This window comes from Epinephelus moara, chromosome 19 (genome assembly GCF_006386435.1).
Source record: "Epinephelus moara isolate mb chromosome 19, YSFRI_EMoa_1.0, whole genome shotgun sequence".
Lineage (NCBI taxonomy): Eukaryota > Metazoa > Chordata > Actinopteri > Perciformes > Serranidae > Epinephelus > Epinephelus moara.
In genome coordinates, this window is record NC_065524.1 from 22,691,380 (window position 1) to 22,762,850 (window position 71,471).

Consider the following 71,471-nt stretch of genomic DNA (forward strand, 5'->3'; position numbering starts at 1 on the left):
GGTCTTAATGGGTTTTTTTTTTTTACATTTTGCAATAATGAAACATATATGAGGACACGAGTATGCATACATTTTAAATCATAGGCTTATTTCAGATTAATGTGACCATGTATTTATGTGCCAGCAATTAATGAAATGTTTTACATAAAAGAGTTTAATGTAGATATTCATTTGTATCTAAAGGCCCTTTCCCACTTGATTTCCGGGACAAATGACTCTGCAGTAGATATGGGTATTTATCGGATCCAGCTCTGTTCAACAGTAATGGAAACATGACACCACAGTGTACATGCTAAATTTCATCAGTAGCGTCTGCAGCTTTGTCTTGTCCAAGCAAGCTCGACATCATTTCAAATAAGTCGGCATCAAGTTTAAAAGACAGGCTGAATACATAACAGATTTAAAAAAGAAAAGGCCTTCATGCTGCTGTCCATTGTTTACTAATACTGTTTTCCAGCATGTTTGTGACATCCAATGTGACACATAAGAAAAAGATAAAATACAGAAATGAAAAAAGTCATTGCCTACTTTTACCAGTTTCATTGGGTTTAAAAAACTTGCATACACACGTTAATTTTGGGTGGATAAAGGGTATGTGTGTTTTCCCTGACTTTATTCTTTTCAGGTGCTGTGTTTGAACTAAGTGCCAGACACAGAAAAAAATAGCTCAATCTACTCACACTTTTTCAAGAAAAGAAAACAGACTTTCCCACCAACTTGCCAATGCACAAACAAACACTTGAGCCAGTATTTCATCTACTCATTTGCGGCGATTATAAAAAGAAAAGGCCTCGAAAGCTACTTATGCAAGAGTTCTTAGGATTTTTGTTCTCCTTGCCTTGTTTAGCTTTAATTCCTAATCAGAGAGAAATTGTCTGCCCTGCAAACTTGTGCCAGACTCAGAGGAAGGTGAACTTTGCTGCTGGAAAACACAGAAAGAACACTGGAAGTTTCACAGCTTTGTGGCTACTGTACGTACAGTATAATCCCTGTCATGATCCCTGTGCAAATCGGATTAGCATATGTGACATATGTGTGTTTTTACAGCTACTTTTGACAGCCCGACAGGAACAGAGTGTGAGAGGTAGACTTCCAAGGAATGAAGCAAAGTACAACCTCATTAAGACAAAAGAGAAAACGGTGAGGTAAGCTCTGTTATGGCCCAAATACTGCCACTCTCACTGATTAAACCTCTCAGTCTCAACTGCATCATAATCCTGCCTGGAACTCATGAAGGCAGATTCTTTAGGAGGTGAAAAAAAGGGGATACCAAACGAGTGTCAGTCCCAATCTGAAGACCATCTTGGAATATTCCCATTGCTCATTCCTCTGAGGCAAAGAGCAGTTTGCCGGGATGAGACAGGATACAAATTCCATCTTCCCCAGTAATCACTCCCATACCAGATGTCCCTGACTGTTGCTGGAACCATATCTGTTTGCAATATCAGACCACAACAAATAAAAGGTGTGTAATGGAGGACATTAGAGGGGCCAGTGCATAGAGGCAGGATTTAATTTGCATGGCAGATTAGCCTTCTACTCCCAATGGTGGGGCCACGGCCTCTGGGGCAAAGTCACCCCTTTTTTCCTTTCCTCCATCTCTTTTATTCCTTTATTAATAGGATCTAGTCTCTTCAAATCCATTAAGTCAATTGAGCAGGCTCATATATAATCTGATTTCAAATCCAGCATGAAAATGCTTAACCAGTGGCCCGGGCTCCATGCTGTTTTTCCTCTTCAGGCTACTGAAGGGTCCTGTGAGGGAAGAAGGAGATGAGAAGGCAACACAGGGTGAGGATATACAAGTCTTTATCCACTGGGAAGATGCAAGAAAAAGGAGACTGTCCTCCAAAGAAGCAGAATCAGTCGTTTTAGCAAATGCCCAGAAACACCTCTTTATGTTCAGGTGACAAAGCCCTCTAGAGGCCATAGGAATTATGATTCTTGTTTGTAAGGAGCAAATGAGGGATTTGTGTAATGTAGTTATAGAGGCACAGTGGGAGGAGGTCGGGGCTGATAGATGGGTCAACAAAACTCCGGACTTTGAACTATTTGCTTCCAATATCAATGTTGCTTTCTTTTAACCAAGACCATTTTCTCATATGAACTCCGAAAATGTCCAGAGAATCAGGTCCGAACATTGTCTGGAGTTGCCTTTTCACACATGTAGCACACAACAGGAGATTGTCCCTGTCAGACGCATTCTCACTGACTGGAAATATTTCATTTTGCTAGGACGAAGGATGGTAGAGCCAGAAGGGTCAAAAGGGTCAGTTGGGGTGGTTCGGGCACCTGATCAGGCTGCTTCCTAGGCGCCTCCCATTAGAAGTGCTCCTGGTATGTCCCACTGGTAGGAGGACCCGAGGCAGAACCAGAACATGCTGGGGGGGATTACATATCTCATCTGTCCTGGGTTCTGGGGTCCCCCAGGAGAAGCTACAAAGTGTTGCTAAGGAGAGGGAAGTCTGAGGTGCTTTGCTTGGCCTGCTGCCCTCACAGCCTGGCCCCGGATAAGCGAATGAAAATGGATGGATGGATGGATGGATGGATGGATGGATGGATGGATGGATGGATGGAAGGGTTGCACCTGGATAGAGCTTACAAAAGGCAGGACGTACGCTGTGGAAGCAGCCGGTTCGTCATTTGGTCAAACAACAGAGTCTCCTGTGGTTCCTTGAATTTTTCTGACAATGTTGGTGTTTGCACTTACTGACAGAAGTTTCCAAAACTTCATCTCTCCAAATAGACATTTTCGTTGCCGTCTTTGTGTAAATGACCTTTCCTCTTCACCCTTGAATGTTTGTATTCTTCTGATTTTGTGCCAGTAGTATAATAGAAACGTCATCAACACGCTTACTCGTTCGCTGTGAATTGTCTGGATAATGACCTGCTCTATTCACTCATGGGCTCAATTAGACATTACACAGACTTTGCACTGGTGGCAGTGCAGAGTCTGTCTAATGTCCAGTTCAACTGTTTCAGACATTTGCGTTCTTACACAAAGCTCCGTGATTAATGTCAGGAGAAGTTCAGGGTTGCAATGCATGTTTGAAAGGGATTCATGACTACAACCGTATTATCAATCAGTCAAATTCATGTGTCACATGTCACATAAGGTACAGTTCCAGTGAAATGTAATATTGTCAGTTCCTTCAATTTGTGCATAAAAAGAGTTTAAAGTTATCTGGCAGCCATCTGGTTGGTTGCTTTCCTTAATGATTCTCCTTGCCTTATTCTTGCAGCACCTGGTGTAAACCTCCTTTAGGCAGGGTAGAGAACTCCCTAGTATACAGTATGTCAAGCTGATCTAACCACTCTATGAAGGGATGCCATGATGTTCTCCGTCAGGATGTTCTCAATGGAGCAGGAGTGGAAATTCCTCAGTATTTGAGGGGATACCCAAAATATCCTCAAGCGTCTGAGGTGAAACAGTCTCTGTCTTGTGTTTCTCACCACTGTGTCAGTATCCATCATCTAGGTCAGGCCCTCTGCAATAGCAAGCAAGATACCTGAGGCTGTCCACCCTCGCCACCCAAGGACCCATTGATATAAAGGGATGCATAGATCCGTCACTGCTTCTTCCCAAAGTCCATTATCATCTCCTGGGTCTCACTAATGTTCAGGGGTGGGTTGTTGTAATGACACCAATGGGTGCCAGTGTTAAGGATGAGGATGGCAGAACCCTCACCACCTGGGTTCTTCCATCAGGAAGTCAAGCATCCACATGCATATGAGGTGTTTAATCCCAGCTCCTTGAGGTTAGTGTGGAGGATTTGTGCTATGGCGTCTTCCGTTGATCAGTTGAGACAGTAGGCAAACTGTAGTGGGTCCAGTGTGCTGGGTAGTGAAGAGCAGATTTAATTCTTAACCAGCCGTTCAAAGCACTTCATCACTACAGAGGTGAGAGCCACTGGGCGGTAGTCATTCACAAAGGCTGATATTGTTTTCTTCAGACTGATGGTGGACTTCTTGAAGCACGTATAATCTGTCATGGTTCTTAGACTTTGCCATATGCTTCTGGGATTGCCCTCCTGAAATTGTAGTTGCACTTAATTCCTGTAGTCCCTTTTTGCCTCTTTTACTGCTCTTCGTAGATTTTAGGCTGCTGCTTTATGATAGTCCATGTTTCCAGACTGCTGTTCTAATTTGTAAACTGCAGTGTGTGTGTTTATGGCATCCCAGATGGTCTGGTAATCCATGGTTTCTGGTTGTGGAATGATTTAACTGTAGTTTTTGGTGCAGTTGCTTCTGTTGGTTTACTAGTTAAATCCACCAGACTCAGTGAATACAATGAAGTCATCAGTAACATTGACGATGGTGTCCTGGAATGTGCTCCAGACTGCGTCATGTAGTGCAGACAGTGGGGAGGTCTCTGATTGTCCTGAACATTTCCTGACCTCCTGCATCACTGGGGGCATTTGTCATTGTTTGTTTACATATTTTGACCCAGCAAGATGGCTCCATGGTTGAGCCTCCTGTTGAGGTACTGATTCTGCTCTGTAGCCATTTCTGATTGCATGTAGTAGTGATCCAGAGTCTTTATTCTCTCTGTGGCATAGTCAGTATGGTTATGGTGGTCAGACATAAACTTCTTAAGGTTAGGATTCATGCAGCTGAAGTCTTTACAAAGATCCAACAGGGTAGCATCAGTAGTCGCCTGCAAGGTGTAGACTGCTGAGATAATAACCGATGTGAATTCCCTTGGTAGAAAGTGCGGTCTGCATTTGATTGAAAATAACTCAAGATCAGGTGAGCAGGAACAGGGTAGCATTTCAATTCTCCCACTGTTCCACCAGTCCTTATTCACCATAAAGCACATACTTCCTCCTTTTATCTTGCCAGTCCCTTTGTGCTGTCAGGTCGGTATATAAAAAAAGAGTCATATTTAGGGATTTAGCCATGTTTTAGTAACACAGAAGACACTACAGTTCCTGGTATACCATTAGAAACTGATGTTGTCTTCCAGTTTATTATCCAATGCCAGATCCGTGCAGCTGGAATCACAGCCGGTGTTTAATCCCTCCACATTTACCTGTGTGTTTCCTCCAATGTTGAGATGGATGCATTAACAAAACTGTAATTGAAAACCAAACAATGTTCATCTCCAACGCTAGCCAAGTCATTTTTGTACTTAAACTTAACCAAACCACAGCTGTATTGTACCAAAAACTGTTTTTGCTTTTCACAGCAGTGATATGTAAACTGTTGGGGAGGTAAAGACAAATGACATCATCCTGATGATATATATGTAAGATCAGAAAAGGCGTCATTCTTGGGGCATTTTGCCATTTAATTTGAAGGACTTGAAATTGGCAAATCTTAACAAATCCTCCACAAAATTGATGGGCTTTTTTCTGCTAGCCACTGCAGGGTCAGTAAAATGTACTGCATGTGCATTTACAAAAAGGCAAAAAAAATCCCTGAGTGTTGTATACAAAATAAATACATGTTACATCTTCCGGGCTACCTATTTCCAAATCCCAGTGGAGGAGGGAGAGATTGAAAGAGAAAGAGAGAGAGAGAAAGCACGGCTGGAGGCTTTTTGGTCTCTGCCCTCTGCGCACTGGCCTGACTGGGGCCAAGTTTCGCCTCAGTGCCTCGGCGAGCCTCAGCTTTACACAGGCAGACAAATACACACACACACTCACAGCTGGGGTTACCAGTTATTAGACAGCAAGAGGAGAGAGCCAAGTACACACTTTCACAAAATCATGCATTCATAAATACATTTACACATCCTGAACTCTTCTCTTTCTACAACACATAACTGAGTGACATGGAGGCGAGCAGCTTTGACAGCTTGAAACGCTGCATAAAAGGAACAGCGATTACAAATACAGGGGGCTTGTAATGAGCTGCAAGGGCTTTCTGTGTCAAAATATTATTGAATAAATGTATTTTATGAACTGAATTTGATTTCCAAAATACCTTGTCTTCCTTTGATAATAATACTTGAAATATCTAATCTAAAATCATTTTGTCATCATTTATCCGAGCTGCCTTATGTGAAATCATCATCTGTGATTGACTGCAGGAGTGTCTCCTGTATTGACTTTGAAACTTCGCCTAAGGTCTGCCAAATGCATGATATCCTTCACTATAGGTGCATTATGAATCCTGTGATGTCAACCTTGAATTACATCTGTGCACCCCCCCACACACCCCCACCCCAATCCACGTCTTATTAACATAGAAGGCAACAGCAGCAGCAACAATGTTTTCCTAACAGTTCATGCATTACTACTCAGGGGAGGGTTAGCACCATGCATCCCTGCATCTCAAACACACACACATGTTCCCCAGTGTGATTCAGTGGGAAAAAAAAATAACACAACACTGCTGATCAGAGCTGCTCAGCCCGCCTGCTCTGCACTCGGGGCCCCTGACAGAAGCAGTGATGTTTGAGATGCAGGGAGCCCTGAGTTTGTCCATCACTGATTAGTAAAAACTCTTCCTACCCAGCTGCAGCTGATATATGCATCTCTGGATCTTGACACGAGCGCTGCACAAGCTTATTTTTACAATAAGACATAAGTGGACACACACAAAGGCACATGTAAACAAAGACGCACAAACACACGTGCGTGAGGTGCGTGCACACATGGACAAATGCTCTGCAGTGCGCAAGAGCTGTTGTTTAATTTGTAAAACACTGCTCGGCAAAGCCAGAGCAAAGCAGGCAATTAGAGGCTCTTCTTCCTGAGCACTTGACTGTATTCCTTTAACCTTTACACAATGATTTATGTCAAAGGATTTGTCACCTTCGCAGTGGGGCCTTCACACACAGCTTTTCAAAACACACAATAGGGGAAAAGGAGGGGAAAAAACTTAAAATCCTCCTGTGAGGATTTGGGAACTTATATAACTCCCAATTATCAAAACTTCTTGCAGCCTTTGCAGGCCTCCCCTCTGTTTGTAAGACTCACAAAATATCTACAGTGCCACTGAAGAGTGTATAATGCCTGTGTGCCCACATGACTGGCGAAAACACTCCTGCTCTTTCTGCCCCGCTGAGTCCTGCTGCATAATGGGGGTCTTGAAGGCTCTGGGCTCAGAGCAGGCCTGCCTAACAAAGCCTTGGTGGCTTGCAGCAGACAGGAGAGTGTGTTTGCGAGCCGGTTGCCAAAAACTAATTTTCAGGAGGTTTTCTGTGGGATGCAGTGGCAGCAGCATGACAGTGTGAGGTTTAGATATCTTGGTGAGCGGGGAGGGCTGGGGGTGAGATATGTGGGTCTTTTGTGCAGGTCCAGAGAGTTGGTTCAAAAAAGAGGAAGTTCACAAATTGGTAGTTCGGAATAAATTTTGAAAGTTAAGTTAGGCTTGGCGTATTTTTTCTTTTTTGTTTGTTTCATTGCAATTTCTAAATTTCCACCACTTCATCGAGCAGTTTTTGGAATTAATTTCAGATTAACCGCACTATGGAATCCGCTTTCACCAGTCTGCCAGCTAGTCTCGTATTTATTTCACTCACTCTGTAGCCATCTCTCATGAGTATTTTTTATCCTCTATCCCCTCACCATTCACTTTCCTTTTTGCTCCACAGTAATGTACCTGTTTACCTGTTGGGTGGTCTTGAGCTGGGCTAAACTAAAGCCCCAGTCCCTGCAATCTAAGTGTAGAGTAGCTGCTAATCCGATTTCAGGAAACAGCAAAGCCCCCACCTCCCTACCCTCCAAACCCCCCCTTGCCTTTCACCATCCCAGCTTACCCCTTCTCCTCAGAGGGGGAAGGAAATAAAGCAAAAATGAGTGACAGTGAAGGAGTTGGAGGGAGGAATGTTAAAACTGGAAGCCTGGTTATTTCAGTATTTTTCAGCAGATACTTAAATACTTCAGGAGTGCGTAACCAGGGCTCTTATATGTATCTGGCCCTTTAATAAGGTGCGACACTGAGGACATATTACCTGCCCACTGACTGGTCTCTCCTCTGAGTCCACTCTGCCCTCTCTGGTACGTTACCGAGGCCAAACATAAAGCAGTGTTTCATGGTGCTGGGGCTTATCTAGGCTCTGAAAGTATGTGAGACATGCCAGGAAACAAAGGAGCGTCTCTGCGCCCACTAGCAGGGTGAGCATATCCCTTTCACAGGCCACACATCTCCCTGGCTTTACTTATTTGACAGGCTCATGGTGCTTTTCAGTAGAGAAGGTCTGCACCTGGAAAGAGGCTGACCAGCATGGTATATGGACCACCACTACTGGGGGAGAAGCAGTAAGCAGACTCAGTATCACTATCCACTGTACAGGTAGTTTTGTTTAAAGTGTAAACTTGTTTATTTGGTTAATGCTTTCTAACACAATGTGCTTTGAGAAATTTCAAATTCCAATATTAAACATATTTGAGCACACTGAAATGGCCACGGTCTTAAAATCAGTACTAAAGACTGAACTCTAAGAGGTTCAAATTAAAACTATTCATCAAATCATAAACTCTACAACCGCAGTTAAAATGTGGAGATTGTCAGATATGTAAGTATCTTTTAAAGGTTATTTATTCAAAGCTTGTGCTAAACATTCTTGAACATAAATCAAATTCACAACACCATAATAGAAACAGATGTGCATTCACAATGTATCTCTAGTAAAAGTAATAGACAGATTTGCCGTAAAATGCAAGTAAACTTAAATCTTGCGTATTGTGAAATTATTAACGCATTTACCTGCAAGATGCATTTAAAGGTGCAAAGCAACTTATTTTCTGAGCCTATAGCCAAGAACATGTTTTGCAATAAAGCCTACAACGTAACTTGTAACTGCAAACACAGAGGATGGAAAATAAATGAAATATAATGAGGTAAAAGAAAAGACGTACACTACAGCAGCTTAAATTTTCATATAGATTTTAAGTAAACTGTGTGTACGTTTTTACTTTCCACTGCTGCCAAAAGTATACAGAATGCAAGATGATTGTGGAAATGCAACGCTTCCACCTGCATGACCCATATATACAACATCTCTGTGAGGAGAGAAGTGGGCCAGAGTGACTGTATGTGCTGAGGCTGGAGTCAGTCTCTGCTTACCCTGAGGAAAGCATGGCCTCAACTGGCCAAACAGGAGCAGTACAACCCACAGCACATCCCACCTTTCCCTCTGATTGTACAGCCACTGACCATACAGTGTAAAATTAATTGATTAAATAATTAAATTGCAAATTTTATAAATTAAAAAATAATTTTGATGCATTTGTTTCTCAAAACAAATTTAAGCAATGTGGAAAAAAACAGGACAAAGCAATGTCACACTGACATGAATAAATCTGCTCTTGTGTATTTGACATAATGAAATCCCACAACGCACATTCATACACACACACACTCTCTCTCTATCTCTCTTTCTCTCTCACACACACACACACACACACACACACACACACACAGTGGTGTTAGGACAGCATTGTGTGTGACATGAGGGGATCGGTGTCACTGTGTCACAGCTGATCCCTGGTGTACTGTCAGACAGGAGAGACCCTCAGGGCCCTCCTTTACTACTGAGAATACAACAGTCCATACGGCATCTGTCGTTCCCACTGAAACACAAGCGTGTGTGTGTGTGTGTGTGTGTGTGTTTGACATGCATGTGTGTGTTAGGGTATGCTGTTGTGTGTTTCTGATTCTGCCTACTGAATCCTCTTGTTGCAGTGCTGAATTTCCCTAAAATGCTTTTCCCATACTTTCACCCCAGCTCCAGCACCCACCTCCCCTACTCATCCTAACCTGCCAGCCACCTGCCATTGTGGCTACCCACCTGATTAGCCTCATTCTCCTGTGTTTATTTGTCCTATCTTTAACGACAGGTCACTCTGGTTGCAGCCGCTGATGACCTTGTTCTAGCACTCCTGACACAGTAGGATTGCTCCATAAACGGTGAGTAAAGACTGAGTGTCTGGGGTTAAAAGCCTCCACTGTCACAAAGAAAGGTAAGTTAACAGTGACTTGGTTGTGATTGTGGTAGGGCTTCTGTTCCTGCTGGTACAACTGTTTCCTCTGGTTCCTTTTAGGTGGGAGTGAGGCTTTATTGCCTGATTCGCAGAGATAAACACAGCTCTAAAATCAATAATTTGCTCTCTCTATATAGGCTAGAGTGAGGATTGAACACCACGGAGGTAGAAGAGAACGAATTTGTGTTGTTGCCTGTTTGTTTTTGCACTATTTGTTTAGTTGTCTGTGTTTTGTGTGTTCTTACAAAACTCTGGTGTCTAGAAGGGATTTTTAAAGTCCTCTTAGTGCTGTGGACTACTTTGGTCCAGACTTAAATATCTCAACATCTACTGGATGGTTTGCTATGAAATTCTGTGAATACATTCATGATCCCCAGAAGGTGAATCCCTCTGATTCTTCATCTAGCTCCACCAGCAAGTTGACATGTTTGGCTTTTAGTGGAATATCTTAGTGGATGGATCGCCTTAAATTTGCTACATCTGGGACATTCGTGTCCCACTCAGAATGAACTACAAGAACTTTGATCCCTCAACTTTTCATGTGGCGCCATCATCAGGTTTATGACTGTACTGAAAAACGTATTTCATGAAATTTCCATCAGCGTCAAGGCTCATTCATACTTCCTTTACGTTCTATAAGGGATACGTTCATTTCAAATGTTGTGACCGTTACTATCCTTGATAAGATGCATCCAACAGATGGCACGAAAGGGCGGATCAAAACGTTTCTGACAACAACAAACATGGTGACAGTAGTGAAGGAGGTAGTAATAATGTACCTTTGAACGGAGGAAGCCGAAACGAGCCGTTCACATTTCTGTCTTTGTGGCAGGTAACGGTCCACAAACCTCACCGCACTTTAGGGACTGTTCTTTACTTATGGAGGGACTGTTCTTTACTTGTCAGGGGAGGAGGGTGGCTGGTTGATTTTTATTTCATTTATTTATTTTATTTTTGATCCCCTCTATGTTAATCACTTATTGATGCTGTTTTTGAAGTATGAATAAGTCAGTAAGTAATTTATTCCATTGAAATATCATTGATGTATTATAGAAAAGTGATTTATCTTTTTATAAATGACAAAAGGCACACCTGCCTCATTTTTGCTGTGGTATCGTGATACTACTCAGAACCATGATACTTTCACTGGTATCGTACCGTGGGTCCCAATTTTGGTACCATGACAACACTAATCTGGAGGGGGTTCATCTGCAAAAACTAATGAAAAACTAAAAAACGGCATTCGGTATTCGGTACTCGGTATTCGGCCAAAAGATGTCTCTCACCCCCGCCACCCCCGCTGCTGAAAAAAATCCTAGAGGAAACACTGCATACTGTAGTACAGACAGAAGGCTCTGTCCGTGTCCTTATACACATCTAACATTGAACATAAATGCGCCATTAGCTCTATTTTGTGTTTGGTGTTGACTAAAATGCTAACACACTAAACTAAAACATTATATCTGCGAAACATCAGCATGTTAGCACTTAGCACTTAGCGTGCTCACAATGGCCTTATCATTAATTCAAAGCATTGCTGTGTCTAAATTTAGTCTCACAGAGCTGCTAGCATGGCTCCAGACGCTTGGTCTTGTTTAAAAAAATCGGATTTGTCATGTTATTATAGTAGACTACTCGAAGGCTACTATGATACGGCCCATGTTTAAAAGGGGCATATCGTAGTAAACAGAGGCAATGCAGTTTATGGTGAATGTTGTGTGGTTCATGTTTAAAGCCTTCAAACTCAATAAACAAAGGCTACCCACTTATTTGTTTAACCACTGTGTCTTCATCAGGGCGACTGAGAAAAGTGCTGATCTAACACTTCTATAGTTGCTGTGAGAAGAAGCCTCTTGAGAAGGCACCAAGGAGCTCGGTCCGCTCCCTGGGTAGACACAGACAGAATGCTCCAGATTAACGGGTTTTCTTAATGTCTCCTCTCTGGCGAAGTTTCTTTCAGAGGGCTGAGAGGCAAACAGGCCCCGGAGAAAGACTCACTCCCCATTAGTGGAGGTAAATGGCTCTTCTGTGAGCAACCGGTTAAAGCAGGGCGGGATAAAGGGCCTCTCCACACACTTCTTCAGCCAGATTAGAGAGGTGACTCTTGTCTCGAGGATGTAAATGTTTATACGCGCACAGGGGAGCACTCTACCGTAGGAACCTCAGCGGTGTCACTGATACGTTTGTCATCAGGAATTTCACAAGGCTCTCGTCGTCAGTAGTGAAACAGCTTGTAATAATGCATTTCATTGTACGGTCAATCATCTTGCATAAAGGCGACTTGATTTGAGTTTAGGCTACAATTTAAAATGTTATTATGCTTTAGTATTAAATGTTAGCGGAAACTGATTTAAAATAATGAAAAAAATATGTCATGAAGCTCTGTTTGACCTTTAGGTGCTATAGTAATTGTTTAAAATAATTATTTGAGAACACAGAAGTGACCGGACATTGTTTTAATGGTTTCATAATTTTTCTGTTCATGTAATATGAGTTATACGTTTGTAAATGTGAAAAAATCACATGCAGTTTTGCGTTAGTTGATAAACTATTACAATGCATTTTTTTCTCCTCACAGTTTTTCAACTCTAACTCTTCCTTACTCCTTGAGAAGGGAGAGAAAAAAAACTGCACCTAATCGCAGGCTCATTGCTTCCTTGCCAGCTACCAGCCCCTGATTGCATTTCAGCCGAGAAGTAAATACTACATGCTCAGTTACCAGGTGAAATCAAGCAGGCAGATGTGTCTGCAGCCTCAGTAGACACTCGCTGGACCCTGCCTCTGTCTACCTGTGCCACAGAGTTTCTAGCCAAGTCAGCTGCTGCTGATCCATGTTGCTGAGTGGGTAGGTGTGTGTGCGTATGTGTGTGTCAGAGAGAGAACTAGGGAAAGGAGAGGGAAATTAGGTTGACTTTTTTAAGATATTCACATAGAATAAGGATTTAAGGCACTTTGTATGATTTTAAGTGACTACACACATCTCCTTTTAATTAATAAAATACTAACTCAAGTAATACCGATAACTTCAGATTCCTACCCGCACTCGGCAGGCCTGTTTGTTATGAAGAGTGTGCAAAGGAGGAGAGCAGCAGAGGTATGTTTGCCAGAGAAAGGGTGAGAATACAATAGCCCTCCTTCCAAGGGTCTGTAACCATAGACTCTAATAAAGTCACTGCCTGCAAATAAAGAGCCACCGCGCGGCTCGCGTTACAACAACAAGGACGGCATTATACAACTCGGCTCTTGTTTTGAAGTACACCACCAAATGTTAGACAGCAACAAACACAGCACAAAGCACACGATCTAATATTGATGACCCAGTAATACCCCATATTATTCTAATTTGTCGAACGGCTGATAATGAATTTATATTATTGATGCTACTATCTAGTGTTGGATAGTGTCATGTAATATCGTGTAAAGTTGCGTCTGCGTGATTCGAGCAATAAAAGCTGGATCACAGACTAAGAAAGACAGGACTGTGTGAACTTTTACACCCACATGCTGTCAGATCTGAATAAAAAGATAGTGTGACCTTTACTCACAGACTTTCACAGACACTTGGACAGTGTAGTTTAAAGGTAAATCAACTAAACTACTAACTAGCAATGCTCTGGATTACTGGCATTTACACTTTTAACTAGGGGTGTTGCAATATACCGGTACTGACAACACTGTAACTGTGATATTTAACAAATGAAATATTGATTATAATGATAACTTTGTGTAAAGTAATCCAGCGCCTTTTAAATCAAGTTCTTTCCGCTCTCATGTTGTCTCTCTCTCCACCTCCCTAAACTCATTTTTTGAGAGTAATTCATTTACTAAAAAAGAGACAAAGCGCACAATACACAAACTTAAAGTTGAATTTCACTGATAGCATTATTTTATTTTTTTAATTTTCTATAAATATCACAATAATATAATTATTGTAAATTATTTGGGCCATCAAAGTCATGTAGTACAAATCTTATATTCATGCCAGCCCTGTTTTTAACATTTAATATATTTAACAGAGGTAAAATATCAGACTATAAGAGACTGATGTGACTGTTCATCTCCTTTGCAACAACAGTGTGTGGAATGAATCACTGTACGATGCCACAATGCTGAGTAAATTAGCCTTGAATGATAATTTTAATGAAACTTACAAAAAAGTGGAAATACATGGCTATATTTAATCTGCAGCATATTTTAACAACAAATTATAATCATGTAAACATCAGTAAAGTAATCTGGTCTTTCTTTAATGGTCTACAAATATAACAAAATTAATTGAAACTTAATTCAAACAGACTTGTTTGAGGTGAAACACTAAAATGTAACAATGGTGAGATCGACTGGATTTTCCTCCAAATGAAAACTTTCCCTCACAAACACTCGTCTGTATTGTGTCAATAGTTGCATCCAGACAAAGTTTGAAGGAGTCTCTCTTTGCAAATTTCAGGCCTCCCCGTTGCTATGAGGTTGTGACCCCTCTTTTTATTTTTCCCGGGGCTGTTGGGTTAATGAAGTAACAACAAACTGGGCCTGCAGCTAATTTGGAGTGGCACTTCCTGGCCCCTCCTGTCTCCACGAAGACGTATTTCATTTTCTCTTATCTCTGCCTCGGTCATGTGGCTTTCCGCATGGACGCCCATGTCTCCCCCAGTTGCACGACTAATGGAAACTTCGTTAATGTCATTAATCTGCAGACCAGGACATGAACCAAACACATTTAACCTTTCTGGGCAGGCCCCTGCCACCGAAGCTGTGGTGACTGTCCACACACTCTGTACTTGTGGCTCAGTGTGACGTGTGATCATATGAGATTCTCTTGTCCACATCCATTTAAGCCGTTATAAAGCCATGTGGGACTAACGTGGGACTAACATCCGACGTATCAAAGTTTACTAAATAAACTTTCCAAAATGTTTTTTAATTGGTCCACTGAGGAACATGCTTGAAAATGCTCCCTCGGAAGATTAATGTATCTCTCAGTTTACACTGAATATCTAACTTTTCTAATCAGCCTCACTTGACTGAACGGGTGTTTATAGATGACAGCACTCTCACTTCCACCATGCACATTTAAACAATGGTAATGTCAAAAGACTGCTTAATGACTAATCAGGTGGCTGTGATTCATGCCTCATTCAAAGCCCTTATTCACACATTCCACCAGCTCCATGAATGGACACTCTCAGCCCCACATGTCATATACTTTCATTCATAAAGAAGAAAACAACAAGAGGGGGAGAGAGGCTGGAGAAAAAAAAGAAACCTCTCTGGTAGGATGGGTAACCCAGGGGACATTTTCTTTTGTGTGGCGCTCAGCTTATGGGGCCAAATGCCAGCAGGCTTACCTCCACACTGTCTGTCTGTGTGTGTCCCCCTTTCCTTTGCACACAGTAATTAGGAGGATCTTAATGGAGAGGGGGTTTATTAGTGTCTGAGGAAGGCTTTAAACGTCACTTTAATTAAGGGGGATTCGGCAGACAGCTTGTGTGGCGATGTCACCCATTTTATAAAATCCTTGTTTGGGCACAACAGGAAAATAGAAGTGGGTCTTCAAAAGGAAGAGGGGAAAAAAAGGCTTTCCAGAGGAAGGCCGTCTAGACCTGCGGTCAGAGGCAGAATAGATAGTCTGACCCTGGCTGAGCATTAAGATGACGGTCATTATCTGCCGAGAAATTCCACATGTGTGCATGCGGGGAGAAAACTCACCCCCCTTTAGGAGAAAAAAAATCAGCCAAACAAACCACCCGCCCCTCTGAAACTGTTAAAAGATAACCTCACTGCTAAAATTTTGGGGGGGATTAATTTATTCTCAGCATATCCTATGGCCATTCATGCAGGATATAAAATCCTAGATTATTTCCTGCTTGGTTAACCCGCATCCGGCCAGTCCCTCTCACAAAGCCATTCTAATGTTGCCATTAGTTATGCTCCTCTGGTGGCCAAAAGATTGATCCCAGAGACTTGGAATCCAATAAATGTGTACATGAATGGCAGAGGGAGATAACGCATTTCCCACAGATAGCACGAGAGGCCGATCAGTGACGAAACACGATTGGAAAACGACAATTAATGATATAATATTTGACAATAACCTCGACATTGCATTAAAGTCTGCAACTGGCTTTTCTGTGCTTTGTCCTTTTTTGTTTGATTATTTAGATTTTTCACTATATTAGCCACTGAAAAAATGTTTCTATTTTCTCCAGTTGTTTGCCAAAAAATACTGTGTCAGGTGTGTTGTAAACTTTAAGGAATTTAATATTAAGATTTTAATTGATGAGGAAAAAGTAAACAAATTAGGAGGAAGCCTCTCAGTCAAAACATAAAAAAGAAGAAGGAAACTAACATCCCAACGACCACAAGACAACATGTACTCACTCATAAAAGCTGGTGTTGTCACAGACATCATGGGGCTATAAAAGTCGAGTCTTCCACAATAACTGCAGCTGCTGGGAGCCTACGGAGGGGATCTGATAATGGGCCTGAGGGGAAACGACAGCGTGCTCAGGGACCAGGGATTGTCTGGAAGACAGATAAGAAGACACAGGAACAGGTTATCAGCTAGTTTATGAGGTGTCACTCCGCTCAAACACTCACCTGTTCTGCAGGAAAATCATAGAATCGCAAAACAGGCATCCCATTAATTCATGCAGGGATCTTGCTGTTATGGATCATATAAATGCAGATATCTTTTACACCTTTTAAACCAGATCTCATGCACAATGTTTGGGTTACTTTACACAGAATTAGCCCTGTGTTGTTGAAAGACATGAAAATACATTAAAGCACATTTTGGTTTTATTTTATTTGAATGTGTTTATGAGGAAATCAAAACTGAAAATGCTACACTCACCAGCCCTGACCTCACACATACTTGACAAAACTTGAACATAACATGAGGATTTGCGCTGTAAACCCATGTGACACTCTGGTTTCAGCCAGTGTGTAAACTGAGCAAATGCCTCATGTCTAACATGGTCAAAAATTGATGCTATGCTTCAAAACAACTCCGAACAAGCTCTCGGGACTCACAGGAAATACAATATGTCCAGCCAGAGCAGTTTTTCTATTGCCTAACAACGTTATTAGAAGACACTGTCAAAATACTTGTCACTTACATAGATACATGGTCCAACTCTGGCTGGATTAGTCGGCTGTCACAATGCACTTACACAAATTCCTTAATTGGTGCCAATCATACAACAATGCAGCAATGTCCCTGTTTTGTATAGTTAAAGAAACACAGGAAGAACATACAAGCATTAAAAACTTGACTTCTTGTCTTGTCTGAATGTAATCCGTATAATTTTGGAATTCATTTGTTTCATGTTTTGAGTGGACGATACTGTTGAGCAGTGAGAAGCTGATGGAGCAGCTTGACTGAGATCAATGGCAGCTGACCTCGGAGTACATAGAGGTGATATGCCTTGTGGCACTACTGGACAGGTACTCTAAAAACACTTCCTGTGTAGGTGGAGAACAGTGGCATCACTGCACCCTGGGCTGAAAGAAAGTCAAAGCTTTTGTTGGCAATACATTTCAGAAGCCAAGGCAAAAACCTTAATACTTATCACTTTGGGATGATATTGTCCTTGTTAACAGCATTTATTTGAAGTTACTTTGTATCAGATTACACTGACTACAGACTGCAGTATGTTATTTAATTTAGTGCAAAGAGAAACTGCATTTTCCACAATAAAATCACAAAACAATACAAAACAATGCCAATTTCTATTTTCCAGTGACTTCTTCCACACATGATAACGATCACCACATCATGAATAATTAAAGGGTGTTTTTTGTTATCATCTTTGAGCAGCTTGTCGCTGTACACTAATGTACAGAGAACGTACGCTTACTGAAATGTTTAATTGCAAAAATATTTCTAGAAACTTTGTCATATCGCTCACGGTGCATTATAGTTTACTTTTACATTAAAGAACATAGTTACATGACATGCCTCAGTGTGCAGACCGCGAAGCCACTAAATCAGAGAGAAATGTTCCTTTCCCGTACAAAAAATAAAAATTAAAAAATAAAAGCCCAACTGTAGACTGCTCAACTGCATGGGTACATTCTCCAGATTTTTTATCATTATGCATTCACCCACATAAATGATCAAAACAAATGACAATCTCTGTGCAAAGAAGAGACGGAGCCCACAAAAGGGAGTCTGACAGCCATTTCCACAACAGATGTTTTTACAGAGGGGTGTCTTCTCTCCGCTGAGCAGTCTCACACATGAGAGACCCCCAAAAGCTTCAGAGAAACGTCCAGAAAACCAACATGTAAATTTGTAACTGCCATGTCTCAGACTAGCAGGCCCACGCCAATATTATATCTTTAGGAAACAGGAAAAAAACAATGAAAATAAATTGTTACAAAGGCACGGCCAAATATACATATCAGTGTGGGTGATTTAAAAAGGCGGAGGAATAGAATTAGAACTTCAATATCAGAAAAAGACAACAGACAACATCGTTATGTGTTATCATGAAAAGATAAGTCCCTATTGATCCAGGTTGTGGGCAAAGGCTGCGCTATTGACAGGAAGACAGAATATGTCGGAGGGGCAATATTTCATACATTTGGCCTGTTCACTCCATCACTGTGAGAGGGTGTTTTTCTGGGCTGTATATAATAACACGTGTGCTCTTTATTTCCTTCAGATCAATGGTAATGCGAGGGGGGCCACACAAGATGGATGCCACAGGCAGGTTAACCTATCGACTGCTGAACAGAGACACACAGACCAAGACAAGGGAGACCAACCCATTTACTGAGATGAACCTGGGCTACTTGTGTTTTGAATCGCCCTACTTATTGCACCCATTGCCTGATTATGCCTAACAAAACTTTTCTTTACTGCAAAACTAAAATGATTATATCGGACATCTTGCATGGGAGTATCCACTGCATATTACATTTAAAGATTCTCTTTTTTCTGCATTAAATATATATTTTTGTTCAATTTAATTTGAGACAATTTTGTGCAGGCTTCATGGTCTACATGCCCTGTCTTACCCTGCACTCTTGGAAGCTGAAGTGGAGGGGAAAAAGTGGCAATGAGCAGCCTGGTGACCACTTCCTGGAGACAGTACAGGAGGCAGACGGGAGGGCAGGCTAGCCCACACAGGTGGCCCGGATCTGGACCAGGTCAGCCGCGCCCTCGGACAACCAGCCAGCTAATCTCACTCCCGTGCTCCAAGTCCGTTCAAGTTACTAACCTGCCGCTCCTTATAAATTAAAAAAAGGGGGTAAAATTTAATTAAAAACATATGCCAACTTTGATTTCACAAGTGTTGTTAACACTGTACGTGTGTAAAAATCCACACAATAACGCTTTGAATTACACGACCTTCAAAACCAAGCAGAGAGAGGTGAAATGATTAGTGAGTCTTAGATTTGATTAAAGATGGGTTATGATCGAAAAGGAGGCCTTATATTGCAAAAGTTTCAATTAATTAAACTGTACTGTGCTTGAATTCACTCTGTAAATGCACCTTTTGTAGTGCTTTGGAACAGATATGTTAAGTGTTTAAAAAATTTTAACAAATTCTCCCTCCAAATAATGTGCTGATCCCATCTCTGCTGCACAGGTGATTCAACTGAAAATATCAGATAATTCTCAGCCTTTCTATTGTGGATGCAATGCTACACATTCACTAAGAAAATACAATAAAATCTAAATATGAAGTCACTCTGGCTGAACCGCAAATCGAACGTTAATAGAATAATACTGTTCCAACAGACAGCTCCGAGCATTATTGTCTAAAGTTGGGTAAAGGGTAATTAATTTGGCAGTAAATCATTCAGTGTTTTGGTGACTCTGATGAGAATTGTAATTTTTTTTTTTTTGCTCAGACATCCCCTCCCAGCCAACCCCCAGTCCCCATTGTCTGTGTGAAAATGGAAATCTGTGCCACCAGTACAATATCCACATTATGTGCCCTGCCTCGACATTGTTGCATGACATGCTTGATTGTACCCTGGCTTATAGGGACAGAAATGTATAAACATACCATTAGCACACATTAAGGTTTGTCCTAACCTTATAATAATGTGTAATGTATATGAGTTTATACGTTTTTAAACAATTTCTGTCTTGTTTGAATAAAATACCTCTTGGATATTTGCAGAACAGTCTTGTTCTGTCACCTAAACGCAGAACAAACTCAAAATTGGCTTCCCTTTTGGACAAACACTGCCTTTCAAACTTTAGATACATATAATATATATAATTATCTATTTCACAGTCACAAACATGCACAGAACACACAGGGATATGGCTCTGTCACACCGTTTTAACTCGACCATTCTATTCACTCAATGGCAATTCTTATTAATAGCGTTGCTCGAGGCTAAAGGTGCAATATGTTCCTTGTTATTATCGCAGGTGTATGACATTTGTATACATTGATTTGACTTATTGTGTGTGTTTATATGTTCTACAGTGATTATACAACTGAACATCCGTGTGTTTCTCAGGATGTTTGTTTCTTGTGATACTGTTTGTGGAGGTGTGAGCAAGAAAATCAAACCAAAAGAATATTTCAACCTTTGCAACTAAGTGGTTTTGTCTTTTAAGTGAGGCTAATTTCACCTGAGAGATAGGCTATTTGTTCTACATTCACCTTAGTTAAATAAAAACTGAAATTTCCTCTTATGCAGTGTGTTATTATGCATTAATTTAAACTGGATAAGTACAGTGGTTGAAGATGCAGCAGTAAATGCATGCTCCCTTTCTCACTAAGTCACACAAAAGCAAAGGCAAATCATCAAAACTGCCCAAATTTATTTAACTGTAGCAGTCTGAGTTGTTGTTCCCTGATAGGCCTGAACAAAAGATAACTTCTCCCTCCACAAAAACATCAGCTACACTTATTTCTGATGGCATCTCACCAAATTTAAGCACAAGTATGTTGCCCCTGCTGAACTCCACTCACAACCTCTGTGTTTTAAGGTTACTGTGATACAGAATGAATAGGGCTGTTTTAAAAATGGCAATGTGTTTGCCATCCAAGGATGCTATAAACTATTGTGGACCTTACATTAGCCGTAAATCTCTTTTGTTGTTCTGTTTCTGCAGGAAGGTGTCAAGAGCAAACCATCTCTCAGATATGTGGATGAGTTCCTGCTGTCAATGATAACTCAATGCTGCCACCTTGTGTTGGGATATCTTTCACTTTAAAAGCCAGTTTCCGCTTTAGTAGGTCTGTCAGCAAGAGTTAATATTTACCACTGAATTCTACATTGGAGAGGATGAAAACATGATTAAATGCAGGATTTATGTAGCTTTTAAATCATTCATTATTGTCTGTGACTAAATGTGTCATTGCATTTAAGAATTGGCTTTGTATGTAAGTGTCAGCAAATGTTGCCTGAAGCTTGAGTCTGTACAATTTTAAGTGTGAAAACATTACAGTATATTGATGCTGTAGTGTGTGCGTGCATGTGTGTTATATGTCTTGCAGGCTGCTCTCAGTGTCAGCTGTTGACACACATGGAGGAAACCGAGATGCTCTCCTTTGCTGTAGATTTTACACACTCTCCTCCGATACCTCAGCCCCACCTGTCTAGCCATGAGCTCAGAGTTGAAACAGAGTTCAGCCAACTTGAGAATTGTTCTTGCTTGTTTTATCAGCGGCGTGTACCATATTTCCCCCATGAAATACTACAGCCGACAAGAGATACTGCCAAGGGAGCAGGGAAACAATTGAATGGGCATTAATGATTTACAGGTACATATCTGCTATAATACCAACACAGGCGGAGGTAACTGAGAGCAGGATCTGATGACATCATTGATGTTGCCTCAGATAACACCTTGATCATCAACTATGTATGGATCTGGCAAAAGATATAAGATAATGTCCAAGTGAGAGTAGACTATTTACTGGCCTAATGTAGGCTAGACCAGTGTTCAGACACTGCAGGAATGGAGGGTCAGAGTCTGAACTGAGCTGTTAGATGTATATTTAATTGTAAAGCTTAGGTTTAATAGGCCTTGAAGACAGCTAGAATACATGAAAAAGATTTGAACATTACATTACATTTTATTAGTGAGTTTTTCCGCTGCAGCTTTCATTGCTGCATGCTGTTTTTGTCCTGTGAATTCTCTTGTGATTTTTTTTTGCCTTTTATTGGTTTCAAAACATCTTGCCAAAGGACTGCAGTTGAAAATTAGCCAGCTGGCTAACACTGGCACATTTACAGAAATGTTGATCAATGTGCATTGTCCTTTTATTTAAATACATTTAAAAAAATAAAATAAAAAATTGAGCAGCCGTAAAATTTATTATGGAAACACATATTAATGCAGACGACGCTTCTCGTTTGTGGTCACCTATTTTTTTTGTACTTTGAGTCCCTTACTTTGTTTCTTACTGACATCCTCAAGATTTTTGTTGCCTGAAAATATCACACACATTGTTGTAGACTCACTCAAATATTATATGTTGGTGTATGTTCCCCTTAATGAATGCCTCAGATATGCTCTGTAGAATAATTATGATGTTGTGACATGTGAAATATTAATGACAATCAGCTAACTACTATGATCTGGGCAGGTTTTAATCATGTAATAGCTGCATTTAAAATAATTTCCATGAGTTCATTAAGGATAAAACAAAAAAAAGGAAAATATGGGGATGAGAAAAGCAGTTTTGAAGCCTATGCTCTTAGTCTTGAAACTTTACAGGGTTTTATTTGTTTTGTTCTGTATTGTTTGGCTGTTTTTTGTTGTTGTTGTTTGTTTTCCATGTAATGTTGGGCAGCAACCCATAATTATTTCCATTGTCAACTAATCAGCCAACTATTTTCTAGATTAATCAATTAATTGTTTGAACTATAAAATGTCAGAAAATTATGAAAGAACAAGGTAATACTTCCCACATCTATGTCCAAACAGGTGCATAGGAGAGGGATGAGCAGAACACAACTTTAACTTGCAAAAAAAAGTTATATTATTAATTAATTATTTCGCAAATTAGATAGTGTGCAGGAGTTTTTTCTAGAAGAAAATGATGAAAACCTTCCATCGCAGTTCCCATAGATTTAGTTTTGTCCAAAATCTAAGATATTCATATTGTAACAAAAGAAAAATTAAAAATGATCACTTTGACAACTACAAAAACATCCCTCAGGACTATTTCAGTCCTGTAGGAATTATGCAGGTATTGTGCAGGACAGTTAATTATCCTGCAGGTCTTTTTCTGTAAATTGACTGATTGATCTGCAAAGAACATGCATTCTGTCTATAGATTAGTCCAATCATCAATTACTCAGCAGAGCTCAGAGTTATGTAATGCTTCAGTGTCTGATCTTAGTATTGAGTGGAGCATATTGGGTTTTTGTGACCATTAAAAAGTCAATATAACAGGAATTTATATCTAAAAAAAATGTGACTTCTGTCTTTTTTCCTTAAACAGAATACATGTTATCTTTTCTTAGCTCTACACAGCACGTCAAATCCATGTTAAACAGTCACTCCATTGAAGTTTCTCACACAAAAGATGCATCTGACCCATGCATGTATAACCAGGCTGTTTACAATCAAAGGAAATGACGTGCCAATGTTTTGAATCGTGCGGGCTAGCATCGCGGAAAGACAGCCTGTAACCACTGCACTGACCAGCATCCCCCTAATACATCTGGGGAAAACTCACAGCTTCATGTCCCCATAATTTCAGTCACAGTAAGTTTTACTCCATTTAAAGTAGCTCTGATATGAGTAACCGAGGTTAGCTTAGCATGGAGCGTTAAACGTTAGCTAGCAGTTATTGTTAGCTAACATAGCTAGCGCTGGTTCGCTATCAACATACCGTTGTTATCTTGAAGGATACGAATATGAAGGTTATTGTTGCTATAACTGGACAATTGTTAAGTGAAGGAAATATGACAGGGTGTAAGACAATAGGCTGTGCGAGGTGCAATGATATAGCTAATGATAGCTTAGCCGTGGCGTTAGTAGTTAACATGTTAGCTGATAAGTGATGTCCGAGTAGCTGCAATGCTAACAAACCGAGCTAGCCAAGCAAACAACCGAGCAAGGTTATTATATAAGAATGATACAAAGGCATTGTTTGATGACATTTTTTCATCTACACATCAGGTTACTTTGACATCATCAACTTACTGTCTCTAGTCACGACTTTAAGTGGCTTCCTTATCGAGTTAAATGTTAGTAACCGTTGCATCCTGGCTAACTTAACTGTTAAAATGATTTGTGAAGTATACTGAGAAGTTCATGTACCTATAGGCCGGTCGTAAAAGTCAATACCGGCCACCTGAAGCCGCTACTGCATAAGATGCTGCGGCAGCAAGGTTTCACAACCTAGCTTTCGTAAGATATGCTTTTGTAACATCTCCATCTAGGTCTGAGCTGCTGGTGTGCCGTATTTGGTACATGGGAGACAACTGCTTGGTTATTTAAGGTTCGCTGCTCACTGAAACTGCCCTGACCATCGGTACTCTCTGTATTTTCTGCCCTGCACAGTAGGAGAACGCAATGGACCTCCACAAAATCATCCACAGTGCGCTGCACGAATTTATCCAGGCTTATATTCCTGATGCAGATCTCAGGTAAACATTTTCACACCTTTTTTGCATTCTTTTAAAAGAAGTATAGTTGTTTTACAGTAACATTTTCTTTTGTTTTATTCAATGCAGCACACTGGATGATGTTATTTTGTCGTACATCACTGGAGTGCTGGAGGACCTCGGCTCCCAGCAGAGTGTTGAGGAGAACTTTGATGTGGAGGTCTTTGCAGAGATGCTAGAAGCTTACATACCTGGCTTTGCAGAAATTGACAGGTAAGCAGGCATTTGGGGTGGGTGATATGGCCTTAAAATACTATAGTGATATTTCAGGGTATTTTTGCAATAACAATATTCTTGACAAAATGACAAATATGTTAAAAAAGATGATCAATTTAAGAACATAGAATTGCAAAATAATAAGTGATATAGTTTTACAGTTTGCCATTAAATATTCTGTAAAAACTACATAAAAATTATCTCCCATTTATTCAGTTTGTAAACAACAACAGTAGCTCACTGTGAGATTCAGATTCTGTATACAATATTAATAGCTCAACGATATTAAATCTACCACAAATTACACATTTAAACAGCTCCCAAATACAAAACTGTCCTGGGATCTTTATATATAAATCAACAGGCAATTTCCATGTCTTTAAGCAAAATCCTTAATGATTGAGGTGTTTTTTTTTTTCCACCTGGACCTTTATGTTCTGCCATTTCTCCTCTAATCATCACGCTGTAACCTGTGACAGGCTGTTATGATACCAGAACTATCGCGCATTCACATATATGTAGTTTTTGTCGAGCCACAAGCATCACGTAGGTGTATATGACCAAAGGTTTATGACAAAACAAAACTTTACGACCTCGACTCCGTGCGCATGGCGAGAGAGGAGACAGAGAGACACTGTGCTGCTGCCAGAGGAGCCACTGAATGAGTTCCCTCGCCTGACACCACAGTTTATTCCACACTATTGAAGCTGCTCCTCTTTTTGGAACCACCATTGAGTCACTAATAATTTTGCCTCTGTAACAGTATGACGTCAATATGCCAACAAGTCGAAATATCATGAGTATCAGGATGTGAATTTTGCATATCATATTAAAAATTATACCGGTATTATTGTGAATGAGATGATATGGCACACCCCTAACAGGCGGTCAGACTTTTTTCTTTATTTTTAATGTTCTGTTTCTGTGATAAACAACCAGACAACTACATTACTTGTTTCTTTTTTTTTCATTTGCAGTGTGAAAGTCTGTGAAATGATGTTCAATTTGGCTTCAAAACTAGCCACTGCTCGGAACTCAGGTACTGCTTTTATTTTTATTTCTATGAAATGCAGTGGTGTGGCAGTCTTACCCATCCAAGTGGTTCCCTCATGTTCAGATTGTAACCAAAGGAGTCACCAGAGTAAACTTCATTGGGCAGTGCCACTCTTTGTAGATTGGGATCAGCAGCCTGGCATTTGCACTACAGTGTGCTGATGTTAATTTGTTTCCTTTTTAGCGTATGAAGAAACCGAGCCCAAAGCAAGTACAGAAGAGATTTCATTGAAACTCACCACCCTGCCCGCTGAACCTCCACCAGGAAGAGAATCGCAGTGCCTTAAAACACAGACAGAGGGCGCCACTGCCAAGGTTATCATCTCAGCACACATCAGCACAGTATTTTCCTTTTCTCAAAGTGTTTGAATCACTGTAATTTAGTATATTTTCAGTGCATGTTCTACTAGTTTACATCCATCAAACTTTGAGCTAATATAAATGTGTAAATGCCCAGCTACCAGTGTCTGAGTGGGAGTCCCAGGAGCAACACCTGCTGGAGATGTTTCCCAAGTGTAGCCTGTCGGAGGCTCGCAGCGCCCTGTCTATTGCCAAAGGAGACATGGAGGAAGCGGTGCGCCTTATCATAGAGGGCGATGTCCAACTCAGCCCCACTCCTCTCAATGTGAGTCTGTGCTGCACTGCTACTGCATTTCTTGTCAGCCGCTGCCTGCATTGTGTATGTAAGCAGTCTGAGTTGATGTTATCTTATTGCCTCAGGTAAACCATGGGAAGAGCTTTTCCACAGTGGCAGACCAAAAACTTAAAGAGAGCATCCTTGAGAAGTGAGTAAGATTGCTATTATCCTGTACAGAGCAAAAGTGGCCTCACCTCTTTGTTTTAGTGTTTATAACTATGTGTCCTCACCACAGGTACATGCTGGTGGACAGGGAGGATGATAAGAAAACACACCGGCCTGTCGCCCCCAAAGATGTAAGTCTGGTTGTTCTCCATATCCAAAATGTGGCTTTATCGAAACTGTTTTGTTCAATAAAAATTGTGCATTCTGATTATTTTTTTTACAGGCTCCGAAGAAGCTAGTTCGGTACCACGGAAACCAGGTGGTGACCACAAAAGGCGAGCGATATCAGCTTGTGAAGAAAGACGAGGCAGAGGACATGAAGAAGACATACGTCAACCTCAAACCTGCACGAAAGTACCGATTCCATTGATGACGAGCACAATACTGTAAGAGCAGCTACTGACAATATTGTTTACACTTTTTTTTAATTGAGTTCATTTGGCCTGACTTTGTTTGATTTTATTCCCAAGTAAAGGAACATATTTGTGAGTGTGTCAGTGGCTTACTTTAAAATGTTGTGTTACCATTATATGCCTTGGTTATAATGTTAAATTACAGTGTTTCAGTTGCTTCAGGAGCTTTTGAAATTTTGTGTGATACTTTGGTGAGGATGTTGTAACTTGTGTTATCGTTTGTGTAACAGCCTAACCTATCTACTTTTTGCCATTTCAGCAGGTCTGATGTTGCACTGACATTATTGTCTTTTTTTACCTCTTCATTTTTTTTAGTTTTTAATGTGTATTTTCTTCAACTTACAAAAGACAATATAGATTCATAATTATGACGTGACGTTGTAGGGATGAATCTCTTGTCGTTTCTGTAAATAAGTTCGTGGTGCTGTGGAGTTTTCTTCTGGACGTTACGAGTCTCAACTGCTTTTTTATGTACATATCAAATCATTGATGCCAATTTCATTTAAAGTTCTATTTTTACATCATACAGGAAAACAGTGCTGTGGAAATGTTTTGGCCAAGCCTTGTGATTTGGACAATTTGTTGTGCTACAAAATGCTTTTCAAATGAAACTCATGACACATATCACGTCTGTTTCCACATGGTATTAAAATGCGTCTTGGGTGATCCGAGTACATGTGGACAGCGTTAAATACAGCGCTCAACGACTTGCTAAGCTGGTCTGGGTTACATTTGACCAAATATCTTTTGTACTGTAAACACTAGTGCGTCCTCAACAAGTACAGCGTCCTTAGTGCACAATGTGGTGGTAGTTTTCGTAAGAGTGTGCTAATTCTCTATAACTTGGAGTTGGACAGAGTGTTGTGTAACCGTCCACCGTCCAGCTGTACCAACACAACCGCTATTGCTACCACTTGGCTAAGAGACCTAAGCTGGAGGTATGTAATAGACACAGATGTGTACAGCGATGTGTCTCGGCTGTCCGCTCATGTTTGGATCACTGAAATGCATGTTAACACCAGGTGTCAACATTCTTATAGATTTTTCAAGTAAACATTTGTACAGCAGGTAGCCACAGCAGTCCTCACCTGTGGATTTGATATGTGGTCTTCCTTGGTTGGATAACTACACTGTGCTGCAGGTGTCTAGTTTCTAGTACCTATGATACACCCACTGTGTTTTAACAAAGACCAGACTACAATGCAGTGGTTCCCAACTAATGGGTCCAATCTGAGCTGACCACAAGTGACTCTCAAACATGTCAAGCTTGTGAAACACACTTTATCTTGAAGTACAGTGAAATTCTGGCAGAGTTTTTACTTTGAAGTGCCATTTCCTGCTTTAGAGTGAGTAAGTAACAGACAGCTATTTAACAGACATCAATCTAGCTCGACGACCTGACTAAACGCACGTAGGAAGCTGGATATATTAAACTGTGGGGACCTTGAACTAATGACTAAGGAGAAATCTTGACTCTGTGGACCACTGCTATATTGTGTACAGTACTGAATGTCTACCACATGAAGCAGGATAACAGAGTTATCTGCACAACTTTGCTGAACAGCAATCTGTCCCAGACATGAGCAAAACTATCCAGATAACTTTGGATAATGAAAGAGGTTATGTGTCCTCACAACAAGAAAATATGCTGCTAGCAACGAGGTCAACAAGAGAAAGGCCACAGTCCTGATTGTTTATCATCTCCTGTCATCACACCCCTTAGAGCGACTAAAGGAAGTGAATGTGATATTATGCAAGGTTTTGCCATCCAGTACAGAGAGTTGTTAGCCTGACACAACGACCTGAGAGACTTGTCAGTGATAAACTGAGGAGGAAATGTTAAATATTTGTCAGTGATACAGCTCTGATAAAGCAAGGAGGCACCTTAAATGTAATTTTATGATCCAACTTGAATGGAAAACACTAATTTTTTAGCACAACAAATTCTCAAAGGCTGCACGTACTGTTACAGCACTACTGTTTTTGGCATAATGAAGTGGAGGACTGTGGTTGCCCCCTAAATGTTAAGCAAAACATGCTGCGGGAGGACTTGATTTTAAAGTTCCTTCCAACAGCATTGTCTTTATTTTTGATATAGATGTTTAAATTTGCAAAGTCGTACTGTCTTACTGATTTCTGGTGAAGAGGGCCGTCGTGTGCTTTCAGGGACGTAACAGAAGTGGTCCTCTATCACGGCTCCTTCCATCCCATTTGTGTTGTGAACTTTGCTTCGCTTGTGATTGTTGGTTGTGGAAACTTTGATTATGATTGGATTCTTATTTGACTCTTGTTGTATATTAGGATAAATGGGTTTTCCAGGTGTTTTGTTTTTTTTAATTTTTACAAATATATACTGTTTTTTATTTGTGTTCTGCATTCATTTCAAGCAACTATAAGCAATTGTTTTTGATCGGTGGTATAATCTAGTTTTCCTTAGTGTAGGTGTGACACAATCAAGTGTTGAAACAATGTGTTGTTACTGATTATCAGTGGCAAAGTTGTCCTTTATTTCTATCTAAAGCTGTTTAGTCACAGTTTTTTCAGAGTTTTAACCCTGTGCTTTGAGGAACCGCTGACGCACAATTTGTAGTAAATAAATACTAATTTTTGTAGATCATTCACATTGTATTCTTTGGATCATTCACTCATGTTACATAAGCACCAAATATTTTAAAGAAAATATCATCACCAGGCTTGGGCAGTATCAAGGTAAGATCGTATACCTAGGAATTGAGAAATCCTGAAGGTTTTTTTTTGGTCAGAAATACAAATGCTCCTTTCCATAGCCGCTTATCCTGTTGGGAGTTACGGGGGGGGGGGCCTATCCCAGCTGACATTGGGCGAGAGGCAGGGTACACCCTGGACAGGTCACCAGACTATCACAGAGCTGACACATAGAGACAGACAACCATTCACACTCACATTCACACCTACGGACAATTTAGAGTCACCAATTAACCTGCATGTCTTTGGGCTGTGGGAGGAAGCCGGAGTGCCCCGGACAGGGTATGCTGGCATGGGGAGGGCCAGCTGGCTCCACGCAGGGGGGCTCCCTTACCCTGAGTTCGAACCAGGAACCCTCTTGCTGTGAGGCAACAATGCTAACCACTGCACCACCATGCCGCCCTGCTCCTCTTTCTATGAGACTGATTCGGAGATGCTGTGTTGAAGCAATGTAGTGCACAGCACACACCACCAGAGGTCAGTCTGCACTGCTTGAACAGGTAGCTGAACTGAGGAAGATGGCAACTGCAATGGTGAGGATAACAATACAGGACTAGTGAAAAAGAAAATGCCTCTACCCCTGTTTAGGAGTACTGCCACATAACTTTATCTTTAAATGACTTTTTCCTACTACAAAAGCAGTTTATTAGCCACATGATTTTATTCAATGCGTCATCTCTCTTCAGCCCACTGATGTGTCAGCACTCGCCATGGCAACACAGTTCATACAGCAAGAAGGGGCTTATTACCTATCAATTCATTATTCTATGGGACCTAAGTTAAAACTAGGGTTGTCACACATACGGCCAGAGGGACAGAACCGGCCCATTAAATGACTTTGCATACCTAATATTGAAGCAGTTGTGAACGCTAAAAGGTGCAGCTTTCAGGGGCAAGTTAAATTAGTTTAAAGCTTTTTCAGATGCTTTTCCATCCTGACCAGAATTCAGTTCTTTGAAAAAACAATATACTGTACACTTATTGTGGTCATATTCAAAGATATTAAACACTGCGCAAAATATTGTCAACCAGCAGCTTCAGTACAAAAGAATCTGTATCAGACATCTATTTTAAAATACTTTTGGTGGAACCCTGCAGCTAAGATATGGCCAAAAGTTTAGATATGTAAATGGTTTGTGAGGCAGGGGATAACTTAAACTGCTTCCTCAATAGCTTCCACTTGAGTTAGGTGTGTTGATGCCAGCATTACTGCAAAAGACTGGAAATGTAGGGAATAAAGTAGTGATATTGTTGAAATTGCAGATATCTCAGGCTGTTTTGTCATCTATTATTAAATAGATAAATGTTTTTAAATGTACTTGTGCTTCTTTACATTAAAAGAAAATGCGACAAATACGACTGAATAAGGCCCATGAACTTAAATGAGTCTGACACCCCTGGTTTAAACCCACTAAGACTACCTTATATGCCAGTGAAATATCAGGAAACCTAATCATTACATCATTCAGTACTCAGTAGTGTAGAACTTTGCAAACAAACTTTAATCAGAGTAACCAGCAGAGCACATATGGTATGTTCAAAACAAAAAAAAGACAGGCATCCATCAATAAAAACATGTCTCTATCTCTATGAACCCTTGTCAGTCCCACCTTTAAAGCTGTTTAATGCGAGTGAAAACAAACATTGTAATCATAAAATTAAAAAATCATGTCCTTGCAACGTTAAGTGCCACGCCATCGTAAAGCAAGGCACATACAGTAAACAGGGTTAACCTAGCAAGAGATGAAACATGAGTCTTACATCAGGTTCATTATTTTTTTACAGAGGAAGCATCTTTGTTCCATCATTGTGCAACTTGTAAGAAATAGATAGGCAAGTTATCAACAATTCAAAGGTTAAACCATAATAATGTCGAACCCCCTGAAAGCCTGTATAGTCCTGGTAAATTAAGTGCTTGGATATTCCTAATTTGTAGTTCACCATTTACAGATTGATCCAATGTCACAGGCAAACAAAGCGTTCTGAATGTGGAGATTCCCCTTGACTGGTTTGCATATTGTTTTGGCACATACATATGAAATTGTCCCCCCCCCTTGTGTTTAATTTACATTTTTACAATACTCCTGGGAAGCACTTTAAAGTCACCCAGAGAGGGCCACCTTTCAAGTTGTTCAAGGTCTTCAAAATATGGCTGCATGTAAGTAAAATGAGTCCTTTCTGAGGATTATTAACCAACAGTAATCATAAGAGCAAGTACAGGTTTCCAACTGGACGTTTGTACACACTGCAGCGTAGTTACATCCAAGATCTGCTGCAAACCTGCATATTGATATGTGTATTGCAGCAGTATAGTGCATGGAGCAGGTAACTATACAACGTCACCACTAGATGGTGCATTGTGTTGCACTGCAAAGGCTGATACATAAGCTACATCCTAGCAGATGGTTCTGCTAAATCAGTCTGTTAATATATGTATTTCCTTTCATTTCTTTAAGTTAACTGTATTTGCGACTAAAACTGCAGTTATTTATTTCAAGAGCCCCCTCACCTATTACCGGTACGCAGAATAGCACATTCAATAAAGTCAAACAAATCAAACAAGCAAGAGTATAAACACAAAACGGCATCGCTCAGCTAAAACAGTTTAACCGCAAGCAGTTACATATGACTTCAGCTGAATATATGAGCCTCTCTTTCTCACACCCACACACATTTTTGATCATATTTCACCACAGTTTTTAATCACTGTACTTCTGTGTTTCATTACCGTGCCTATAGCTGTCTTCTTTGCAACAGAAAAATTCTTCTTCTTATCACTCCCTGAAAACCACGCTAGGCAGGAGTGGAGATAATGCAGATAATGTGGATAAATATTTCAAAAACACTTAAAAGACCTGTCATCTTCAGAGGTATGAACCAACTCACTTTTAAAGCTGTCTTTGTGATAAAGATGGAGAATACAATATGATCGCTCCACACTTCATCCCACAACTGCTGTCACATCTATATAAGAAAAGTCCTGTATTTAGCTGATATATACTGTATATATAATAACCCTTGACTCATCCATTAGTGGTCAAAACGTTGAGGTTTTATCTCTAAAGGTACCGATCCCAGACAACTTCTACTGACTGGGGGAGCAAGTGCAATCAAAAACGTTTAACTTGAATTATGAAGATGTATAGAGAATACTGATTTACATAAATATATCTCAACTTAAAGGATCCAGTGTGTAGGATTTAGAGGGATCAATTGGCAGAAATGGAATCCAATATGTTTTCATGGTGTATAATCACCTGAAACTACGAATCGTTGTGTTTTCGTTAGCTTAGAATGATCCCTTCATGTCTACATAGGGAGCAGTTCCTCTTCCGCTGGTGTTATTGTGCCCTTATCACACAGAAAGCGTTTTGCAGGTTGCAAAGGCGCACTGCCTTTTTTTTAAATTGAATGCCACTGGTGAAAAAAATAATAATTAAATAGTTTGTTGGGCACAGGGTAACTGAGATCTGTGTGGGTACATGAGAACCTGAAAAAGAGGGTGAATCATGGGGAGTACCACCAGTTGGTCCAGGAGCTTCTCCTCGATGATGGCCGTTTCCAGGCATATTATAGGATGACTCGGGGGCAGTTTGACAACCTGCTGTCTATCATCGGGCCGTATAGCTCTAGGTATCGCTACCACCAGTTTCTCCTTCATTGCTTACCAACTGTAAACTTACAGCAGACTACAGCAGAAGACCCGCCGCCTCTCAAATCATCCAATTGGACAATGGGAAAAAAGATCTTTTGCACTTTTATGTTACCTGAAGGCCGCTGTAGGCTCTCTTAGAAAGGGAAGGGTATTCAGTTGGTTGCAGTCTGCAATGTCACAGCTAGATGCTATTAAATCCCCCACACTGGCCCTTCAAGTCAAATTAGGCCTTCTTTTCAAAAACAAAAGAAAAAAAAAAAACTTCTTCAAGTGGGACAAGTTCCCATGAGTTAGTCACATGTTTCTTCTGTGATTGATGTATTTGCAATGACCATGGCACTCGGAGACGACATAAGCAGAATGGTTTCAAGATGGCCGCTTATTGCCATGCAGTGATACGTACTTAGCTCCAAAGTGAGAATCTGCATTACGCACGCAGCAGTCTCACTTAAACACGGCAAACAGTTTCCAAAGCAGTCCAGTTAACAGTTTTAGGAGCACGGCTCTAACTCTGATCCTGGTCATATCGCCCCTTGATCATCGATTTCAATAAAGGTCCAACCTGCAGAGAAACAAAAGGACTCCTGGTTAGAATATGCTACTTAATAGAGTCAGACATATTACATTATTTTAATCACTGTCCCAGACTCTGCATATATATCTTTCCTTTGGACTAAATCAGGTAAGCCATAAATATTCGCAGTAATTGGGTTGCTGGAAGGGTCAGCATGCCCCGGGGGTTTCATGTAACAGGTGACCTAAATGTGGATCTGATTTGATGTTCTAGAAAGCGACGTGTGACTGATGATAGGAGTTTGTATTGTAAAGAGGATACAAAAGCAAGTGCTTTTACCTCATGTGGGTCTCCAAGTGCTTCTCCCAGCATCTTCTCGATATTTCTCATGATGGCCACCTTCTGATGAGCTCGCAGGGGGTACTCTATCCTCTTGGGCGTGGGGGCACCCTGAGCAAATGAGTCAAATAGATGAGTGATCATGAAGGTTGCAAAGACGACATAAATGTTAAAGTAATGGCTGTAAAGACTCAAATATACGCACTTTGTACCAGAAGTTTACAGTGATTGTCACTCCCCCGTTCAACAGTGATTCAATGTGATGCCACCTGAGGAAAGCAGGAAAATATAAGTAACTAAATTCATTAAACATTTAGTTTTTTTTCAAAGCTGCATTGAACTGTAGTTACTTTTAACAGCACAAATGTCTACAAATTCTGGGAAAACAAATCATTTTCTACAGAAGTAATACATCATGTCTCTAGACAGGCCAAGCAGAAGTACTTCTTACCAATACATCGGGATGTAGAGCACATCTCCTGGGCCCACCACAGCCTCATAGCCGACAACATTTTTAAAATTGGGAAACTTCTCATAATCAGGGTTATCAAAATCAACCTGTGAATGACAAACATGGATTCATTACAAAACATGATGAACACACTGTCCCTCATGCATCCATTTTACTCCTTCCTACTTTTATGACATTTGTTTTGAAATAAGTCTTTTTAGAATAATGTTCCAGTTTTGACAAAATATATGTCCTTATTTTTCGGAAATCCTTACACAATATAATACACAGTGTAGCTTTTGTAGTTTTTAACCCAGACCTGTTTTGCCATGGGTTTGTGTCTGACTAATGGGAACAATTTTTGAACAATTTTAGAAACTGGTCCAGCATTGAGCAACAAGGCTGTGGCTTGCAGTGGCGAAACAGGCTGCTATGTGACTCAGGGCATGTTTGTCCTATGTTTACATCAAGTGCTTGTTTTTGCCACTGACATGCTCAGATTATTATTATAAATGTCTGGCAACATCACAGAATAGATTTCTACAGAGACAGACCTTTTCATTAAAGAGTAAGATCCTTTTTTCTTCAACCAGAAACAGCTCAGAGATGGCTATCACCAAAGCCACCAGACAGCATTTAAATAAACAGTGATTTTATCATCATGAAACTCACTTCATTCAAAGGCAACAGAAACAAAATAAATTGAGGTGCATCAACAAACATCCTGCAGCTGTTAAACAGGTTAGACACAGTGCTGAAGGACCTTCTCTACAGTGTTAGCACAAGCTAAACAGCAGCAGCGGCTTACATCCAACACCGAGCTTTTAAAAGGCTCCACTCTGTTGTTAAAGGGATAGTTCGACATTTTGGCAAATTCACCTATTGCAGTAATCCCTATAGTCATATGGGTAGGCATATTACCTTTAATTATCAGTGCCTGTTGTTCTACCACGCTATGAAATAATAATGTAATATTACAAGACAGAGTTGTTTTGAAGCCAAATGCACAGCCGAAACTACATTCGCTGTTTGAAATCACCGCCCAGCAAGTACTGTACGTCTGGAATGTAGTTCCAGCTGTGCATTTGGCTTCAAAACAACTCTGTCTCGTAATATTACATTATCATTTCATAGCGTGGTGAATGTGTAAGCTACAAGTTGTCCACAAGAGCGTTTTGGAGTCATTTGATGGTGTATTTGATAAGTTTTGAGGGAGAGAGGGGGCCGTACCGTTCACCTCCATTTTGTGCGCTGAGCAGCAGGCAGCTCTGTCCCACCAATCTCAGAGCAGCAGGCACTGATAATTAAAGGTAATGTACCTACTCATATGACTATAGGGATTATGGCAATAGGCGAATTTGCCAAAATGTCGAACTATCCCTTTAAACTTACTAATAACCGCTAGCCATGTGATGCTACAGTTAGCGATTATTTGTATTGTTACCTCTCTGGCTGCGTATGTGTGTGAGACACAGCTGCTTGTTTGTCTGAGTAGAGTGTTAATGTGTGAGGTGAATCAGTAGCGCATCGCTATTCTACTTGGTAGTTGTCGGCTCGTCTATCGTGGGACGGTGAGACAGCACCTAGGTGTATTTATAAAAATGCAGTGTGTGACAATATTAACATTTCATACACCAGATGTAATGCGGACCTGCCGATGTACATTCAACCCATTCATATGAGTCAGCTGTCACTGTCAGACCTGTTCTGTGGTTTTGTTGTGTTAGCAATAGTGATGTCAGCTAGGTTTGGTTTGGTCAGAGCTATGGGATATTAAATCAGCCATATTTTCTCACCACATCTTAGCCTGTCTTACCCTCAAGTGCACATAAACTACAGGGTTTACACTTTTTTATAAAATACAAAAATATCAGATATCAGCCATGAGAAGCAGGTAATTATCGATTATTGGTTACAGTTGTAAAGATTCATATTGGTGCATCCCTAAAAATAAATTCCCAAAAGCTGTCTTGGTTCATCTAAACACTGTTCCAACATTTACCAACTCTGGCTTGGTTAAAATAAACCCTTAAATCACCCATTTAGATGTGAACATATGCTGCCTCTATACAAACTAAAATCACTATGTATTTAAATGGAATCTTGTGGGTTTGGTGATAGCAACTTCTGGCTGTTTCTGGTTGAATAAAAAGGATCTTACTGTTTAATAAAAAGCTCTATTTCTGCAGGAACCCAGTCCATTATGTTGTCAGACATGTATAATAACAACCTGAGCCTGTCAGTGGCAAAAACAGAAACTTTTAGTGGACACAAATTGATGGTGCAAACACACCACCAGCTGCAGCCCTCTCGCTCAATACTGGAATTGTTTCAAAAGTTGTTGTTTACACAAAACAACAAGTGAGAAAATGGGGTCCAGGTTGAAAAACACAAAGTTACCCTTTAATGTGTAGACATAATTGTCTTTTGAGGGGGGCTTTTCCCCTCCTGAGAGTTTACTATAAATTATTTCTACCACTATAGAGAAAGATAACATAACAACATCACAAATATGCTAAGTTTAAAGGTTACATTATTAAGCCCGGGTGGATATCTAAATATCTGTGGCTTACCTGGCTCTGTCTGTCACAGGGGTGATGCACAGGGTATGGATAGAGACATTCAAACTGGTCTGGAGGGAAGAGGATGCATCTCTTGAGGCCTTTGATCTGTGCAAAGAAGTTCTGCTGCTCGTCGTAATGTGCTGGTGTCACATTGCCTGTGGCGAAGAGAAAATGTGCAGAAAACATGATGTGTGACAAACAGAGGACAACATTAAACAGCTGAAACTGTGCCGCTGCATTCCTTTCGCAGCAGATAACTATTTCAAGAGCCCTTACCCTCCATGCCTATGAGCAGCAGGTTGGATGTCAGCTGTCCCCAGTTTCTCTTGGCTTGCTGCTTGTTGATCCAGTTCCAGTTGAAACCAAGGAAGTCGACGACAATCTTCTTCCCTACTGTGTCATTCAGGGTCTGCTGCAGATATACCCTTAAAATACATGTGGAAAGACACATGCAAAATGTATGAGCCACCTTGTTCTGCTCTCTGAGACCTAAACAAGTCGCAATGCAGCTAATTTTCAAAAGTGCTAGAACTGTGTCTGCAGGATACAAGCTTGTTTACAAGGTATTTCTATTTTGGCAGACTGCAGCTCTTTTAAACCACAAAGAACAACATGGACAGTAAAATTCAAGTAGTTAAGAGCCCATGTAAGTGTCAGTGAGTCAAACAGCAACTTCACTTTAGTAAGTGATCTGACTGGTTGAAGCCAGGCCAAGTCAGGTCACAGTAATGGGCTCCTAGCCTGTTTCTCCTGTGTAAATGCTTAGTCATTTGCTCCACTTTCCTGTGCTGAATTACACTTCATGAGAGGAAAACACCCTCCACTGTCAAGCACACCTGCAGCACAGTCCCATCTTGTTCCTGACACTTGCCTGTTTGAGCTTCAAAGAGAGGCTTTTGTTTAGATCCAGCATCAGCCCATGCAAGGTTAACGTAAACACAGCTTACATCATATTCCTGTTCTGACTATAACATCCTCATAAGTGTATCTTACCTCTCCTCTCCTCCCATTTGCTCTGTTAAATGCATTTTTTCCACAAATTCAGTGAATTTCATTTCCGTCCGTTGCGACTTGGGGACAAAGTTCTCAAAATTTGCCATTTTTTTCTCGTCGTAGTAGAGGAATTTGTGGTTTTGTGCGGTGTAAACAGAGAAGTCCCCATTTCCAATGTTCTCCTGCAGGTACGCAATGTCCCATTTGAGAGCTGGATACACGAGGTTTGTGTCTGTTAACACCACCGGCTCCTGAAAACAGACAAAGAACACATCAATTCAGTTTTATTACAACATTCGCGCAATCAGACGTCTAAACGATTAAAGGTCCGCGCAGAAAGATTAGTCTGTTAAACCATTTAGTGTTTTATTCATGTACAAGGCTTCTTAACTGTCATGCAGCCGCCCCCACTAGTGGGGGCTACAGAGCCATCAGACAGCAGTCCCCCTCCTCATGGTAATGTTCAAGTAGACTGGAGTTTTAAAACAGCACGGTGGAAATTGGAGAGATGTCCTCTCGCAAAACCAGTACGGTTTGGCAATAATTTGATCTAGGAAATGAATTCAGCAATGATTTAGCTTTTTTGAGATGTTATATTATTTGTTAACTTTAAAAGAGTTGTCAGATAATGTGCAGGGTTTACATTCATACAGCACAGTGCAAAATGCCTCTCATTTCAGCTGAAATTTAATTATAATTTAGATGTTGTGTTGTTAACTTTAAAGTGAATTGCTATTATTTTTGTCAAGGTTCAATGTGCCCCACATTTCAGAGGCAATTTATTTATTTTAGATGCTATTTAAGTGGTTAACTTTTGACTGAGCTGCCGTCATGTTTACATTCATACAGCACAACGCAAAGTGTCTCGTACTTCAGCTGCATTTAAAATCCGACATGGTCGTTGAAGATTGTAATTAAAGACTTCAAAGGGCTCTTAATGCACACAATATTTTTTGGGACAATGTTTCAAATCCTTAACAATACATTGTGCTAAATTTTGACTGTTTTCTGAGTGTTTTCCCTTTTTCAAACTAGTCGACAAGTCTTAATTAAAATTTTCATTTAGTTGACAGGGAAATTAGTCGCCAGGAACATCCCTAGTACAAATTAGACTTAAACTGTCATTTGACATTGGCTTTGACATGACACAACAGCTTCAGCAGTAACAAAAGCAAGACAACACAACAGTAAATCATCGCAACAATAACAACAGCAACAACAATAAAACTACACCATTAAGATATAACAAGATTTCATAGTGTTAGATCAAGTGTTTGGGTACATGACTGGGTTGATTTTAGCCACGATTTCATCTTTGATTTAAAACCAACAAAGCTGTTGCTGTTGCTGTCTTATCTTACTTGGTACTGAGTAGCTCTAACAGACAGGACTGATCGACCAAACTCAGTCGCCTCCGTTGGTCATCCTAGATGTCCTCCCATTGTCTGAGCACAGTTGTATGAACTCTTCTAATAAAGGAGCAGCCAGATAATTAATCACTTTGTACACTTGACTAGCATCAGCAGGGCACACAAAGCTGTCAAAGGTCAGTATATTATACCTTTGAATAATGTTAGTGGTGATAACATGATGGTTTTTGTCCAGTGCCTTGAGTATTTGTAAAGTATTTGCAGTGTTGTTTTGGCAGCTTGTGAACAGCTTGTAATGCAGTATGAAATATGTGAAAGCAATCATTGAATGCATGTATATTTTGCAGCATCTAAGGGGAGCTGGTTTCTAAATATACCTTAGTTTTAATTCAAGTTCCCTAAATTGAATTTTACAGTTTTACACACCTGCTTCACACATTAAATGTCAGCAGTGAATTGATAGAAAGTGATCTATTATCTATTAATATAATGTGGGATTTAATTGTTTGTTTTTTTAAATGCAAGATGCAAGATGCTGGATGTTGTCATCACCTGTTCTCTCTGTTGCCCTCTGGGATGTGCTGCAGAGTGCTCAAAGCTGGCATCTCCAGACTGAAGGACAGCTTTTATCCAAGAGCCATCACTGAACAGAACAGAATCAAACACTGCCCCACCATTGTGTAGTGAACTATATTGAGAATCATTCAGCTTAACTCAAACATGCAATAAGGGGTCAACTTGTGCAATACTGCTTTTAATGATATTTTTCATATTTATTAATTGATTATTTTTTTATATTTCAGGCATGGCACTGCAAATTTCATTGTACTTCTTGTGCAGTGACAATAAAGTCTATTCTAGTTGCATAAAGGTGCAATGAATAGTTTTACTTCTGTTGATGTGGTTCATAAAATTAATAAAATGTCCTTTAATTCTGGTGTCACAGTGATTTTATTTGTGTTTGCTTGCTTGTTTGTTCTGACACAAATCCTGTAACTACTGCTGCTGCTTGAACTTGCTTTTTTTTATGCAAAAAGGAACATAAATCCCAGCCCACGCCCCCGCAGTACATTGATAGCACGGTCTATAGCGTTGCACACACTGGAGCTCCGAGGGCTACGTGACAAACTGAACGTAGACCGGTGGGCGCGCTCCCGTTGGCTGTCTCTCTCTGCACCGGCTCTGGGTTTCATTTTTGCACGCAAGCGCGGGGAGTGTGCGGCCCCTTGGAGTTCAAATAATGCTGTGTCGCTTATAGAATCAGCTTTGTGCGTCGTTTTAAATAATTAATGCGGATCTTAACTTTTTAATTTCGCTTTAATGCGTCGTGCAGGCGCGCAGGAGCATGCACGTGCGTCCCCAGGATTCTGCACGCTCTTATAACAGGGATGTGGTTTTTTTTTTCATTGTTATCTCACACAGCGACAGTATGGACGTGCCATATTTGGACATATCACTGCTGTTCTTTCTTAAAACACTCTCGCACGCACGCGCGCGCACGTGATTGGCCGCTGTGAGTGTTCTAGGACTTGAATCTGAGGGGAAAACACGAAGAGGTCACTGAGATGGTCATGATAACTTTTGTTATTGTGATGTATTCATTCATACCTGTAGCAGAGTTCATGTTTGAAAATAACTAGTAAGATATTGCCTCGTGCCAAACAAAGATATTATATTGCATAAATATGCAATGGTGCAAACCATGCCCACTGTAATGGATAAAAGGGTGCACTACTGCATAGGTTTTAATCTTTCACTTCTATGTTCCTTGTGCACTAAAGCTCACCATTGTTATTCTGTTACCTCTGCATGACTTTGTTGCCTATTGCACCCATTTTCGTCTGTATATCCCAGTGCCACACACCCAAGGGCATACGTTTGTTTAACACTGGGAGGGGACACATGAATTGAGTGGTATGAGAGTCCTCCACCAGGATATTTTAAGCATCAAACACTTAATTTCGCTGCACCAATTTGGGCCTGTTCTGCATCAATTCACGGTGGAAATGTCTTTGATTTTGTCAATTTAATTTTGTTTTTATTGTGGGAAACAAATGAACATGTTCCCTGCATCCCCTCCCAAATCTACGCCAATGTGTGCACACACCAATTTTTCACATCAGCCTCATGAATTCTTGGAAACCAGCTTGAAGCACTTAAGAATTTAAAGATATTTTAGTGTCAACAAACATGTTTTCCTCACTGTTTTCCGGACTAGGAATCACAACTTTTAAATTTGGCTTAGAAATCACATGTAATATTAATACTCCAACATGTTAAACAAATAATCTGCATGTTTAAAAGTGTGAAAATGTTTATGACTTCCCTTGAGCCACACTGAACTCATGAATGTACAGTAACAAAGTTTAATTGTGACTCACAGCTAAATGGAGAAAGGGAATTTGGTCGATTTTAAGAAGTAGTGATGATGACGCATTTCTATTCCTGTGTACACATATTATTCAATAGAAAAGAAAGGTTCAGTTCTGCTGATGCAGAATATTTGACTCTGACACATCTTTTCACATGTGTATCTGGATGGGACATGCCTAAATCAACCCCTGTCTGTTTTCTTCAGAACCACTTAACATCAATAAATATTAATTAAGTGAATATGTTCCCTCATCGCAACACAAACCATGATTATGATTATAGTAATTACATGGTGTTTACAACAACGGCATCATCTGATCATCACCTAACCAGAAATGTGACAACATACCTTTAAAGCTATTCATTGATACACTGTTTTATATTAGTCAAACAGCGCCATGGAGGGTCTTCCTACATTTGCTTCTTTCGGCAACTATCATGTTGTGTCTAAGCTTCTCGTTGCAACCAAATTACCTCAAGATAACCAAACCAACTCCTCACAAATGTGCGTTTGAGTAACAAATTTCAAGATTCCCATCAGGGAATTACTGTAAAGGCTACCTATTGTGTTGAACAACGAACAGGTACAACCCTCCTGGGAGAGGCTCCAGCTGACACCGACACTGAGTTAGAATAATGAGCGATGAGGATGAGGATGAGGTATGTTTCCACAAGTAAGGAAATATGATCATGCATTTATTCCTATCATTCACCTGCTGGTAAGCTTCACGGAAGTCAAGGATGCTTTTGTCTACCAGCCTTTGTTCATACCTTTACAAGACAAATACCACTCATAAATGCCATTAAGTCATCCAAATAGAAGATTATTACTGCCTCGCCTGGAGCACCTGTACATTTGATTGATTTGTCATGTTGACACATAAATCTACAGCAGTTTCACGAAGCACTTGAGAGCAAAAAAGGGGATATTAAATCAGATACAGTGGAAAAATTCCTGCTGACTGCTTTCTAAGGATTATAAACCACTAGTGTGTTGCATTTCAGAGCAAGCCACTGTGATGACAGCAGGTGTTTTCAACCAGATGTCCATGCAAACTGGCTGATGTGACATAACTGGTTGGATTACCAGTGAACTTGAGTGGACTTTATAGTGTTGTTATGCAGTCACTGGCAAAAATACAAAAAGCCCATCGCTTGTACATACAAAACATTTCCCACTAGGTTGCTTGTTTGAATGTACAAATTATCAAATGGGGAAAAAATGCTCATGTTTCCTACTGTAGCTTGTAATTTATTGTCATCAATGCAGATTTCTAAGGTTAAATCATTTCACGTGGGAAGCTGGGACTAACAAATGTGGGAATTTTTGTTTCAAAAAGTGACTTCATCAACATAGCTGCTAAATTTGTTTCTGTCACAACATTATTGTGATGAAATCATAACAAACTGAGCTACTTGCTTTCTAAAATTAGGCTTTATCTCTGAGTAAATGTCCCTAGAGTGAGTTTGTGATGACATCTTTCACTCAACCCCACGCCAAGAAATACACTTAAACACACGTATACACAGCTCACTTTCATTTTCAACACCTCACTATACATCAGTAAAGCCACACTAATTACTGTTTATGACCTAAAGGCTTCCTGGAGTCTACTGCTATCTAAACAGGTTCATGGTGCAGGTCTACCTTTGAGGGAACATGTCTGATATCTCTTAACTGTTAAGGTAAGATGGTCAAAGTTTCAGCGAGCTAACTCAGCTGGTTTACCTCGTTGTTTATAAGCATCTCCGCTCGGGGGTCTGTGTGAGAAAGTCTGGGGATAGTCCTGGTTGGGAAAGAGTATTTGCGGAGCTGGGACTCATCCCAGCTCCAGCTCTGGACGCCGGTGAACGCGGCGCCGCCTTCGCTCCCCGCCGGATCAGCCTCCACAACGGTCGCCGCTGCCATCGTCGCCCGACAAGCGGTGGTTAGCTGCCTCCGTCCCCCCTACAATGAAACAACCACACACTGGCGTTTCTTCCGGACGTTACCCTTATAAACTACAGAGTCAGTGACGGGACTGACGTTCAAGCTTTCCCATTCACAGTTATTAAATTAATCGAGGAGATACGTGCAAGAGCTCGTCTTCCCAGCTCTGTTCCGTGTAACTGTTTACACACCGTGTTGTTGACAGGCAAGAAACAAACGACACAACCTGAAACAGTCAAGGAGGCACTGCGGTGATTTTACGCGCACCTCACCACACAGCGACACCTGGTGGACTGGAAGACTATGTGCTCACACTGTAATGATTTATCTCTACCACTACAGGGAGCCATTGTATTCGCTTTTTTTGCAATGAACTCAGTTATAGATTTGAAGTCATAATATTGTGTAAGTCTTTGAATATAGTCTGCAGTTTACAGTCAGACATCTTTATCAACATCACACTTTCAAGTTTGACCCAATTAGGCAACACATCCGACAGTAGAGAGTGGGGTGAGCCTAACCAGTGATGCAAAGTAATCTATTTGCTTAAAATGAAATAAATACATGTACTTTCCTTGAGTATTTACCTTAAACTACTGCTAGTATACTACATGTCAGAGGGAAATATTGTACTTTATATCCCACTATATTCATCTGACAGTGATATTTTTTATATGAATATCTTGTTTGAAATATAAAAGTAACACACACCAGGAATAATAATGAGGTGCTGATCACTGGCAATAAACTTGATTGTACAAAACAAGTGTCGCACACTCTGGCTCCATATGCATTTCTTTAAAGATGATGGTGTTTTGGCCTTTGAGCCTTCTTCAAGATCAATAAGCATCTTTGAAGAAGGCCCAAAGGCCAAAGTGTGCGACATTTGTTTTCTACAAATTTGATTATCTTGTTATAGATTAAAATGTAAAGCATTTTATAATGTTGTTAAAATCAGCTCCAATTAGCATCATTAAAATGCTGCTAGCATGTCTCTGCATCAATAATAATAAAAATAATCCAACAATTTAATAATAGTAATAATAATATCCAACACTCTGAACACTCTTAGAAATAGGGTTCCTCCTGAGCAGTTAGATTCTACCCAGAATCATTTGCTTTAGAAGAACCATTTATTTAAAGAGAGGGTTCTTCAGGGGTTCTTTGTAAGACTAAGATCTCCTTTAAAATTTCTTTAAAAGTTCTTTAATGATTGTTGAAAGCATGGGTCTCAAAGGATCCTCGCCCTCAGTTATTCTAATGTTTATGGCGCCGCCCAGTGGGAATTCACATCTAATTGCATCTTTGTATTGACTTTACATGTAAATCAACTAGTTAACTGTTTTATTTGCGCCCGGTGTGAACACAACATTAGAACATGGCAAGGTTGTGGATAAAACCCCCAGAGAGGGTTCAGTGTGGAAGCACAGAGGACTATGTTGAACCTCTTAAAGTGAGTTCTAGATAGACCTTTTTACAGATTGTCCTAGGTATAACCCTTTATGTTGGGTTCTAGGTAGAACCCGCTGAAAGAGGCCCAGATGGTTCTAGTTAGCTCATTTATTTCTAAGAGTGACGGTGGCCATTCTACATGATAAGTACTTTGGATACTTCCATTTACTGATCATGCTTTTCTTCTTTCACAAAGTAACATCTTGAATGCAAGATTCTTACCTGTAATTTACACAGTGGTGTTGGTTGGTAAGTAAATATTGAGGAAGTAGAGGAAGTACTCTAACATGCCACAAGGGTTCGTGGTTGTTATCAAACCTGCAGTTCACTATTCTGCCTTGGGATGGCAAGACATCCATAATGACATCTTTAACACTGATGTTTTTGCACCATCTAGAAATCAGTGTAACTGGCAGGGGAATGCACATACTAAATGTTTATTTCAAAGTCAGAATGATTGGAAAACAAATCCAGCTCTAGGGAACATTACATTGCGCCCTGAGCATGTTAGAGCTGCATGCAGGGGTTGAAATCATAATAGTAGATTCACTCAAGTATGTACTTAAGCACAGTTTTGAGCTGCTTGCACCTCTCTTAATTATCTCCATCTTACGGTACTTTTTACATCAACTCAGCTACATTTATTCCACAGCCATAATGACAAGTTACTTCTGATGCATTGTCTTAGATCAGTGGTTCCTGACTGGTCCAGCCACAGGGTCCAGATTTCTCCTTACTCATTAGTCAAGGTCCACACAGTTTAATGTATTCAGTGTCATACTTGCGTCGAGCTAGTTTGCTGTCTGTCTCAAGCAGCTGTCCTTTACTCCTCACTCTACAGCAGGAAACAGCACTTCAAAATAAAAGCTCTGTACCAGAAATCCACTGTGCTTAAAAATAATGCAGATTTTTTACAAACTTGACACTTTTGCGAGTCGCTTGCAGACTATTTAGAATGGACATGTGGCTAACTCTTGGACCACGACCCACCAGCTAGGAAGCACTGGTCTTAGATAAATTACCCCAAACTATATGAAATAGTTACGATCACCTCTGACTATAATGTTAAAGTAGAATAATATAATAGTATGACACCTTGAGGGGTCATTCCGCATTATAAGCACTTTTCACAAAGTGCATTTTGCTGAATATACTTATGTACTTTTTAGGTAAGCAATGTAGATCTGCACACTTCTTCCACCAGTGCTTGTCTTACCAATGCCCTGTACAGTAGGAAGCAATAATGCAGAGTGATGTCATTGATTAAGTTTATTTCAGGACACTGTCTTTCATCAGACAGGATGAGATGTTGTCCCTGTGCTCTTTATCTCTCCCCATCTCTCTATGAAAAGACATGGTAATGAAAGACTGAGCAAACACTTTTGAAATCCAGAGACAATATTTAACCATGGTCATCACTGCCTCTGTATTGATCAGTGGGCGATCACACTTTATGAGATAGTGGTGCACTCGGCGTACCTTGCTCATTGGACTGATCAGCTGAGGGAGTCACCCTCTGCTTCCTCAGTGTCAGACAGGTTTTGAACTTTATCTGTCACTTTGATCACTGTCTCTCTGAATTTTAACTCTTTTTGTGGCAGCTACAAAGCCACATTGATTGATTGATTTTTTTTTGTTAAACCTGATACATGTGTGTGTTTTCTCTTGAGTCAGGCTTTATCAGCAGATCTCCACTGCAGGGACTTGTGTAGGGCTCCCTGGTGGGTTCCCATGCTCTGTGTTTCCTGTGCAGATCAGTGAGCTGATCTGAGCTGATCCCCCTGATGCTCATCTCTCCCCATTCTTTGCAGATAGAGCCGGGAGACTGACCACCCCGGTGAGCCCTCAAGAAGCTCGTATCTCAATCCTGCTGATAGCAACACACACATACACACCAGTGCTACCTTCTCCCTAGCAGATGGACTGCTGTCAAAACATCTCCCCTTTTGGGGAGATACTGTTACAGTGAGACAGTTTCCTGATGAGGGAAAGCATCGGATGTTTCTCGAGCTTGTAGCTAACAAATTGACATAATGATGTTTAGTTTGAAGAGGTGGACATCCCACTCATCTGTGTTGGCTTTCTCTCACATTCATACTGACCCTCGCCCCTCTAGGTGTTGTAGGTCCAGAACCCCTAAGCCATAAATCCTATTAGTCAAAGATTCTCTGAAGCATTATAAGTCGTTTTCCCATCTTTCATTGATTGCATTATCACTTGCAACCTGAGAGAAATTAATTTAAACACATAAACACTCAAAAACTCAAATTTTGCTAGTTAATTTGAATGCTGCATGTACTGTAAACTTGTACACATTTCTATCAGTAGTCTCTGGTGTCCTTGCAGAAGTTTAAATTGATTGTTCAGGCTCTGCTTGAAATCCCACTCTTCCTCTGTGGTGTCCCCTCTCCCTCCGCCACCTCAGGCTCATGTGTTACACCAAATTGGACATGGCAGGGCCAGCCCAAGAGACGGAAGTTCAGACCCTTCTGTCGGAGGTCGTGTCACTCTCTGGGAAATGACGTGTCACGATCGACATTATGTGCTGTTTCACATGCCGTTAAAATAGGTGCTTCGTTTAGTTCACCTCCCTTCTTGCATTTGGAGTCAAGCTGACAGAGAAAATGCTGATGATACAGACACGTTGAATGTTTTTTTATGTCTGTAATTCAGGTTTTTGCCTCAAACTGCAGCCCATTGTTGCTCACATGTCTCCAAAGTATAGTGCAGCAGGCTAAAGGGTAAGTGGCAATTTTGTGCAATATAAGCATTAATTTACTCTCTTTGAAGCTGGGATCTTTTTGCTTCTCTCTGTTGAACCTGCAGTCCACCGCCTGATGTTAGGTCTCCAGGTTAAGCACAGTATTATCTTCATATATTGCCCATTAGAGCAATGCCCGCTCTTTCATCCCCGCTGCTGATGCACAACTGATCTCGACTGTATAAGCCAACAGTGTCACAGGTGTGTCAAACTGCTGAACATTAAAACAGCCAAACGTGTTTTTCTCCTTAGCTTTCCCACACATTAACCATCTGCTGTGTCAGCAGGCTTTCCTTTGTGCGGTATATTTCTACATGCAGGTTTAAGTCGGCAGGTTTACTGCAGAGAGTGAGCCGGTGCTCGACAGCATGACTCACACACTCCAAATAAGAGTCAGTACATGCTGCACGAGTTTAAAGTGGCTTTGTTTGGTTTAATCCAAAATGCGTGTCTTAATTATAATTTTGCATTGGCTTCAAAATCCCGTGAATGAACATTTTGGCGTGCCCCAGTTGTACTCCCTATCGCAGTAAATTGCAGAACTTGCACAAAGCCGTAGGGCAAAAGCTTGGTATGCTGGTTCTTTTGTTGGGGAGAGAGTTTTTGCTGCATGCCAGGCAGAGCAATCCAGCCAGCCCACAGGGGTCATCAGGGGAGGGAGGAGTTTTGATTATGATCATTATTCGGTAAATAAGATGTCAACAAGGTGTTTCCTTGACACTTTATTGAGTAAAAGGAGGAAGGTGCAGAAATGAACGCCCCCTTCTCAATGGGACCTCTAATCTCCTCTTTCATGTCCCATCTCGTCTGAAGGGTTTCGGCTTCGGCTGCCATGTGCTAGTCTGCCTGGGCCTGGCACTTCTTACTTGCAGGTGGGGTGAGTATCCTGGCAAGCATGTGTTTATAAAACCCACTTGTTTGGGCACAATACTTGAACTAACTTCTTTTGAGAGAACAGTGTGAATCTGTGCAAAGCCTTTTCCCAAAGTCCTTTAGAAGGCGACAGCCCATTGAGAGTAGAGAAGAAGGGATTACCTTCCTCGACAGTGGTGCATTTCCGAGAGAGCTGATTAGCTCTGCATTCATTGTTAAATCGAGCAAAGGAAGGCCCTAGAGGAGTGAAAGGATCCAAATAGGTGGGCCCAGAAATAAAACAGCCGCAGGAAGCCCCTGCACAGGCAACCCAAAGTTTTCCCAACATTTCTTTCCCCCACTCCTAAGGAGGCGCGGCGTGAAAAAGGAGATTAGCATACAAAATTAGAGGCGGGATGATTTTTAAGGGCAACTTGCCTCATGCCCTCCACCCCCACGGCCCTACTCTGTCTGGACAAAGTTAATTAAACTAGTATTAAACAGTAAAGAAACTTCCAAGCGCTTGGGAGTTAGGGGGCTCTTTGAGGATTACCATGATGAGGGAGAGAACGGGGAGGTATTTGTTGAGGCGAAATTGAGAAAGGCGTGATGGAACGAAGAGTGCGCTGGAAAGCTTTCTATTCTTGTTGGTTTGCCCCAGAGTATCCTAACCCCAGTGTGGACAATGTGGAGAGGAAGGTTGTGTTTACAGCAAAGCATCAGGTATCACTGCCACAAAGAGTAAAGAAGGATGAACGCTTGATTCAGGCTGATTTATATATAAGATTGAAGGATTTATTATTCTTTCATTACATCTTAATAGAAAACAAACCATGAAGGTAGCTAACAATAAAGCAAAACTAGGGAACGCTGTGCAATAAATTAACAATGTACAGTACAAAGTGCTTCATTTTATATACAATTAAATACATCAAGAGGGCAGCAAAGGTCAGGGCGAGCCAGATGATGGGAGAGCAGACTGTCCCCAAAAATGTCAAAATATTTCTAAAGAAATTCAAAGCTTGGCAGTGATGGTTGAAATATAGGAATATTATTGCTAGGGCAACAGACACAAGCATTCATGAGAATACAACTTGGCGAGTTTTGATATTAAAAGCTAGTCATGCCGTCACTTGACAGTCATATCATCACTTGAAAACTAACAATTTTTATCCCAAGGTTTATGTAAATAAATAAATCATGTTGTGGAGAATTTTGCAGTCCGAGAAATATTCTTAAAATGCCTGAAAACATTGTAAAAAGTATAAAAATATATCTTAAATACATTTATACCAAAAACTCTACAAAGTTGTAAACTTCTCTATCATGTGGCTTTGTGCACATCCCACTGTCTTTAACTTTTTACACAAAATAGACAATGAAGATGGTCTGAAGTTATATGCTTGCTGAGCTTTTGTCCAGAACACACACTATCTGAACATGCACAGACAGTTTGGGTGTTGACAGGAGCTGCAGTGGTACACATAGATGCTCAGATGCTCAGTGCTTCTTCCTCAGTCTCAGGTTCTTCCGGCGGCTGCTGGCGCTCTCATTCCTTCCCCTCTGACCTCCTTTCTTTACACAAAAGTACTTGGTCACTGTCTTCCTGCACTGCTCACACTTCACCGCGCAGCACCAGTGGAATTTACAATTGCAGCTCGACACCATCTCGGCTTTGCGCTCCTCCACCGCCAGCCCGCACTCTCCGCACAGTCTCTTGCAGCTCCGTTTCTCCCATTTGCTCAAGTTCTTGCCCTTCTTGAGGCACTCACGGCCTTCAGTGCCCGGCAAGCCAAGGGTGCGGTTTTCCAGGCAGTAATCGGGGGAGTCTTCGAGGTGGACCAGCTCCTTACGAGAGATGGAGCTGAAGGTCTCGGCGATGGCCCCCCGGCTGGCCGCGCTGTTCCCAGCTCCTCGGAGGAGATCCACCTTCAGAGCCCTGTGGTACTTCTCCTTCAGGTAGTTCCCCACCTCCCTGAACTCTGGCAGCTGCAGCCAGCAGGTCTGGGTGGTGCAGCTTCCTGACACGCCGTGGCACTTACATGTCCTCTGCATGGTCCCCTTCACAGCCTGAGGACACAGAGAAACATTGTTAAAATGGTGTGTTGAAGATTGTTTTCATACAAAAGACAAGACAAAGAAATTGATTCTGTGGTTGTGAGTGTGCATATGTACGAAGGTGTAGGTTTTGTTTCAACATTTGGGGGGGGCATATGAGGTTTGGGGGTCCTCCGACACAAAATTTTGACCATCAAACACTTAATTTCCTGCATTCTGGTGAAATTTATGCACCAGTTTGTGCCTTTTCTGCATCAGTTTTATAGTGTAGATGTATTTAATTTTGTCAAAACGGGGCAGACAAATGCTAATGTTCTAAGTATTGAGGGGGACATGTCCCCTGCCTCCCCCCGAAATCTACGCCTATGCATACGTATCTCATATAAGTATGTGTGTGTGTGTAAAAGACAGGATGTCCATTGTCTTTTGATTGATGTGTTGTCAAATTAACTGGTTGTACTCTCAACGTTCTCCAGTTAAGTATAAAAAAAGGGATGAATACGCTGAAAGAAAGACATGATAGCTTCAAGGTCCAGAGCTGAGCCTCTTTGTCGTCCTCAGTGTTTCCTGACTTTACCCGACACAAAACAGCTGTCGGTTGAAAAGGGACGTTTTCTTTCCGTGAGGAGGCGACGAACTTTCTGTTGAGGTGAGGCTGAATCAAAGTTTCACATCGAGTCCCATTGTCCGCCCAGAAGAAATAGGAGTATTTATTTAGCATGTTCATTATCAACATGTTTTCTAGTGTGTGAAGACCCAATGGAGAGTCCCATTGAGTGGAGAAATGAAAAAGGAGTTTTTCTCTCTTTCTATCCCCATTTTTTTCTGTTACAATGATGCTCCAGGTGCCATGGGGATCCTAGGGCCCAACAGGGGGGAGCAAAGGCACCGTAAACAAAGAGCACTTCAGCTGCACGCCTGTGGTCCCCTCAGACTCCCTTGGGGCCAAACAAAGACCAACATAAATGTGGGATCCTTATTGCAAGAATAAAACTAAACACTTATTTTAAAAAGCAGCATAATACAGAATGCTGTGCAATGTCTGGCTCCCCAGGATCTCTAATTAAGCTTGCACCAGTGATCCTGAGATTCTCGAGTTGAGGTATTGTCATAAGGGGCATTCAGCACTGGTAAATAGGCCCTTCTGGTACACCGAACACACTGTTATTATTGCGGACGAGTGGCACCTCACTTATAGCGACGTGAAAGGGATGCTTGGGTGGCACACTCAGTGTAATTCTGAGCGGAGAAAAATGATTCAAAAGGTGCTTTACACTGTGCAATCAGTTGGAGGGCCAGGAGAGATTCACAAAATTTCCAGCACGCCGCCACCCACTTTAAATACTGTATGGCTCAAATCAAGGCATCAACTTGTGCTGCAACTTGTACCAACGGCTTATCTCTCAAGTGAGTGAATTAAGAGCACCTACTGTACCTTTCGCCCAGCCTCGTTATTGTGGAGATTCATGGCTGCCCGTGCGTCCTGCCCAGTCTCCAGTGCATCCACAAACTGTTTGGAGATGGCCTCGCCAAAGCCAACGTTGTCACTGCAGCCGCCCCAGAGCCAACCATGGCCACCTGGGAAAAATTTGAAAGAATGACGTTAAAATTATCTGTGCTATTTGATTCAAAAGTGGATTTTTAAGTACAGATGTGTGTGTTTGTCTGACCTCTTTGTCCGTTCCTGCTGTCGTCACAGCCACAGTTGTCAAAGTCTCCGAGACTGCAGTTCCTGGTTAGGGTGTACATGACTCCGGCGGAGCTGATGGCATGAACGAACGCCGTCTCCCGATTTGCTGTCAGCAGAGAGACTCATTAACTAGCCTGTCTCATCACACAGATCCTTCATTGTAGAATAGGCATTTCATATCACAATTGCCTGTCTCTCCTTTCATATTGCATTTTTTTTTCTTCGTAAAAAATGTCTTGACATGTTTTTTGTTATTTTCCCATAGTCTGCTCAGGACTATAAAACCTTCTACATTTCTAAACACTAGCTGAATTACGTCAGTTTTGCATTGGCAGACACATTTGACTCTTTGTCTTGTGAATCTCAGTATATTGCTTTCATAAGCTGCAAATAGAGGCGGTAATTCTGGGGGATGTTGGGAAATGGATTAACATGTTTGTTTTGCCTCTAGCAAACCGTGGCCACTGTAACTATCCCGAAGGGTGGTGAATGTTTCCACTAAGCAAACATCTCTATTTCACAAAGGGAGAAAGAAAAACCTCCCCTTTAGCACAATAACTTGAAACAGAAGCACATAATTACAAAAAACACTTTAGAAACATCTTTGGAAATCCATTAGCCTCTCTCTCTCTCAGCCTGGCTGCAGTGCAGGGATGTTTGAGCTGGTGTCTTGGGACTCTGGACTTACCGCTGCGCAGGCTGCTGTGCGTGGACAGCTGCAGGGCTCTCTCGGGGCAGTTCCAGCGGTCCCATGCAAACTGGTATTTGCACTCTTCTATGCCACTCTGGGCTCCTGCTGCCACGCTGCTGGAGTAGATCAGGTACGCCTGTGGCAGCAGAGACAGGGGAAATATTAAACCTGTGAAATGGTGCACAGACTCCCCACGACAACATGATTTAAGCAGCTGAGAGCATGATTTGAGACATATATCCACCTTAGATTATACAAATTCAAAAGATGTGAGTGGTTGCTTATAAATCCAACCCAATTTATACTACATAAACATATTTTTTTAGGTGACAGAGGGGAATAAATCACCCAAACTTGACCCAGAACACAGAGTTTAGACATGTGCCACTTAAAGACAGTCAGCGGCCACACATCCGACAAATCAAGAGAGCATTTCTGGTGCTTCTGAACACACTCTGGGTTCACAAAATCATATGTAAAACTAATAAAGGTGATGTGAACCAGTCTCAGTCGCTTTTATGTTTATATCTTGCCACTTTCCTCCCCAAGAATTTCAAAATGGACAACACATACCAACAAGTCCTTTATGTGTTGGACACTGAGATGACCCTGATTGTCAGTTTCACAAAAAAGACAATGTGAACTGATTCAAATATTATTCTATTTTTTATTAAACTCAATCAGTTGTAGTGAATGCGCTGAATTGTTTGAGCACCCTTAAACCAGTACGCTCTGTCCTTGGCTTTCGCCCGCCTCTCTGCGGCTTGTTCACACTGTGTGAGCGATAATATAACTAATATGTCTCAAGTGGCCTTTGGGGAGATGGAGTGCCACCTCTTTCACAGGGGTCTGGCTCACTAATGATGACCACCCACTACAGCAAAGGCTGCCCTCGCCCCTTAAAACATTCAGCCCGCAGATTCGCAGAGGCCCTGAATAAGGTCAAGTGTACGGAGGGGGGAACAAGCACCACAAAGGGCCAAGAATATCACTGATATATCATTAGGGGCCATCTTTGCATACACACAGGTACAAGAGTTGGTCCGTACACTCGAGTTCAGATATCACAAGGACAACAGAGAAAGCATGTTTTCTCTTGCGCTCTCTCTTTGGGAAGAAAAGATCAAAAGAAAGTTGGCTTACCTTGGGTCCAGTCATCAAGAAATTATTCACTGACCTGGAAAAGAAGACAGCTTATTCACTCAGGGAAGCTCAGTGTCCTTCGCAAATTCCTCTGCTAACATCTCTCATTAGCGCGCCTTGTAACATGTTAAACCGTGACACCAGTGGGCATCAAGACCTCAGTGAAGAATGCTGCTGAATTTGTTTCAAGAAATGTAAGAACTGAGGGCAATGGCCATGTTTTTAACACTTATTTACTTAAATTTCAGGGTTGCCAGGTTGTGAAAAATCCAATTGACTGTTCTATTTTGGAAAAAAAGTGGTAATAAATGTTGCTAATCACTTTATAAATGCTCATTGCTCTCTCACTTTCTAATAAGCCACCAAGTCTGTAGTTATGTGTGTTAATAAGTCATTATTAAACGGCTTTAACTGATCAAGTCTGCGGTTTTAAGTGTTAATAAATTGATTTTTTTCTGCAGCCCTTTGCTAGAGATAAGCATCAGATGGTAGAAGGGAGTTTTCACAACCTGGCAACCCAAAAGTTGATCTTAATAATGGCTTACAACTGATTTATGAAGCATTAGTAAATGATTTATTCACCATTAATAAAGCCGTTAGTTACAATTTATTATTTCTTTATATAAAAAGGTGCTTTATTAAAAAGTGGTAGTGGTGAAATTAATAAAACAAATCCAGCAAGCCCAAAACTTAAGTAGTATACTTTTTTCTACATGCAAAATTGTTCAAATAATTTAATAAAATGTAAGAGAAAAATATATAAAGTAAGGGCTTTGCAAGAAAATGTACACAGACAAAAATACATGCATGTGTTGCAGTCATTTCACCACGTGCCACTGCAATGAAATGAACAATTTGCATTTTTATTTTGTGTTTGGAAACAAAATAAATCTGCAAAAATTTATATAAAAATAAAAAATATATGAAACTCACCAGCAGCAGTACGACCTCATGTGAGCCAGGAGAATGAAAATATAATAGAAAACCTCCAAATGCATGAACATCCTGACAGGTGAGGGAGGTGACGGTGACGGAGCCCGTCCAAAGCCTGCAGACAGTCGAACGATGGAGAGGAAACTGAGCTCCCAGCGCATGAACCTTCACCAGGGGCTTCCAGGATTCAAGGAGGGGGCTCTGAAATGGAGCTGCTCTCGTCCCAACAAGAGATTATCTGTTTAATTAAAGATTTTCCCCCTTCTTACTCTCTCGGCCAATCAGAGGTATTGCACCAAGGAGAGACTGGAATGATCAAAAGGGCACCCTGGGCCTTCAGGGCTGGGCAACGGTGGCTCCCCTGCCTCCATTCAGCAGCAAAGGAAGATCTGTTTAATCCCATAGGAAAAGTGTAACACTGATCCCTTGAATTTCTGGCCGGGGGAAAATAGTTTATTTAAGCTATCTAACGCGCAGCTGAGTGTCAGGGATTAGTGGAGGATAGTCCTCTGGATGACGAATTGTTAGTTTGATAGGTCCACAAATATCGTTTGTTCTGCAGGAAGTAATTGGTGGTTTGACAAAGGTGTGATTAAATCAGTGTTTATCACCAAACACGAGGGCTGTTACTCACACTGGAGACGAGCACGCATCAAAAGTGTTATCTGAAGATTTAATTTCAAATGGGGGTCACACACACATCGTTATATTACAAAATTGGTGACAAAATGGGGTTTTTTTTCCACTGCAGGTGCTATTTCTTAGAATAATCATCAGGAATAGCATCTTGATGTTGCCAGATTTGCGCAGTTATAGTCGCAGATGTGAATGTGACGATGTTTTAATTCATATTAGAAATTCATGAAGAAAATGACACACACACAGTCTAAAATACTATTAAATATAATGCAGGATCCCAAAAAAGTTGCTGATTCACTTGTTGAAAGTCAGAATAAGAAATAAATAATCACCTTCATGTCCCATTTGGAATGAGAGTGCACGGTATTCACTTTAATGAGATTTATTGGATGTAATTTTGACGTTTTCCTGCAATATTTCAATAATCACTTTCATTATAGCACCCGAAAATTCAAAATACAGAAAATAAAGTGTTTTGGGACAGATTAAAGGCCTATCAGATATGCCACATTTGCATCACTAATCCAGACGGTCCCTACCCAACACTGCATGAAGGGTTATTTCCCAATAACCCCGTCTGACCCCTAGGACCCTTTCCTTTGGCACAGGCAGCCCTTTAGCCATCTTCTTGTGTGCAAATTAGGATTAGAGAAAAAGTGATTTGGGAGGGGAGAGGAGGGGAGGGGAGGGGGGGTACTTCTAAGGGATGTTTTTGGATTAAGATTTAAAGAGGAATGACAAGTGAAATATCCATCCAGTTGTTTTAGCATTTTTAATTCCAGATAAATGATTCCTTCATGGGCGTAGCTTTAAAGAGGGGCATGCAGGGGCCACGTCCCCCCTCAGTATTTAAATCATGTGCATTTGTTTCCTCAAGAAAAACCTGAAATTTAAGACGTTTTCACCATGAATTAATGCACAAAAGGCACAAAATGGTACAGAAAATTTCACCAGAAGGAAGGAAATTAAGTGTTTGATGCTTAAAAATTTTCTGAGGGTGGATGCCTAAACCACCCATTTCATTTGTTTCCCTCCCCTGTGTTGAAATAAAACAAAAACTGCTGCACTCCTTTATATGAAGCGTGCAGTTAGGCCTTTAATTTATCACAACAAGTCATTTCCCACAAGCAATGTGTTAGCAATCTTCCATAATTGTCTCTAAATGCGTAAACAAGTGTAATCACCAGAGCTTACTGAAATGTGAGTCTTATTGGAGATGATGGGAATCAAAAATGTACAGGATATCCAAAACATATTCATTGCATCATTTAGCTGAATCATTTCAGGTCGACCACACTGTGATGTCAGATTCCCTGAAAAGTGGCCAGCGGAAGCAACATTTCATTAAGTCCTCTATGTTGCACAAGTCCGCAAGAGCTGGGCTGAAACAGTGAGGTGTCTGAGCTCTGGCTGGCAGTGTGACTAACATCGAGGTGCTGCATGCCGTGAGGAGGATGGCCTGACTGTCAGCAGCCAATGGACAGAGGGCTGATGTCACTGTTGGGGCAACAGAGATCAGCAGTGGTGGGACCACTTACAGTACATTTGGATGGGATTCAGAGTGGTGGCTGCGCTCTGTGGCAGACTGTGGCAGGTTTTCTCTGCCAAAATCACCAACTGCAACAAGCAAATCGCATTTGCTGCTTACACACAGAGTGGCTGGAGGTGTCAGCTGTTGCTTTGACTTGTCGTCCAGTCATTCTCCAGCAGAGGGAGCAAGTTCATAGATCCTTTTAATGGTTGAAAGATGTGTTGATAACAAACACTAATTCCTCTTTATTGAGCCCCAGAAAGGAATGTCTCTTTTTGCACATGGGCTGTTGAGCACATGGGGCTGTCTCAACATCTGACTCTACGGGAAGGGACAGCTGCAAAACAGCAAAGAGCATCCCCACAGACGTCTGTCCTCCAGGAATGTTAAAACAATATCTGCAGCTATTTTAAATATGTGTGATGATGTCACAGGTGCGACAATGTCAGATGTATGAGCCGAGCATGAAAAGCAGAGGTAGATCCCCATCAGTATGGGCATGCAGACAGGAGATAATGCCGTCAATTAACAAGTACAACGTGTTCAAAAACAGGAGCGGCAAGATGAAGATAAAAACAGTCGGAGATTCTTCACCCTTGACCTAGTCACTGGAGCAGTATAGAAAAGTGTAGACGAGCACAACAGTAAAGAGCCAAAAGTTTCTAAAAAATGTCAAATACCATTTGTCACTATACTGCACTGGGAATGTGTCTAAAATGAGACCCAGTGTAGACAGTTTTTCATGTGTTGGTGAAGATTCTCAGTCATCCAGGTCATGGTAATCTGTTATATCATAGGCAACTGGCAAGTTTCTTGAAGATGTCAGACATCAGTTCTGAACTGAAGAAGTCTCTTGGATGAGAGGTGAAACATCTCCAAGAAACTCAAGCAAGTCCAGTTGCCTATGATATAACACTTAAGATTTCCATGACCTGGATGACTGAGAATTTTTTTCAAGTTTTTCATGTGATGAATTTATACTTAACAAAACACTACACTTTTGTCTTTGCTCCCATTTTTCACATGCTCAAGATAAAGATCTGAGACTTTTTTCACGTGCTCAGCAAATGTAGCTCAAATTTTGGTCACAAATGTGTTCAAATCTGTGTTCGTGAGCACGTCTCCTTTTCCAGGATAATCCATCCATCCATCTGACAGGTGTGGCATATCAAGATGCCGATTAAACGGCATCACAGCGGCACAGGTGTGCCTTGAGTTGGTCACAGTTAAAGGCCACTCTGAAATGTGCACTTTGATGACGACAAAACACTACAGGTGTCTCGAGTTTGAAGGCAGCGTGCCATTGGCATGCTGACTGCAGGAATGTTCACCAGAGCAGTTGCCCGTGAACTTTGGCCCACTTCACTAACACTACCAATGACATTTCCCTGGATTTGGCACTACATCCAACTAGCCCCACAGCCACAGATCACATGTAGCCACACCAGCTCTGGACCTCCACATCCAGCGTCTTTCCACACAATCAGCCACCCAAACAGCTGATGCAACAGTTGGCTTACACAACCGATACATTTCTGTACAGACCATCAGACACTGTCTCAAAGAAGCTCATCTGCATGCTCATCATCGTCACCAGGGTCTTGAACTGACAGCAGTTTGTCATCCCAACCAACTTGTGCGGTTGTGAGGCTGGTTGGATGTAGTGCCAAATTCAGGGAAACAAGGGCAACAGCTCTGGTGGACATTCCTGCAGTCTACATGCCAAAGGCAAACTCCCTCAAAACTTGGGACATCTGTGGCATTGTGTTGTTCGATCAAACTGCAAGTTAGAGTGGCTTTAATTGTGACCATCCCAACACACTCGTGTAGTAATGGACGTTTTTCACAGCAGACATTTTGACCTGAAGCACAGGTGAAGTTGGTTCAGTTGGCTCAGTTCCATTAAGTGCCCCATTAAGCTATTTCAGTAAGACTGCATACACAATACCAGGACCCCCTAAGTGGAATGCAGCTATCATTGATGTTAGTGAATACACCTGTTCTTTTCCTACTGACATCTGCAATGTCTGCTGAGAAAAAGGTTGATGATGCCGTTGAATTAGTATCTTAAGAAGAAGAAATGCTCACTAACACTTATTTTTACAAATTTGTGACTGAAATTTGAGAGAAATATATCTTCTGAGTCTTAGATCTTTAATTTAACGTTTTTGCTCAGTGTACGTACGAGCTCATGTGTTTATTGGACATTTCACACCACAGTGTGTAGGTTTCAGTTATAACCTACATTCTCTATTTAATAATTAAGCACCACATTTCTATTATTTTTGACTATGTTTTATTCTTTATGGCACACATTGCAAAACACTTTTATTTTGTCCTTTATATTATACTAACTGTATTTATAGTTTATCATCATTACCGTTAGTGGTTGTTATCGTCGTAGCATCCAGAAGCCACTGATAAAGAATGTAACAGAAATGGTATGATCACATTTTTATTCAGTATACGAATAAGGAGTATTACAGTAACCCAACAAAAACAGCAAAACATATTTTGTCACAAGTAGAAAATCTGGTTTTATTTACGGTACATACAGTGGGCAAAAACATTCTCTGAAAAAAATGTGCCATTTTTTAAGGCATTCAAACTTCAAGAAGTTAACACTGTAAAAAATCGTTGCTCTGTAAAAGAGTAAGTGTGACACATATTACAACGTTATCATTAATGATATAACAAGTTTTGGATCTTGTTTTAGAGCAAAGTGTTTTGGTTACACAAAAATTAAATCATAGTAACCCATTATTTTTCCTTTTTTCCAGGGATTTGTTGAATGGTCCCTCTTTTTCATTATAAATAAGGAATTTCGATTTTTCAAAAACAGACACCAAACAACTGCGTTTAGACAGTAAATTTAAGCCCTAATTTATTCCCATAACTTGCACTTTCAATCTTTCATTTCTGCGTGCAACCCTCGTAAGGCATACGGGCAAGAGTCCTGACACACGTTTCAATAATATCACACAGCACAAAAGGTAAATGCACCTCCTACACATGCCTCATTGGCCTTATCTGAGGGAGCGGGAGACCTTATCTCTGAGTGTGTTTCAAATAAATATAAAACAAATGCAAATAATTAACTCTTTTTAGATTAAGAGTAAGAAGTCTGAGGCGGCTTCACTACTCAATCAGAGGTATACACTAGAAAGCTTAATCCTCATTAAGAGCTCCTCTTGTACGGTTGAAGACAGTAGGCGTTAAAGTATCCCAAAGTATAACACATCTAATTGGCGTTCACTCAGGATTACTTCGGTATGAAAATATGGGGACAGTTCAATAGTGTTGACTGTCTCGGTGTTGGCCTTGACAACAGCAGCTCATAGTTTAGTAAGATTACTATCTTACCAAAAAAAAAACAAAAAAAAAAACCTTAGCTTAAACTAGACAACCAATAATCAAGATGAAACTCCACTCCCTGTGGAAAGAGACAAAGCAGTACTGACAGAAGTTAGAGCAAAAAGGCCCTCGATATTGCCTGTAGAGAAACCTCACTGTTAAGGGTTTCAAAAAAGCTTTCAAAGTGCCAAAGACTGTTAATAAATAGCACATTAACAAATAAGATATACAGTAAATTATCCTAGAATTACTGCTTTTACACACCGCTCACAAAGTTTGGTTGTCCATCTGCTGCAAAAAGAGACTCAAATCCAAATTAGCTTCATTCTCTTTGTGCCTGTTTTATATATTATGGTGAAAAAAGCTGTGCTTGCACATGAAGCCAAGTCGCTGGCTGTGGCTAATAGTTGGTGAGAACATTTCAAAACTTAAAAGAGACCCACACGATTTATGGAAAGATCTACAACTCTTTAAAGCCAATATTAGTCTCGGGGAGGAGGTTTATCTTATAATCAGAAGCATGGTAATCAAGCCCCCTCCCACCATCACTGAAATGCTGCTATACCTGTTGCTATGTTCTGTCTCGGTTCGACATGTCGGTATCAGTTGCAGAGTTTGTAGCCGGTGTGACTCAGCCGCTTTTGTGGCTGCCGTCACCCGTTCGCTGAATGCGAGCCATGATCACTTCCTTCGACACGCTCTTGGGGTCCTGGGCCAAACCCAAGAAGCACATGAGGTCTATAAAGGCAGTGGTGAGGTTGAGCTTGCAGCCAAACTCACTTGTGGAGTAGTCGAAGGGGAATGTGTGGTGGTAGTTGTGGAAGCCTTCCCCTGAAATCGAAAAAAAGAAAGACTCACTGTTGTGCTGAATGTCAACAAGTTCATCACTTGAATGAAGATATGCATCCAACAGTCATACGGGAAGTTTCCACTCATTTAAACACAGCACAAGACTCTGGCACGTCCACAAACAGCAACTGGCATCATGTGACTGATAATGTGATTTGATGCTAAGTGGAGAGAGTGAATGGGGGACTTTTGGGATTTGGAAGTCTTGAAGGGACAGTTCACCACAAAATCAAAAACACATGCATTTCCTCTTACCTGTAGTGCAGTTTATTAGTCTAGATTGTTTTGGTGTGAGTTGCAGAGTGTTGGAGATATCAGCTGTAAAGATGTCCATCTTCCCTGGAATGTAATGAAACTAGATGGCACTCAGCTTGTGGAGCTCAAAGTGCCCAAAAAAATACATTTGTAAAACTCAACAGCAATGTCTCTTTCCAGAAATCAAGATAATCCGCAGACCTTACCTTGTTGTGAGCAATTTCATGTAGGAACCACTTTCTTTCTACCAAACTACACCCACCAACTGTATCACTGTGCAGAGGGAAGTGTGCATCTACTGCTAGCTCACCTAGCACCATTGAGCTAGCTAACACTACAGCTCAGCCAAGGAGGACACCATTAATAGCCTATTTTTAAATAGACTGTGCAATAGGACAGCTATAAAGTCCCTTCTTTACGTAGCCTTTGCATTTTTAAACACAACCAAACAATGGTGTCATCATGCCGCTCTAGTTTGTTATTTTAGACAGCATGCCAGCATCATGGCGATGGGACATGTAACACCTCAGCATCAGCCTCTACTGTGACATACAGCATATGCATCAGCAGCGCTTTCTAAACAATAACGACAGCATTAACATTGCAATAATAATAATTTGCCATCTCTATTATTTGGCAGTTGATCTCGTCCTCTGCTCGGAGGACAAGGAGCTCTTTTTTTGGCCGCTATTCTTCTTCTTCTTTGAGTTAGCCGCTAACTGCTTCTAGCTGCTTTTGAAATTTCCCATGGTGGGTCGCATGCATAAGACATTGTTAAAACGTCACACCTGTCCTGCTGGCTGTCCCATTTACACAGACATCATTTTGGCACTGTTACTACCTCCACTGCTGGCTTCAAGGCAAGACAACTCTGTCCCCCCATTCTGCAATGGTATGTTATATACAGAGGCACCCTAACGACTTGATATTCCCATCTTGAACAGGCAGTGTAAAAGTGACTAATGTTTACATCTTGCACTGTCACAAGCATGAGCCGTGAGTAGATGCGCGCTTCCCTCTGCGCAGTGATACTGTTGGCAGGTGTAGTTTGTCTGAAAGAAAATAGTTCCTACATGAAACTGCTCACAACAAGGTCTGTGGATTATCTTGAGTAACCAGGTCATGATTTCTGGAAAGAGACATTGCTGTTGAGTTTTTCAAATGTGTTTTTTTGGCGCTTTGAGCACCACCAGTGTCATCTAGTTCAATTATATTGGAGAGAAGGCAGACATCTCTACAGCGGATATCTCCAACACTAAGCAACTCACACCAAAACAATCTAGATAAATAAATAGCACAACAGGTGAGAGGAAAAATATGTAGCCTATTATTTATTTTTGGGTGAACCGTCCCTTTAAAGGCTAACTGTCATGTAATGTAATTTGCATGCTACCAAAATCTGATATCCTAAATGAGTCTTTGTAATCATTATTACACTGCTTGGTTGTCATGGTTACAGCACAGGCTTGCCCGCAGCCTGAGGAGAAACAACACCTACAGATCCCTTTGGGCACTGGAGTAGAAAACATCAAATCAACAAAACCTAAAATCATGTAGCCCACACAGGTGGTGTTGCTGGAAAAGTTTCAGGCTGAACTGAACTGAGATATCTGTCATTCAACAATCCAGAGACCTATTTTTGAATTGATGAACGTTGAGGTAATCATTAGAAAATTTAAAATGTGAATTTTAGTGTAAAAACGCTTCCAGTGCATGCAGTATTTACTACTTGATTTACTCATGTGTTTACTACTGCTGCTCTGGGTGCTTAGGAACAAGCAAGTTGCATGGAAAAACTAATTAAATGACACAATAGGTGTGACTTGAAAAAAAAGGTGAAAATAGACTTAGGAGAGTAATTGTTTCCAAGACATTTTTCCATTTTCTCCCCCAGTTGCTAGAAAGCATTTAGTTAGGTGCAAAACAACAATCTCGCTTTTAAACTTGGTAGATAAATTGGAGCAGACGATGTTACTTCTGTTAAAACTGCATGGAAAGACAAATAAACAAATAAAACTCTGCCAGAATTGTGCATTCTTGTGCAATCATTAGTAAGCTTGTGAATCCGATGCTGTTTTGCGGCTAACAATGCTCGGTGCTGTTTGCAGCATCACACCCCCGTGGTGTCAGCCACCACAATAAAGTCTTGACTCATGGGAAACAGCGATACTGAAAAAAACCCACCAGTGTCCAGCTCTAAAAAAACGACTAAATACACAACTCGAAAGCTGACCACCTCTAAAGTTCAAAGCTAAAACTGGCACGGCCGGGACAAGATAAACATCAGCCACTGGATTAGCACACTGTCCCACTACAGATGCCAGACTGAATCAGCTTTGAGGGACAACCCCACTGTGGTTGACTCAACAAGACAAGCTTTCAACAAGTGATGAAAAGATCATTCAAATGTCCCTCCGGCACATGAAGACACTAAATTACACAGAAGAGCTCATGTAGCCATGATACAGTGTTAGCACATTACTGTAGGACGAGTAATAATGAACATGCTGTTTCCTTACCGATGGCACTGAAAGCAACCAGTGGGTTTTCCCTCGGGTTAATGGTCACGTCATAAGGCCTGTTGCCCCATATGTGCGCAGCGCTGTTGACCAGCCAGGTGGCGTTGAGCACCACAGCGTACCTCAGGAGTCCGGGGACAAAGTATCCCACAGCCAGGGATTCACCCCAGAAGTACCAGGGCACCAACATTGGCACCAGGAAGCAGAGGATCAACACAGAGAGCTTGTAATGCCTGAAACAAGAGAACAACTTGTATCACACACAGATCCATTTTCATCTGGCTGTAATCCAACCTAAATTGAGATGAAATAAAACAGATTGTAAATGTTTTATTTTTTGTTTTTTGATTAAACCGACTTTTTTTTGTCTCACAGCAAAAGTTATGTAATCCATTATGTAATCCCACACTACATTCTAAATGTGTGTTAAGATAAATATTGCATCATGGGCTTGATTTAAACAATCCAACTGCAAAAACATTAAAATCTGCACTCACGTCGGGGTTAAGGGTCCTATAAACGCCACAGATTAAATCTAATCTAATATACTCTGTTATGAGGGCAATTGTCAGCATATTGGCATGATTAACCTCCTTTGCCCGACAGCAGGAGTGAAAATCTGGGACTGTGTCCAGCAGAGTATACATGTTGGCAGCGACTACAGGGGCAAGTTGTGATTTGATCTCTGGTCCAAAAAGCATCCCTTATCAGTAGATCGTGGTTATCAAGTGTTAGCATGGTCAATATAACCCAGACTACAACATCCTGTGCAGCTCGGGCCGGAAGGGAAATTACTTTTAATAACAAGACACATTAGCGATGATTTTGGTGGTATCGTTCAGAGGTAATGCGGGAAGTAACGTGACAGTCGAGGACAAGATGATGAATGGGTGTTGGCGTTGTGCCTTCAACACCTGATGCTGCTGATACATGGTCCGTCTCAGACTAGTACATTTTGACATTTTTATCTTTAAAACAATGACTATGATCTTCTCCCCCAAAAGTGGTTTCAGTTCCTTAACTCTGACTATAGATTAGTTGCAACAGTAAGATATTTAAAAAGGGGCATCCACCTGAAAAGTGCTGGCCGTTTTGCAGACATCAGCATTTTGTCTGATACATTGAAGACAGATATAATATGGGGAGTATTTATTTGGCAGATGAGCTCAAGAGTGTTCAATCATTACCCCCAAATACACATTTTGCTAGTGAAAAATAGCTGCACATTAGTAAGGATTGCTGAAAAACAGAAGTTTTGATTACACCAATTTAAAAAGAACAGCACTGTTCCCCAAAACAAACTGTAGGTAATGTTCGCTCACCGTCTCTGAAACATAACGACTTTATCTGCCTTCAGGTCTGTGAGCTCCAGTTTTTTGCCCTTCTCGATGACATCGGGGTGTTTGCGAACCATCAGCCAACCGATGTGGGCGAAGAAGAATCCACGCGTGGCGTTATGGGGGTCTGCATCCGTCTCAGAGTACTTGTGGTGGACACGGTGGTCCCTCGCCCACTCGTATATGTCATTCTGCTCACAAAAGAGACATGCAGAGATGGAGAGGATTATGTAAGGCATGCTTAGATATGAGCAGGGGTTACAGTTCATCAGATTAAAGGTCGGAGATGACATTGAATGCATACTTACTGTCTCATATCCTACACAATTATTTGAAAACCATACAATTGCCACTTTTTTTTTTACAAGTTATTACTGTAACAAGTAAATGTGATGGATATTAAAGATCTCCTCAGCTTGAAAATGTGTTTTTCCCCTATTCATGTCCCCTAAAATGTCTGACTTTGGCTCAACTGACTTGTATCTGTGCAGTTTGAGGAATGTGAAAACACTTCTCTGGTGACAGTCTGTGCTCTTCCTTTAAATCTGAGATTTGAACATATCCTGGACAAACTAGATTAGATAGACGACAAATTCGAAAGCTAATCGTTATCTAAGAAACCTGAAACCTCCAGTGCAGAGCATACTTGTCAGTGCAAAGAGCAGAGTTTGCAATAACATGGTGAAAGTTATGACAGCAGACATGATACAATATGTAGTTTATGAAGTAAACTGGATCAATGTGAGCACACTGTGACATTGCAGCAGATACTATTGTACCTTTCACAGCCACTAGCCAGTGCGAGCTAACAAGCTAACAAACAGCATAAACAGCATAAACGATGCTAACTACACTTTCCATTCTCATCAGCTGCTAGTCGACGATTTTGGTGCACAATAGACTCCTCATCCAATTCCGGGTGTGACCTCTAATGTTAGTCATCTTCATGCATGCTGCTCTTTCACCGCACAACCTACTTCGTGCAGCAGTGGTGGGCGGGGCACGAGCCTGATCCAGAATTTATCAATGAAAGGTTGTTGTTTTTTTAAACTTTTTATGTGGGAAAACCACGTTAAACAAAATAATAATCATAGCAGAGCCTTTTGACAAACTTTACAGCATGTCAGGAAGGGGAACTTTAAGCATTAAGATAGCTTTAAGATCACCTCCAGGCTTGTTTTATGACATTGTGTATACTATATGTTTTTATTAGCAGCAGCTCTATACCTGGCTATATCAGTTGATTGGTTCACAAAATTTTCCCACCCTTTAGCGGCAACAATTTTTGCCCTAGGAGGATGAAATTTGGCAGTAAAGGTCAAGTGCAAGTGTGTGTGTGTGTGTGTGTGTGTGTGTGTGTGTATATTGTGTTTTTGCATATTGGGGATGGGGGGGGGGGGGTGATCATGATCGCAGATTTGTTTTTATCCAATTGCCTGATTGAAGATTGTTCTTATTATATCCACACCATCTTTCTCATTAAAGAGCTTCAATATTGCACATCATACCTGTGCGTAAGTTGCATTCTGAATCACAATTGGCTTCCAAACTAGTTGTGATGTCACAGAATCCTATTCATACATCCATGTGTTTGAGTCGGATTTAAGGGGATCAAATGGAAACTTTCCACCCTCGGCAGATGAATGTGAAAACAGCCTTTTAGTATCAAACTCACACACATGATTTTGCTCAAACATGACAGTCAGGGACAAAAAAAACCCACACATTTTTGAGTTGCATATGAAGTAGCAATTGCCAAAGATATAATGGGCTGCTGCAACAGCCCAGTTCCCCCTCTGGGCACCAATTAAGGCTTATCTTATCTTATATTTACATTTTTTCCTGCTTTACCTGAAAGGCCATGGAGTTGGCGAGAGCGAGGAAGACTCGCAGAGGAAAGGAGGCCTTGTAGGATCTGTGGCTCCATAATCTGTGTGCACCAGCAGTCACGCCGAGAGCACTGATGAGGTAGCACACTGCAGCTGCAAGAAAAAAAGTGAGGTGGAAAGGACAGAGATCTTAGGGGGAAACTGTCACCACTACACTGAGATTAATTTTACACCCCATGAGAGCAGAGTCACTGGGACATCATGTTCTTTCCATTACACCCTGGCCTCTTTGTTCACAGAAAAAGTCATCTATGTGGGGAGATGGGACAGCGGGAGCACGCAGGTCTGCCCTCACACTTTTGTTGTTCTAAAACTGCTGAATGTGTTTCTATGTGAAGCCCAGACAAGACTACCCAGGATTTGAGACCCGGGGGCTTCTGACTGGCAAAGAGCATTCTGTTGTGGTGCCACACGGCTCACAATGGGATGTCTATGGGGATGGTGATTGTGCTTTGTCTTCCCCGGTGAAATAATATGCAGCTCAGCATTGCAAAGAGAGGGGAAAATTATGCAGTGCCAGAGTGGAAACAAAGTTGGGACTGTTTAGGAATTCGAGTCATGCCTCAATAGTCTACATATATAGGGTATAAATGTAATCATCCAGCTATATGTTTGTGTATTATCACTGGGATTAAAATACTTCCAATAAATAGTTTACAATCACACACAGGGTTGAGCTCTGCAAGGAGGCACAAAAATAGATATGGAGGCTCACAAGCATGGATGTGTGTGATGAAAATGACAAGGCCCAGAGTGACTCATTCTCCATTATTCCCACAGGCATGACCCCTCAGGCTGTATGTATTGTAGTTAGCAATGATCACTCAACATCAGCACATTCTGTTCTCTGACTGTGGCCTACAGGCAGGGAAAAAACACCACATAATGCTGCACAGCTAAGCCTGCTACAATACAGTAGATACTTACACCATGCAAGAGTTGAGACCGATGCAGAGGGAACGAGAAGGAGTCCATAAAGCGCACCGAAATGTAGGAGGGACATCAGTATGATATTCCTCCACACCAGCATCCTCGGCGGTTTGGGACCCTCTCTTTCTTTATAGGTGTCGTCAAAAACATCCTCCACCGTCGACGGGTCTGCCATGGCACCTCCGTTGATCTGTTGCTTGTCGGCGTGATGATTCCTGGTTTCCGTTTCGGTCATTGTGGCTGAAGGGGGGTTCTGTAACAGCAGCAGTGCGCAGCAGGAAGGAGAAAAAGGCGAGAGAGATGTTGCTCAGTGAAATGCGCACGGCGGGATGCAGGAACAGAGAGGAAGGTACGGCGGCTGGCTGTGTACATGCAGCAGTGTGCGGCTGAGCGCGTGCCACTCTGGTTCCAGTGGCATAATCTGACTGGTATGTCACTGCTGGGTTATGGTATGCAGCTGCAGCCCTACTGGTCCATTACTCTAGCAAACAGTATAACGTTATCTAACGCTCCCCTGTTACAAGTCATACCACTTCCCACCGCCATGCAGCACATACACCGCCTCATATTGACATGATTATGAAATGTCGTCGCGTGCGACATAAACCTGCGCTTCACGAGACCCCACTTCCCACCAAATGTGTGCTCCTTTAATAAGTATCATATGCCAACTGTTAGTGACATGCCACTTTGACAGTGTCCCTCCTTTTAACCCGCATATGGCACATGTCTGTGGCACCGGAAGATGCCACATGTGCACCCACAGGTACACAACTGTAAAACTTGTACACCACACTATGCCACAACACACTAACTTAGAGGATAACCACATTTTTCTTACAGTCTAAATGTCAATTAAAGCATGTAACTGTATTCTTACTTCCTTCTTATTTATTTATTTGTTATTTATTCAACCAGGAAGTCCCACTGAGTTTGAAAATCAGCAGCCAATCAAAACACATTTTAAATGCAACATATGATGCAAAAAATCCACAATAAAACAGGAACTATTCAAGCATAGTGGCACCTAAAGAAAAACACGCATTGTCAAATTTTCTTTCATTATTTTATGTATTTATTCTGGGCGTCGCTGCACCATGGGGTGATCTTGTGAAACTCATAACCACTCCCTGTAGGGAACCGCCACTTTATTGAACGCAAAAATCCCCTTGTGGCCAAAGTTTGACCATTAACACCTCATAAACTATGATATGTCATTTTAAAGTGTGATGAGCACATGCATCAAAGTTCTAGATGTAAAACGGGTTCAATGGCTGCCACCGGTGGCACAGTGACATGCTGTGTAGGCAGCAGCATATGTCAGTAAAATATTATCCAGGTGGACAACTGCCGGGCTGAACAGCAGCGACACCACTAGTCAAATACCATCTCATATTTGCATGTATGATACACCGACTTCTCCTCTAAAAGATCATTCAAAATCGTTTGCTTACCCGGGTTGAGTCAACTCACCGTGTGCTCAGCAGCCGCTTCCTCACCACAGAGGGATATACCAAAGCTGCAGGGGATCCGGGTGCACGTGAGATGTAGGTTTGATGGGGTAAAAAAGCAAAGACGTGCACTGGTGTGTAGATCCCCGATTACTGTGGTCTTAATGCATGATCTGAGGACGTTTTAAAGCAAGTGGTCGGTGAGGTAATTGATGCCACAGGCTGGGAATATCCCATTGGCTGTTTGCTTTATGTTAATAACCAATCTGATGAAACGGTGCCAAAGGTGAAGACATATCAGCTCATCTGCCACCATGATGTCATGCAGCAGGGATGACAGTTTCAGGCTGACATGTGGCCATCAAGACATTTGCATGCACATGACTGTGCCCTTTAGCCACTCTGACATGTCACTCCTCTCTAAACTAATGCAGACACTGTGCAGTGCAAAGGGAGTTTTTGTTTTTCAGGCTTCAGCTGACAGGTTTGAAACAAGTCTGGTCTGATGAGGTCATGAACTTGGGCCACTACATCCCAACTTCTGGTGGAGTTGGTGCATTAATCCAGTGGAATTTATTACAAAGATATGTTTTATATGTTGAATATAACATTCATTCTGTTGCTCTGCACGTGTCCACAGTGCAGGAGTGCCCTATTTTGGCATAACTCCAGACTGCATGGGTCAGCACAGCTGTTGGGACACACTTGAGTGCAACATTTATGCATTTATGTTTTTAGGACTTAAGCTTTATTGCCCAGTTTAAACATGGGCGAGGAAAGTAATCAAAAAATTAAATGAAATTAGTTACACATTTTTGATGAGATGATACAGTTATATAACTTATTACATTTTTAACAGGGTAACTAGTCATCTGCAAAAATCACACTTGCTCCCGCACACACATTGAAGCTCTGTTTATTGGGTCATTGGGTCAACGTTTCAGTCTATAGACCTTCATCAGGACTAACCAACTAGTCATCTGCAACCTACCACATTTCAAAAGTAGCCTCCTGAACTCTGATAAATACTTTTTACCTCCTTTTCTCAACTACATTTTTGCCCAATAAACTACAGAAATGTATTGCATATGCATTTTTCTTCCAAATTTTGATTAAGTTAGCCAGAACATGTGCAGAAAGGAGTAAAATATGAGACTGCTCATTGTTATATGTTCAGCATGGGGGTAAGAAAGTTCATTTCCCA

The 71,471-nt window shown here is 41.1% G+C and overlaps 4 protein-coding genes across 6 annotated transcripts; 1 reads left to right on the top strand and 3 right to left on the bottom strand.

Annotated features, from left to right (window-relative positions):
* Positions 1-23,500: 23,500 nt before the first annotated feature.
* On the top strand, positions 23,501-29,637 carry cuedc2 (CUE domain containing 2). Of its 2 annotated transcripts, none has more exons than XM_050071583.1 (9): positions 23,501-23,631; positions 24,433-24,518; positions 24,606-24,749; positions 25,730-25,791; positions 25,990-26,120; positions 26,263-26,430; positions 26,526-26,590; positions 26,678-26,738; positions 26,831-29,637. In XM_050071583.1, the coding sequence occupies exons 2-9, from the start codon at positions 24,445-24,447 to the stop codon at positions 26,975-26,977; spliced, it is 852 nt and encodes a 283-aa protein (XP_049927540.1). In that variant the 5' UTR covers positions 23,501-23,631; positions 24,433-24,444; the 3' UTR covers positions 26,978-29,637. The 2 variants fall into 2 exon arrangements, with proteins under 2 accessions (XP_049927540.1, XP_049927541.1); XM_050071584.1 differs by having other exon boundaries at positions 23,522-23,631; positions 24,436-24,518.
* A 1,586-nt stretch (positions 29,638-31,223) lies between these two features.
* On the bottom strand, positions 31,224-44,128 carry hif1an (hypoxia inducible factor 1 subunit alpha inhibitor). The gene is made up of 8 exons (XM_050071433.1): positions 43,733-44,128; positions 38,261-38,511; positions 37,544-37,692; positions 37,277-37,422; positions 34,704-34,810; positions 34,458-34,521; positions 34,253-34,363; positions 31,224-33,961 (listed from the first exon to the last, which is right to left on the bottom strand). The coding sequence occupies exons 1-8, from the start codon at positions 43,910-43,912 to the stop codon at positions 33,905-33,907; spliced, it is 1,065 nt and encodes a 354-aa protein (XP_049927390.1). The 5' UTR covers positions 43,913-44,128; the 3' UTR covers positions 31,224-33,904.
* A 5,663-nt stretch (positions 44,129-49,791) lies between these two features.
* On the bottom strand, positions 49,792-55,704 carry wnt8b (wingless-type MMTV integration site family, member 8b). The gene is made up of 6 exons (XM_050071207.1): positions 55,514-55,704; positions 54,581-54,614; positions 53,435-53,573; positions 52,727-52,852; positions 52,492-52,634; positions 49,792-51,068 (listed from the first exon to the last, which is right to left on the bottom strand). Exons 1-6 carry the CDS (start codon positions 55,672-55,674, stop codon positions 50,499-50,501), a joined length of 1,173 nt encoding a protein of 390 aa, XP_049927164.1. The 5' UTR covers positions 55,675-55,704; the 3' UTR covers positions 49,792-50,498.
* A 4,350-nt stretch (positions 55,705-60,054) lies between these two features.
* scdb (stearoyl-CoA desaturase b) lies at positions 60,055-70,423 on the bottom strand. Of its 2 annotated transcripts, XM_050070779.1 has the most exons (6): positions 70,290-70,423; positions 68,814-69,069; positions 67,849-67,979; positions 65,983-66,188; positions 64,661-64,893; positions 60,055-61,868 (listed from the first exon to the last, which is right to left on the bottom strand). In XM_050070779.1, the coding sequence occupies exons 2-6, from the start codon at positions 69,049-69,051 to the stop codon at positions 61,669-61,671; spliced, it is 1,008 nt and encodes a 335-aa protein (XP_049926736.1). In that variant the 5' UTR covers positions 69,052-69,069; positions 70,290-70,423; the 3' UTR covers positions 60,055-61,668. The 2 variants fall into 2 exon arrangements, with proteins under 2 accessions (XP_049926736.1, XP_049926735.1); XM_050070778.1 differs by lacking the exon at positions 70,290-70,423 and having other exon boundaries at positions 68,814-69,441.
* Positions 70,424-71,471: the final 1,048 nt, after the last annotated feature.

Bases quoted from the DNA above. Each gene is read 5' to 3' on its own strand.
- cuedc2 (XM_050071583.1), top strand. From the start codon at position 24,445: ATGGACCTCCACAAAATCATCCACAGTGCGCTGCACGAATTTATCCAG. The intron at 26,121-26,262 runs GTTATCATCTCA...GTAAATGCCCAG, and splicing joins CAGAGGGCGCCACTGCCAAG to CTACCAGTGTCTGAGTGGGA. The intron at 26,739-26,830 runs GTAAGTCTGGTT...TTTTTTTTACAG, and splicing joins GGCCTGTCGCCCCCAAAGAT to GCTCCGAAGAAGCTAGTTCG.
- hif1an (XM_050071433.1), bottom strand. From the start codon at position 43,912: ATGGCAGCGGCGACCGTTGTGGAGGCTGATCCGGCGGGGAGCGAAGGC. The intron at 38,512-43,732 runs GTAAACCAGCTG...GTCTGTTTTCAG, and splicing joins AGATGCTTATAAACAACGAG to GAGCCGGTGGTGTTAACAGA. The intron at 33,962-34,252 runs GTAAAAGCACTT...GTTTCTCTGCAG, and splicing joins CACTTGGAGACCCACATGAG to GTTGGACCTTTATTGAAATC.
- wnt8b (XM_050071207.1), bottom strand. From the start codon at position 55,674: ATGCGCTGGGAGCTCAGTTTCCTCTCCATCGTTCGACTGTCTGCAGGC. The intron at 53,574-54,580 runs GTAAGCCAACTT...CTGCTGCCACAG, and splicing joins TCTTGATGACTGGACCCAAG to GCGTACCTGATCTACTCCAG. The intron at 52,853-53,434 runs GTAAGTCCAGAG...CTCTGCTGACAG, and splicing joins GCACAGCAGCCTGCGCAGCG to CAAATCGGGAGACGGCGTTC.
- scdb (XM_050070779.1), bottom strand. From the start codon at position 69,051: ATGACCGAAACGGAAACCAGGAATCATCACGCCGACAAGCAACAGATC. The intron at 67,980-68,813 runs GTAAGTATCTAC...TTTTTCTTGCAG, and splicing joins GGTCTCAACTCTTGCATGGT to CTGCAGTGTGCTACCTCATC. The intron at 66,189-67,848 runs GTAAAGCAGGAA...TTTTGTGAGCAG, and splicing joins CCAACTCCATGGCCTTTCAG to AATGACATATACGAGTGGGC.